Raw genomic sequence first — 72,089 nt, 5'->3', positions numbered from 1 at the left:
GTTCAAGGATCAACTATACATCCTCTTCTCTCCCTCCCCACAGGCCACCATCACCTCAACCAATATTACTGAAAGGCCTGTTTTTTGCTAAACCACTAATATATGCCAGGCTTTGTGTCAGGCTAGAGTCAGCAAACTCACGATTGCAGGATAAACCCAGGCCATGGCTTATTTTTGTGAATACGATTTTATTAGACTACAGGCACACTCATCCATTTACATGTTGTTGCATAGTTGCAAAAGAGACTGGATGGTCCACAAAGTCTAAAATATTTACTATCTGGCCCCATACTGAAAAGGTCTGTGTCCACCCTGTCAGGCACTGGGCGTACATGCAGAGAAAGATGGATATCACACATGTCCTCGTGGAATTTACAGTCCAGCATGGGAAACCTGAAGGTAAAGCAAGCTACATAGTTATCCAGGTCAGGAGCATCTGACTTAGCCTAAGGGGAGCAAGAAAGGCTTTCCAGGGAAAGTGTGGGGAAGTCAAATTTCAAAGGATATACAGAAACTCATCAGGCAAAGGAAAAAGGAGAAAAGTGTCACAGAGGAAATAACTTGCCATATGGATGTATGCATGTATGAATGTATGTATGTAACATAATTTCTCTCCGTACTTGGTGTTGTCCCTGTACATTTTTGTTTTCAATGTAGTTGACTATTCAATAATTATTGCTTAAAAGCCCTTGACTCTAAATCTTTAGAGCAGAAACCTCCAGATCACTCTCTTCCAGGTGGTTCCCCATTGCACAGTGAGTCATAGTTCTAGAAGTGATTTGACATGACTCAGGGCAGCAGTGGGGATACTTCTTCTGAGCATGGGAGACACTCCACATTAAGACACTAAACAAATTTCTTCCTGAAAGACCAATATACACTTTAGGAGTTGCCTAAAGTAGTGACTATCAGATTGCATTTTATAGCTGCTACCAAGTGACCTGGATAGAGAAATATTGGTGTAACAATTATGCCCCAGGGTCTGTGGCAAAATATGTATGCACCACTGGTTTTCCAAGATAAATCTCATGCAAGATCTGAAATGGTTTTTGTTACGTGCTCCTCTATTTCCATTGAAAATTCTTTTTCTCTTTGTAGAGACACTTAAGGAAAACATTTAAAAAACTCTCACAAGCTCAAGAAAATATATCTGAAATAATTATAGAGCATTTACTTTTCTTTTACCTTTCTTCCCTTTTTAATTGCATGATACTAAATTAAAAAATAATGGGCATTTCTGAAGCATTTTTCCTCTTTCTTCTCGGAGGAAAAAAAAAAAAAAAAAAAGGTGTCAAAACGGGGGTCCAGGCCACTGTCGCTAAGAGTTGAGACTCCAACAATTTTTCAGAGCCATTTTTCTTCTCATCTTGCTGTAACCTTATCTGCTTTTACTTGCTGCCCCACCATCTCAGGTAAAACACATATCCCATTCTCTTTTCTGCCTACAAAGCCATGCTAGAATAATTCCACCTGTTTTGTGGCTGGCACTGATCCTTTTCGGCATGAAAAATGGAAACACTGGGGACCGTCAAAGCGCTGTCTGCATTTCCAGCATCTCACTTGGTGCCCTCCTCCAGCTAATAACTCGCTCCCATCCAAATGGTACATTTTCACTTCAGGCAAGGATGTCTTCAGATGGCTGTTTTAGAGGTAGAAGTAGTTAGGGGATCTGAGAGAGTGCTTAATTTCCCCCTCCTCTCTAACTTCTAACATTCCTCATGAATCAGATCATTGCCTGCTCGCTGCTTGTTCGCCAGCACAGCCTGCTTCCCTTATCACCGGCATTACTTTCAATCTTGTTGCAGATCTTGCTGATTAAAAACACTGGTCTTGAGAAAATTCTCTTTCTGGAAAGTCAGTGCTTGCAGGAGATTAGGACTATTTATATTGTAAAGGCACTCCCTTCAAAGCCTCTGGTGGCTTTACTCTCTTGACTGATGCAAACCTCAACTAATTCTCTTTATCCAGATAATCCACTTGCTTCCAATATTCATCAAACGGCAAAATGAAAAGCTTTTAAGAAAGAGAAGAAATGTGCAGGCTTAAAATCACACAGAGTTTTAGTCTTAATAAAATTGTGAAAAAAATTATGAGCAAATCAGACGTCTGAATCTTAGGTCCAATGAGATAACTTAAAAGCAGATAAATTCCAAGAAACCATACCAAATATGTTTTGTACCTCTTGAATTCCTTTAGCAGGTGTTTAGATCACAAACTTTTGATGAGGGAAAAGAAATGTGTTTTTGCTCTCAGATAAAATGACCATAAGGCAAACTCCCCTATGTGAGCCCTGCTTCTTCCCTTTATTTGTGTGAAAGTCTCCATTGCACGAGCTCTCTATTTGATGTTTAAATTGAATTCATTAGATTTTTAATGTTCAGTGACCACACACAAGGTATTAACAAATAGGCATGTCTACAATAAACAGGAAGAATCCTGTCCTGAGGGAGCTCCAGTTTATAGTAAGGACCGACATTGCTGTTCTGAGTTAGGGTCAGAAAACCAAAAGATTCAAAGTCAGTCTTTTCCCTGATTCAATCACTCCCATAGCATTGGGAGAAAGAAAACGTGGTGAGAAAAGGGATGTTTTTGAAGCAGTGACATCCAGAACTCCAGTTCCAAATATACAGAATTAATAGTTGAACAGATTTCTGAGACTACCTATAAGATATGTGATTTGGAAGTGATATAAATCATGCTTCTCCGGGTGATACTCTGTGTAGGGGTGACATGTAAAATGATACTACAAAATTCTTACTATTGCTGCCAGGATACCACCCAGGAATATCAAGGATCTCCCAAACACATTTAGAAAAGTAGTGTAGCAATTCTTCCACACTTTGAAAAATTCTGTCCAAGAGAGTAAGAACAAAGCTTCAGTTCTCTTTCTAATTGACAGTGTGCTATGGTTAGGTATCAACTGACACGATTTGGTGAATCAACTGATTTACAATAAAAAAAAAAAAAGGTTTGCTATTTGGAGCAAGACAATATGAAAAGAAAGGACTATTCAGGGTGTGAGCTAGCAGGCTTCTTTCCCAGGTTTACGCTGTATGAATGGGCTGTTTCAGACAAGTGAGTAATTTGGTGAGGATCATTGTAAGAAAGCAAACAGGAGAGCTGTAACCCACACCCCACTGGCCTGAACTGTCAAACACAAACTGTCACTTGAAGCTGACTCAGTGCAAACAAAACGAGCAGACCACAGGCCAATTATGTTCCCTGTAAGGTCTGATGCAGATCCCTGGGGTTTCTACAGAGTGGCTTGGGTGCACACACGGGTGGGTATTGATGGTTAAACAGTTGAAATGAGTGTCTGCTTGTGTGTCCTGTTATTTGATAGCTTCGTAATGAAACAATATCTGCTGAGTTGTAAAACGACAAGGGTCGTCTTTATAAGGCTTGGCCTGGGAAAGGCCTCTTACACAGGGAGAATCCTATCAGGGCTTGTTGGAGACAGAAACCCCCAGTGGTAGCCCTTGGTCCTATAGGTGGGCACACTTCAAAAATATTCGAATAAAGGAGGTGGGTAAGCTGATTTCTTCTTGGTGAAATATTTCCTAACCACATCACAGCAGGAGGATTTTCATTTCTCTAAACCTCGATCTGTGATCTACGTGCATATGTGGGAGCAACATCTCATCATCCATTCCTGGGGGTAAACGATGCTTGACCTTCCTTCCTTCCCACTGCAGAGATTACAGGGCACCCCCAATCAAGAATTTCACCTGCTCCAAAAACTAATGGAAAATCAGTGTAAAACTTTTGCCTTGTTTTCAGTGTAGCGAGGTAGGTGGTTGGCATCAGGGGGAGATGACTTTGACATGACTCCCCGTTTTATATCTTGGGCACAACCCGAAAGCTGCGCTCTGAATGACCACATGAAGTGCTACCCTTATTCTGACTGGAGGCCTCTGTGCAGATTACAGGACCTTGGGTGGAATATTTTCCTCCTGAATGTGAATTTAAACTCTGCTGAACTCAAGGATCAGCACTGTTCTCAGGAGACTGTGTGGTTATAAAGTAGTCTCTCTACATCTCACGCTGAGCTGACTTTAGAGACGACCAGAGTTAGGGTGACCAAACCTAGCTTGGATTGCTGTCGTGGGCTGGGGTGTAGAAAGATTACCTTCCTTACTCATAGTCTGTGATGTTGTTTCAGGCTAAATGACTTTCAGACTTTAGGGAATGTATTGCTGGTGGCTATTCTACTTTGCTGATTCCTGGAAGGGAGGAGGTATGCTGGTGGTGAGGACTGAAGAAGGAGGTCCTTGGGGGAGGGAAGCTAGTGTAGAAATTGGGATATACTCCTGTGAGTAGAGGGTTTCATTTGGTATGCTTCTCTCTTTGATTTTGGGGACAATCTTATGTTGTGAATAATTTCCATATTAAACACATTTTAGCAAAGTCTGATGCAGCTAAAAATATTTTATTGATTTAATTTTGGGGTGTGTGTGTGATAATTTTCAAGCCAGCCTTCTGATTTTACTTTACATGTTACTTGTACAGAAAATGCTCCCCTATGCCCAGGGGATGGGTCTTCAATCACGTCTTAAGACTGCGTGCTTTTCATTCATAGCATTTGCCGTGAACTACAATATGTGTGTGTGGTTATATAATTAATCCAGAAGCATAAGACTATGCTCGCTGGCTCAATGTTGGCTCCCCATTGTAATGCCTGATACATAGTAGAAACTCATTAGATATTTGTCAAATAAATGATAAATGCCCGTGAGGGGGAATCAGTGGTGGAGAAGAGCTTGACATAGGAGGAACACAGCAGACATGAGCCTAACTTTCTCCTTCCCAAATATATTAAAGGAGGGTGACAACTGAAAAAAGAAGGACAATGCCTGGACACTGAATAGAAATTTTGAAGTAATTTTTGTTCTTCATGAATATCTAGCATGTTATAAGTAAGTGGAATCAGATCTAAAATTAGTATCTTTTTCTGACTGAGAGCTCAGGAAATTGAGTTTTTTGTTTTTTTGTTTTTTTCAGGGTGTGCTCAACTTATATTCAAGTAATTAATTCTTCAGTATAAAAGGACTGTTAGATTTGTAAAATGTAGCTCCACTGTGCCTTAATACCTTCACTAACATCCTGTTTTGCTTATTAATTTACCATTTTAATAACTTATCACATGCATTGTTCTTAAGCATAATAAAATGACTCAAAGAAGATGATGCACATGACATAGAGACATCCCAACAAACACTATGCATGCAAGCTATTTAAAAATTATTTTGTAACTGAGACTTGTGCTAAATACCTTGCCCACCCCCACTGCAGAGTTGGTGAGCAAACTGAGGAGCCAGATCTTGTCTTATTCAATTACACTTTATCTCTGTACGTGCCTAGACCTATACTGCCACACAGTTATTGAATAAAAGTCTCCTGAATAAAAGAACAATAAATGAAAGAAAGGATCCCTAGGTTCTCCTAGAGTAAAATGAACTTGGGGAAATTTATTTTAATGTTAACGTGTCAAGAAAAAAAAAGTCTTTTATAGCTTGAAACTAACTGTAATGTCATGGGTAGTAATATTTTCAGAAATAATGAGGCTGTCATTTGTTCCATTGCCTGAACAACTAGATTGATGTATTACCTTGAATATAATGGTACAGGTAAAGAAAAGAAAGAAACAAGAATGGATCCAGGTTTTGTGGCATCTGAAGTTTATACAATGTGGAGGTCCTTTTGCTTAGAAAAATAATTTTAAAAATTACAACTGTAAATGTTGGTACAAGTCCTTAGATGAGGCCATGTGAGAGAGGGACCTTAAGCATGACCTTCACTGACTTCAAACCAAATCTGCCTCTGGCACCTAAACCAGAGAATCATCCACATTTCTGTCTTTTGGTCATTGCAGAACTCAAACAATTGTTACAGCCTTTGACAGTGGCTCTGTAGGATTTGAAAGCTGAAAGACACTATAAAAGTATTTAAATATGTTTTCAGCAGAAATAACAAAGTAAAAACACTTTCTCAATTATTAGCATGACCTAACGATCTCCCTGAGAATACGTGGCGAGCTTGATCCCAAAACTACAGGGATTCACAGGTTGAGTGAACAGATGCCATCCAGTTAGCTCCACTTAAACGATCATTTTCTGCAGAAGTTAAAGTGGGAATAGAAAAATCCTGCCCAATTTCACACCATATATGCTGTGATTTAGTACCCAGCAACTTTTTAGTCACACTCAGGCTTTCTGTCTACCTTTAAGGAATGTCCGTTTTTATTCCCCATGTCTGGAATCTGAGCAGCTATCTCTACTGGCCTGCACAATGCAAAGAGACTAGAATCTTCCAGGTTTGCTCAAATCCTTCCACCTTTAAAAATAAATTGAGAATAAAGCTCTTAAATGCATAAAGATGCAGCCTCCTTCTGTTGAGATAACAGAGCTGAGCTGGTGGCCTGGAAGATACTTGCAGCACGGGCAGCTGTTAATTGAACTAATAAAGTGATCAGAAGGCAGCGAGCTCGATATACCATGCCCTTTTTATTTTATTTTTTTAAATTTCCATAATTTTGATTCCATATGATCAATGAAGGATGATGTACTCATTCTGCCATAAAGTAAATTATGAGAACACTTTATTTTTTAATAAAGTACAAATCCAACACTCCCATAACTTTTTTCTTTTTCTTTTTGGTGCTGGTTATATGTAGTTCTGCTAAGTGTCAGAGAATGTTACAACACAGAACAAAATCAATGCTGAAGCACCAGTTCATTGGCTCTCCCCATGCCATTACGAACAAGCATGTATTTCAACTTCTGACAAAAGCTATGCACATGAAATCACACTCTATTTTATCCCACAGTTACAAAGGGAAGCCAGTGCGCTAAAACTGGCATAGTGGATATCGACATTATACCTCTAAAAAGATATTAAAGTTCACGTATTTCTAAGTCACATGGAAAGAGCAAGACACTGAAATTAAATAGTGATGTAAAATCAGACAAACAGGAAAAAATGGCATCTTTCCAAGCTAAAGCTACACCTTGGAAAAAGTAAATTGACCCATGCACAGCTATTGGTTTATGAAGGCATTTTGTCTAAAAGGCAGGATAGTGGAGGGAACTATGAAAACTGCCTAAGGAATTATTGATATTATGGCTAGTAAAGAAAGCATAAAGCAGGCATGGGGAAAAGGATATTTTATCTGTGTATCTATGCATAGGAAGCAAATACATTTAACCACATCAAAGTTAAGTGTGCATCAGGCATGATGAAATATGGTATAGATGCCTTTTATGCAACAATAGACATTTTCTGGATGAGGTATTAAATAGTAAATACTTTGAGCAGGTCTGGAAAAGGAGCTAGACTGTTAAAATCATTCTCATCAGATGTTATTCACATACACCAATAAGATTATATGTACACACACACACACACACACACACACACACGCGGGCGCATTTCTTTGAATGTTTTCTTGTGCCAAAATAAAAATGTCTGACTTTTTCTAAGTAACAATCTTGAAACAGATTTTAAAAATACCACAATGTAATCAATATATTTACTGATCCATTTCTAATATGGTTGGTCAAATACAGACTGAAATTCAGCCCAGAGCAGAACGACAAAATGGCCATAATTACTTTCAGGACAATTATAAGACTGAAGAAATCAAGCAATTATAGAATCTATGCTCTAAAATTGTCTTTTTCTTTTAGTAAAAAGAACTAACAAAACCAAACTATTCAGCTCATACCAAATCTGATTCATTTGATTCCTGGTGAGTTCAGACCCCGTGGCTGCTATTTCAAGCCTCATTTCTTTCTGACCTCAAATAATAAAGTTGAAGTCAGCCAGTTTCCATTCAGCCTTGTTGCATTGTCTGCCAGTTTATAAGGCTTTATGTTTGCATCAAAAATGTTATAGGAGGAAAACCACAAAGAAATCACAAATCTGGGCAATTTTCCCTGTTTTACACAGATTTCAAAATTGTTACAAAAGTTGCCAACCACTGGACATACTTGATAGCAGAAAATAACCCAAACACTGAAAATCTCTGTCACTATTTTGTTAACTCCTTATAACAAGAAACTGCTGTACTGGGCAACGGTTCCTCCCTCTCTCCTTTGCTCCCTCCCTTCCTTCCTTTCCTTTATTTCTTTCCTTCCTTTCCTTTCTCTCCCTCCCTTCTCTCTATCCATCTGGTACCTCTTCTAGTTCCTTCTGTGTGCCAGGCTCTCTTAAGCATCTCACAATCTAACAGGAAAAGACACCCCTAAAGAAACACTAATGTGTAAAATACCCGAGCTTGGGTTTCTGCACAGTGTGGCAGCTGTCATTAATAGAGCTGGCTGCTTACTTAGACAAAGTGGGCAGTTCCTAAGCAGCGTGGTTGGAAGATGTCACAAAGCCCTGCTTCACTTTAGATTCCACAATCAAATAGCCTGTCGTGGAAGCACCTTGCTGTCAGAGGAGGGAAGATACATTTATGTTAGAGCCATTCCTACGTGGCCATTAAGACTCAGATCAGGAATCATCTTCCGTGGAGCATTCTTCTTACTTGCTCTCCTGCTCCATCACCATTCTGGTTTAGTCTGACTCTCTTTCTTCCCATAGCACCCATGCTTACCTCTAACAGCATTTCCTTCAGTGCTGCAATCCTCTGATAAGAGAGAGATCTCCCTTTTAGACAATGAGAGCCTCAGGACAGGGACTTTGCCTTTCATTTCAGTCCCCAACACCTATCAAAATATCTGCACACAGTGAGTGCTCAAGACATACTTGGTGAATGAATTCATTAGAAAATATATTCCCCAGTTGAGAATCACTAATAAAACCATTCGACAAATATTATGGAGCATGTAGTATGTTCTAAGCACTAGGCACAGAGATATAACAGAAATAAAGATTCATGTCCTTGTAGAACTATACCCCAAAGAAGGACACAAATAACAAAGAAAGGATGAGTAATTGTGATAACAGTTATTCATAAATAACAGGAATAATCAAATAAAGACTGATTGGGCGAGGGCTGTTATAGATTATGAAGACTTCTCTGAGGAGGTGACATTTGAGCGGAGACCTTGAAGCCAAGCAGGACCCTGCAGGGTGGGGCTCCTGTGCACAAAAGTCTTTCTGTGTCCCGCATTTCTTGATTATAGGAAACAAGCTTCATTCAGCCTCCATGACCTTCCGTGAGTTCCAAAGGGCAGGTTTAAACAGTTGCTAATCAGAGAAGGGAGGGGATGTAGAGACAAGGGAGGAATAGTTAAGAAACAATAGTGCAGCCTTGGGGCAGGGTCCTGGTTCCCCCTTAGAGGATACACACAACAATATCTTTGAGCTGTTTTGCAGATATTGGAAACCCCACCAGATGGGAGAAGTTAAAGGTATATTGTCCACAAGCACAATAAGCCCCAGACTGGTTGGAACCAGAAGGTTGATGATGTTGACTCCCATTTACGTCACCACCAACCAATCAGAAGAATGTCCACGAGCTGATCACACCCTCTTTGAACTATTACTATAAAACTCCTCACTACCCCCTCCACGTCAGGACACACAGCTTTGGGGGCATTAGCCCACCGTGTCCCCCTTTGCCTGGCAAAACAATAAAGCTATTCTTTTCTAATTCACCCCAAACCCTGTCTCTGAGATATAATTTGGCGTCGGGATATAGAGACCGGACTCGGCTTCAACCTGAAGGATGAGATGGAGCTAGTCAAGTGAACAGAAAGGAGAAAATGGTCCAGGCAGAAGAGACAGTTAGTATAATGATGAATAAGATCTTGAAGTATTGCAGGCCTAGAAAAAAGTCTATTGTGCCTGGAGCACTGCAAATTAGGGAAGAATAATAAGAGATAAGATTTATAGGCAGTGCCAGATTATACAGGGCTTTTAAACCAAAGTTAGAAGTTGAGATTTTATCCTATAAGCAATGAGAAGCCTTTGTAAGGTTTTAAGCAGGAGAGTGATATAAGCCATTATATATTTTAAATAGATAATGCCCTCATCAGCGATGTAGAAAATAGATTGGGGGGGAGGGGCAGTAACAAGAAAGGCATCATAGTAAACAGACAGGAATGAGATACAAAATATTTAATAACTTCTATAGCCCTTAACACATATCAATCAGAAAAGCTGCCAACCAATAGGGACAGACACTGGCCAATAGGCCATGATATCTGAAGAGAGGCAGAAACTTGTAGCATGTGGTGAGAGAGAATGGTGGCATGAACTAGGCGGGCAGTGTAAGGATGAAGTGAAGTGAATCAAGATAAAACATATTTGGAAGGTATAACTGAAAGGACACGCAGATAGATGGGATGTAAATGATCCTGAGACAAGAGAAGGATCTTCGGTCAATCAAATTGAAAGGTCTGGCCTGAGCAATCAGTAGTATGAATATCTATTCCATTTTAATGAAGAATGGTCAAAAGTTCTGGTTTAGACCTGATAAATTTAGATCTCTTTATGCCATTTCAAATGGTAAGTAAGTGGCTGGGCTTCCATATTTGAGCTGAGGGTGGTGGCTGAGGCTGGAAATGCACTTTTAAGAGCAATTGGTATTTAGTTAAGCTTCTGGATGAGACCATCTCAGGAGAGAGTAAAGAAAATAAGCTCAGAGAAAATAAACCAATGAGGATAACTAGAAAGAATGCTTTGGGGGCAGGAATGCAGCAAGAGAAAGCACCCTGGTTAAACTTCATCTGTCTCCTAACTTTGCCAGAGTTTGGTTCTGCCGGAATATCTGGTTAACAAAGTACCCGAAGCTCTTTGTTTAACTTGTCACCTTTCAAATTGGCTGCCAATTTTACTCCAGATCTAGGAATACATCCATAAACTCATCATATACTGTATTACTGAAATATGTGGGCATGACAAAGATTTTATATTTATTTAACCCTAGATGTTTTTACTTTATGGACAAAATAGATGCTGGATCATCAGCTTAAAGCGTGTACTTGACCATGATGCTTTGGCTATTTCAATTTTCATGAAACTCACAAATGAAGACCACTGTTAATAAGTCCTTCTGAATATGAGATATATTTATAATTCAAAATATTTCAACTAACTGGCCTTTTTACCTTCCCAATCCATACATCCATGAACAGAGACTGAAACATACATGTACAGACAAACATCCACATGCTGTCAGTTGATAGATGATTTGTGGTCCTAATTCAGAATTACATGTCAAATACCTACATTCTAATGTACATTTTAAAAAACACACATTCAACTACATACACCTGTGCAATAACATCATGGCTGATTATGCTAGTTATTTTAATGCAAAATGGTGAGGTTATTTGTAAATGTTAACATGTTCAGGAAACTAGTTAGTATGAACAGACCTTGGGCTTCTAAGTCTATACATGCAGCTGCTTTTAAAAACATACATACATTTTCTAAATATTATATGATTTTTTGATTGTTAATGTGTATAGTGCATATGATGAGACTGATGCACCAAATGATGTGAAGAACTCAGTACAATTAGATAAAAAGGAGTTTGGGCTACATATGAAGAAAAGACTACATTGTAGCAGTAGCTATGTTCCTGTGGGTCACATTGAACATATCAGAACAGAGAAGTTAGCAAGATTTACACCTTCAGGACAGCAGCATATTTCATTGTGATCTGAAAACAATTTAAAAATTATGACCGTTACTTTAAAAAAAAATTCTGAATGCAACATCATTTCTCTAATTCCAAATGGTATTAAGGAAGTCACACTAAATGAACACTCAGCAAGTAGACATAAGAGTCTACCTGGGGAATTTCTACAGAGCTTTGTTTAATGTTTCAACATATGTCCACATCAACCACATTTAGTGAGGCTATTGCTCTTACAAATAGTCCTGATGTAAGGCTTTACTTAACCATGACTCAAGTATTCAATTCTAGAAACTTAATTGACTTTCCTCTTCTCCTCTTGTTTACATATTTAATTAATTTCTTACTTATCATCCCTCACCCTACTTCTCCAATAGAACCATAGAAAGTTGCAGGTCTTTCAGCCCTGAAAGCTGGTATGTCTTTCAATTGCTGATAGGATTTAAAAATTTTAAATATAACTATAGGTAATATTCCACCTTCAAAAAGGTAACTGTAACGCCCCAACAAAGTTAGGGGAGATCCTATGTCTAATAAATACCCGATCTCAGGATCAATTGTTTGATTTAGTTATTAGCCATAATCTATTCCCCTCTATTAAGTAACTGAGATGTGCTATTTTACTACATTCTACATTCATGTTAAGGCTGCATTTATTTGTCCATTAGCAAATATTTATTACAGATTTATTTATACTCAAGGGACTATTGCATAGTGTTTACGAGTGTAGATTCCCTAGTTTGGAATATCAGCTTTGCCACTTAACCAGTTTAACTCTGGGCAAGTTACATGAGTTCTCTCTGCCTCAGTTCATTCATTTGTAAAATCGGTATCATAATAGCATCTGAGGATAAGTCTAAATTAAGAGACATCAAGCACTTAAAAGAGTATCTGGCACATATGAGGCTTTTAATGTTATACATTGCTATCACTTTAATTATTATTATTTAGATGTGCTTGTGTATCTTATATTAAGTGCTAGGGATACATTTCTAAAAAAAGACAATCCTGCACTGAAGATATTTTCAGGCTGGCTGGGGAAATGCATGAATGATACAGATTTTCAAAATAATGTATACTTTTGTAGGAGTAAGTCCAAATCTTGAAATATTTACTCTAAATATAGAAAAGTGGTTTAATGATGAAAGCTGACAGGAAATGATTACTATAAAAAGCAGCATTTACTTCTCATCTGTTTATAATGAAACATTAAAATCTCGATAAAAATTAGAGTTTCTCCAGATAATTTTCACTGGAATTCCAAGAAATCATGTGAACAGAATCATTTCAATACTTTAAGAGCGCCATCTTTCTGTTTCAGGTTTTGCTAATTTAATGGTCTACACTTTAAGCAAAATAGGGGTCATGTATTCCTTGTGGGGACAAACTATTCTAGTATATTCCAGAAAAATCAATATCCAGGAGACAAAGTAGGAATACTACATATAAAGTCCTTACTGATTCTCATTCATCTATTTATTTTTCTCTTATTAAGACTTACCCTAAACTGAGAGGTAAACTTTTTAAGGATTGAAAAAAAAAATATATATATATATATATATATATACACACACACATATTTATTCTCTCTCTCTCTCTATATATATATACATATATATACATTCACATAAACATTTGTAGAATTATGTGCTTCTGCATGACTTTCCTGCTGACCGCACTGTATAGTGATTACCTGAGTGTCTTGTATTGAAAACAAGTGCAAGTAAACGTTTGGTTGCTGACAAAGTGTTAGTCATTTTACTAAGCTGGGCTCAGCAGGTGCTGGTTTCTTGATGATAGACTTATACTCCACTTATGCATCACGAATAGGCTACAAAATTGCATATAAATCAAATATTCATTTAAAAGTTGTTTTTTAAAATGGACCCTCTGATAAATACCTCATTCTTTCTTCATTTGTCTTTGAAAATTTGAATTTTGCAACTTGGAATTTTTAAAGACAAGATAAGTCTTTTATTTAACAACAAATCCAGTAGTTATCTAGGATGCAAAAATCTAAAAAAGAGTGGGAAGGGAAAAGGGAAATAGAAAGTTTGAGATAATAAAATAAGCTGAGGCAATAAAAACTGATACTGAGGGCAAATCCTACATATGTGGGCCTTTTTAATGCCTTATTTCCTTTGCATTTGCCTGCACTATTTACGTTTGGATACAATTTAAATCATTTTAGTTAGTCTTTTTTTCTTTTAGATTTCTCCTTTTTCTGAAAGAACAGGCATATCTTTTTGAAGAAAGCTTTCCCAGTATCCATAGTTATCCTATAACTAGAAACGATTGCGTGTTTATGGCCCATACAAGTGGTACCAGTGAATCAGCAGATATGTCAGAAATATTGCTTATAAACAGATGAATTCAAACAATAAAATCACATGGAACACATCTTAGGGCTGTGTCATTACCATTTTGAATATATATATATTCACAAGAGACTCTACGGGGGAAATTACCATTTTCTCTGTTTAAGTATGGAGAAAAATGTACTGCTATTTGAAATTAACTGAAGAATTAGTATATGCCCAAAGAGTTACTTCATAAACACATTTTTTCTAATGTAAATATCACATATGAATAGCCAATTAAGATATTTGCTGGGACAGATAATTTAACTATGAGACTTAGGTAGGGTTGGGACTGTATGTAGGTAGTGGTTCATGAAGTAAAATGTATTTCTGACTATGACATCAAAAATGTTAAAAATACAGCCAAGTTATCAGCAAGATCAAAGGTTTTGTGAGTTTTGCTTTAATTAGTTGGAAAGGCAGCTGTACAGTTTCTCTCCTTTGAGTAGGACTTGTTTAGTCTACTGAGCTTAAGAAAGGGCCATTTTGAAGGTTGTGAATTTTCCTAAATCCTTCATGATTTGGGTACAGTCCATCTGTTCCATCTGCAAGTGTGCAAATTACTATGTAAAGTATGAATAACAACAATAATTTGTATAACTTTCATGCTTTGGAAGTCTTTGCAGAAAACATTAAACTGGATAAGACATGGGTCAAACAAGCTTACAGACAATGCATCTGGATAGAAGTATCTTTATTTCCAGAAATTATGATACCTTCTTTAGAGACATAGCATTTTCATTCTATTAATGAAAATAAACAATATCTAAGACGAAGTCAGTCTCTTTTCCAGTTTAATTAAAGGGATGTTTGATTTTAATGCTTCATTGAATTTACTTTGTCCCTAACCAATATGCAATCATAATTAAATGAACTGTAGGCAATGTTGCAGATTCTAAATCCTCTCCTTCCCATGCTTCAGGGAATGAATGCGCTATGGAACATTAATATTTGTGTGCCAATATATAAGGTTAAATAATCACTTTTCTTCACCAAAAAGTGACGTATTATTAAATAACATGATGCAAAATAAAATGAGAATTCATTGATGGTGCTAACAGATTGCATGTACAATATAAATTTATATTCATTTTTCATATCAAATAAAGCATGATAACATGAAATAAAAGACACTAGTTTTTGTTTTCTTTTGTTTTTGCTTTTGTTTTTAAGCTACTCTAAGAGTAATGATTTCAACAAAAGATATTTTACTAATTATTTTATTTCTGGTCCATTTCATATCATGCTATCAAGTTAATTTTTAGAGGCATTATAGGGATTTTTGTGTAGTGGTGCCTGCAAGTGGCTGATCAGAACAAATGGGAGAGGATATGCAAAGTACAGATTCCTATCCTAGAATCACCAGAAGAGGACTTCATGGAGGTATGGCTGGGGACTGGCTGGCAGATAAGTGGTTGCGGATAGAATCTGAATGTTTGAAGACTTCTCCCTAGGTTATTCTGATGATGTTCCAGACTTGGTAAGTTTATTCACATTTATTTCACTAACAACCTGCTCCTTGGGGACATTTATTTTGTATAACATGGAGCCATCTAAATATTTATCACCGTGATCTTCAAATGAATAACACTGATCTAGTGTTAATTTAATGTACGGTGATCAATTCATTCTAAGGCATTAAGAATTAGAGTGTATATACTGAAGTAAACAAATGGAGTTTCATGAAAGATTTCACAAACAAACAAAAAAGAGTAGCGTGTGTGTGATGGGAAGCTTTTTAAGCAAGAGAGTTACTGTAAGAAAACTCATTTTGAAGACATGGATGTATAAGTATTTACGATGTGAGTACTGGGTTAAAATCACTGTTGACTACGTAGGTATCTGAGAATCATCATTACATTACTGGACAATAGTGGTCACATGTGGTCACTGAATGTGTAATACATAGCACAGACTTTCCAGTTGTTTATCATCAGCAGAAATATAGTGTAGGGCTTTAAGGTACAGGGACTGAGCTGCCCGTGCAGAATGAAGAAGGGTCCTACTCCCTCCTCCTGAGGGCATTAGCACGGGCCCAATTCTTCCAAACCACGACAGTGCTGAAAAGGATGAGGCTGTGTACAGCTTGGGCAAGAAGGAGATTTCCAATAGGACTTCAAACAATATTTCCAAAGCCCCACTTCTGTGCCCAAATCCTGTTAGTCCTACGATCTTAATGGCAACTACAACTTCCAATAGTCCATACATGGTCATTTTGAGTCCTCCCTCTCTTCATTTCAGTTGGTCAATCTATCAGCAATTTTGTTGACTTTACCTTCAAAACATATCCTCACTACCTCTTATACCTCCGCAGATAGATCATTGGTCCAAGCTAACCATCATCGCTCACCTGGAATATTACAACAGTCTCCAAATACGTCTCTTTGATGTTGACCTAGCCAAAATGACAGATATAATGGTACCATGTATCCTTTCCATAGAAATTCAGTGATTTCCCTATTACTGAGAGTAAAGGCTTAGGTATTTGAAATGGCTCACAAGGCCTATGTTCTCCCCTCCGTATAGTGCTCCCTGCCTCCTTCTGGATACTTTGTTTTATTTATACCACTTTTTATCATCTGACTTGCTTTATCTTTTACTTACTTATTCTTTATTTTTTGGTTTCTATCAGCAGACTGCATGTTCCATGCAATCAAGAATTTCTATATACAGGATATTGTGTGTGTGTATGTGTGTGTGAGTGTATTTACTCTTTATCCCTGGCCCCTGGATGGCAGTGATGGCACTCACATGAGCCTTAACACGCTTCACCTTGAATATTATTAATTTGCACTAACATGTCTGTGGTAAGCATATTGTAAACCCCTTGAGGGTATGAGGATATGAGGGGGTCATATCTGGAACTATAAGTTTACATAAGATTAAAGAAATGTACTGTTTTACCCAAATTCTCAGGAGAGCTAAGAAGGGGATTTCATGTCGGTCTACTCTGCTTTTACACTTTTGACTCAGAAGATTTTACACTTCTTCACATTATCCCTCCAGCACCTAGTACAATGCTTTGTACATAGTAGAAAAAGACATTAAATGTTTCTTGATTTATTGCTTCCTATGAAATCTTTCAAGTCAGAGAAACGTACGACTTCCTTAGTTCTGGATTGAATTGTTCGAGTGAAACAGCTAACATCGATGTGTATATACACAGTGTCCAAAGATATTCAAGATGACTGGATCACTTTCCCTGCTATGGCTGCCACCATGACATCTTCACATCGCTGTCGACTAATTCCTATTGCAAGAGACAGTACGAGAGAGAAGGAAAAAAGCTTCCAATGCTTTATTTCTCTGCTACATGCCCAGAAGGATGCTAAACATAATAAAGGACACTAAAGAGGGAAACGATTGGGTTTGAAACTAATTACCAAGGAAATGCTGACATTAATTCTACACTGAGCTCATTTTATGCAGAATTGTTTGGATCTAAATATTGTAAACATATGTCATATGTTATAAATTTGGCTATTAATAACAAGTTATAAGAAATTATTTTGTTAAATAATTTTTAAAAGTTTCAAGATAGATTGCTGAGTGTCCTTGGTCATAGTTAGAAATATTCACATTGAAAAAAATTTTTTTCCTATTTTTCCTCTTATTATCCAGTGGTTGATTAGGTATTTTAGAATAAATTCATTAGTTTAAGACTGACTTTCAAGTGCAAAATAGAAAATTATGAAATTCAACATTTAATATGAAATTGTCTTATGTGTGGTCATTATATACATACATACACGTGTGTACACACATACATACTCATACACATACCCAGGTACTTATACAAAGTATTTTGAGAGGACAAATCACTCATGTTGTTAATGAAACATCTCTGTTCACCTCATAAGGTAGTTTTGTGATATTCAAAGGTGAATTTTCAGCTTTTGCAACCTCATCAAATATTGAATAGAGAGTAATTCACGGTGGCAAAAAGTTTACGTTCATACTAAGGAGAAACAAATGGCAAGCACTAGGATCTCAAGTGTTTAGTTCCACTTTCATTTTTAAGTCTCTCTTTCACATCTACTTTTAGTCATGGTAGTTTTTAGATTAAAGTCATCTAACTACTCTAAGATGGTAGCATCCTGTATTTTCCTCTTGATGATTTACTTACACAAGTTAATAAAATAAAGTCATAGATTTTTATAGAATGAAACATACTTTAAAATCCCCATACAAATCCCCCCTTTGCCAACATGTGGATGAGGGTGAGGAAAATGCAAATAATGGAATACCCCAAATATAATCAGTATTAGGCTCTAGGATGGAAAGATTACAAGGAGAAAGACTAGCAAATCCAATAATAATATATGAAATCAAGAGTGATTAACTTTACATAAAATAATTCTCTGTCAGTAAAGCAAATATTCTAAGTGTTAAAATCTTGCAATTTTAGGAAACCACTTATAGTGTTTCCATTTAACTGTCTAAGGCTTTCAAAGAAGAGTCAGGAGGCCAACATTTGACCCTGCAAATAACTTCCGTGAAAAAAACTGCCCAAAGATCAATCCTTATGGTTTTTGTTTATGTGGTGAGATTAATATAAACATAAAAAGAGAATGAAACTATGGAATAATTTTGGAAGTAAAATAAATGACGTATCAGTATTGGAGCTGAATATTTCCAGTTTCTGAAATGCCCATCTGAGGTTGCTTTTAAGGTCTGTCACTTGATAAGGGATTTATTCTTTTTTTGCCTCACTCAGGAACAAACCAGATCTCTAATGGGAGTACAGGGAGAGGCAGGTGGTATTTTCTTCTTGCTTATTGTTTAGTCATTAAGGATAAAGCATCAGCTTTTTCAACAAACAATTTCAAAAACTCAATTACATGATTTCACTTGTTCAAAATGTAATTTATTGCTAACGGAGTCACAGAAAAATGTTTCCACAATTTATGGAATGCAGAGTCAAGTAAGTAAGGCAAATTGCTATTGAAGAGGAAATATTGATTCTCCTGTTATAATAGATGCATTTCAGTTTTGATACATAGAATTTTATTTCTATTGTAGCAATAATTTATATTTTAGCCTCGAGTTTTCTGTGTCACCTTCCTTGGCCTATGTTGTTTTAAACCAGGGGTGACAATTGTGCTTGAACTTCGCATTCTCTCGCTCTCTTTTGAAAGCCTTTATTGACTAGATGCTATCAGATCTGGGCTTGAGAAGTTAAAGAGCAACCAATAATTTGCTTGGAAAACTTTTGCAAAAACCTTTATCTTGTCCTTATATTCTTGCTGAACATATAGGAGACTGGACAAGTGGATATATAATTTTCTCTTCACCCTGATGTCTCTGAGGTGGTGAAACTATTATTTTTAACTCTCTATAGAATAAGTATGGGTGCATAATGAAATCTGTAGATGGCTCTCCTCATAAAATGTTATGAGCGAGGACTGGGATTGTTCTCCAACTAGCTTAGTTGATTTACTATAACTAAAGTATTAAACAAAACTGTTAAGCAATTCTGAATTAACCTTTCCTTTTCCGTGCTCTCACAGTACACTATGCTTCTGTTAAAGGTGTTTCTTTGTCAGTTGTGTATTATAGCTAGATTCCTGGTGCATCAATTTATCTCACAAGATGGGAAAATTTATAAAGGTCTGGGGAATTAAGGAATTCTTCCTTATTCCATTATAACTGGCCTCAACTCTGGTTTTAATAATACCTTCTTCCATTTCTTGAGTATTGTTCTTGTATATACTATCTTGACGTCCCCCAGGAAGAATTCACAAAATAGCTCTTATGATCTTATTTTGCAGTTGAGACAACAGACTCAGAGATACTTGCTCATGTGCTGAAAACAACACACCTGGTAGGGGGTAGAATTGGCTATTACTCTGATCTGTCTGATGCTAAAGCTCAAGACCCTTCTACTACATGAGGCTTTGATTTTTCAATACAGATAAATTATACCTGTTGACTCAAATGCAAACATTTTTTTTCTCTTTTGGCAACACTGTGTACCTAAAAACTTCCAAAAATGTAACTATATTATCTGGAAACTATAAAAAGAAACAGGCAAGAGCAATGAAATTACCCATGTTAGACCTCAGCTTTATTATCTCAGAGAGGGGGATGGCACACTGAAATGGAGTGCGAGTTAAGTGCAACAATGTGACATGAAATGAGAAGTTCTCAATGACTGCTAGACAGTTACTATCATCAACATCATCGTCATTATTCTTCAGTACTACTTGTACATAAAGCTCAAACATATCTTGAAGTAGAGAACGTTCTTATTTTTAGGAGGGCTCTACCAGAAATTCATAAATATCAAAAAAATATTTCTTTGGAGCTGCTTTGTTACATGACTTGTGGCAGTTTTCCCTACATTTTACTTTAATACATGCCAACTTTTTTTTATAAAAATGCCTTAACTTTTCAAAGTTAGAGTGTATTTATTGTGCTAAGGGAAGATGGGGTCTGTGTTTGTGTGGAAGGGAAAGATGGAGATACAAAGATTTAAAGGGATAGTCCTTAGCCTGCTTTTTATCAGTTGAGTGTCTTGAGGAACAACTGAGTTTATGCTACACATTTTAATATAGAACTAGCATTTTAATCCAGAACTATTAATCTAGAATAATATCTGTCGATAATAATCGCTGATAAATATTTTTCTTAAAAACAAATTATGCCCTTTGGTGTTTAATAGAATGTTACTATTCTAGGCTGACGTTATAGTTCTTATATATTTGATATAATACTTGGTATTATAAGTACACTAGGCATTAAGTATCAGCATAATGATAACAATAGTTAGCTTCACTATATTATCTTTACTAAGTTACTTGATCAAGAACATATAGTCAGTAAACATGAGAGCCAGGACAGGCATCCACAGAATCTCAAATCCAAATTCAGCTCTCTCTCATTTTATCAGACTACACTGGCAAAAGTAGTTTTCTATGAGGTTTTGATGAATGTCTGATAATACAGGCTAATTCATGTAAAAGAGTGAAAAAGATACATTTGTAGGGTCCTAATACATTCATTGTTTTATGATTTTCATTTCTTAAAGAAATGGTAGGAATATCTGGTACCATTTATGCATATCCCCTGCTGTTCTTGATGAAGAGCATAGATTATTTTTTTAAAAAAAGATTAGTTATGAAACCAAAGTCAATGAGCAGTTTGTAACACTGAAGAAGAGTCTAACATTTCTAGAATGCAGTTACTATTAGAAGCTAGCAAAAAGAGTCCCTTAATAGGAGTTGAGTCACTGTGTAATAATATATTTGGAAAAAAAAAAAAAAAAAGGCCTCCTCTGCTATTTCCCAGCAGGTGACTAAATGCAGTGTTTTATCTTGAGAGACACATGTCACCTTACTTCCTGCAGTACCGCTGAATGCTCAGGATCTGGGCACACAGCACACATTAACACCCCTACTAAGAACCTGTAGAACATGTGGTCCAGTTGTTAACCAAATATTGCTGCTGTTTGGACTACTGAGTTTTTGAATCTAGAAGATCCTCAGATGTTTTTTGAAGGTTGTGCCTGTCATTCTTTAGCACCTTCCTGATTCTGTAACACAGAATGTACGTACAAAAAATAAAGTCCTGAAAGCCATTGTGACAGAGACAGTTCCACGTGTTCAGCAAACCCCATTTCCTTTTCTTTCTGCGCAGGGAGCTGGATATATTTCTCAACTTCCCCTGAAGTTAGATGGGGCCAGATGATTGAGTGCCGATGAAATGTATGCACAAATGAAATATAATTCAGATCTGGTGCTTACATTCCCTAAATACTCCATTCATTCATCTCTTCTTCTTTCATTTCCCCTCCCCCTCCCCCTCCCTCTGCTCCTGCTCTCTCCCTTCAGGGGAAGTCTATGAGACACTTAGGCATGGCAGAACCTAAGTCCTCAGATGACTTGGAACAGAGCACTTGCGAAACGTGCCCTGGACTCTAACAGGAGTAAGTAAGAAATGCTTGCTGTGTTAATCCAGTAAAATTCAGGGGTCTTTCATTACAGCAGTTATCCAACTCTGACTTACTTTAGAATGATGGTTTCTTTCTTATAGATAACCTTACCAGTACTGAAAATACAAAGCCACAAAGTTAATTATTTTTCTACTATATTAAAATATGGTTTCGTATATAGGATGAAATTCAATACATTCTACCATTTCCCTTAGCCACTTCCATTCAGTCTTTATGTAATTTAAGGACCAAATCTCCTACTTAGAACAGTACACACAATCATGAATGAAGAAGCACTTCCTGATATATATATATATATACACATATATTTTATATATATATATAGAGTGTGTACACATTATAACATATAAATATATAAATTTAGCTTAGTTAACAAAGTTTCTGAGAAAGCACAATTATTTAGCCTGGAATATCTACTTGGTGGTTGAAGATGGGCCATGGGTTTCATGAGAGTTCATCATTAATAGCTGCTCTTCTCCTGTGTCCTTTCTCCCAGGGAGCAATAATAGTTTCTCCTGGTAACACCTGCAAAGCGCGTGGTTTGGTGTCTATACACACACACCCATCCTTATAGTGATCATCTCAGTGGGAGCTCCATTAAGAAATTAAAATGGGTTGCTGATGAAACTGAGGGATTCAATGCTCCAGCCTTTTCCTTGTGCTTGTGGGGACCACTTGCAGCGCCACAAGACAAGTGCAGCCTTTGGACAGGTGCTGTTTGAATGCAGGCTCATTATACTTTAAGCTCCTTAGAGGCAAAGCTCAAGAAGCCCTAGAAGAACAGCTGAACTCTGATACCTCCAGAGAACTCTGATACCTCCATCCTTAGGGACTCAAAATCAGGACCACTAGAATGATTGTCATAAGGGACAGGATAGCAGGCTTAATGGGCAGTGAAATATAGTTTATCTAGTTGAGGTGTTATAATTAATTTCAGTTTCATTCTTAAAAATGTTTTCTTCATAACTCTTTAACTTGGTAATCTTACTGAAGCTATGATGGGTATACGGTTGCCATCCATAACTTCAAAATACACTTACTCATTTTGCTATGAAATCAGTGCCCAGCAATCTTGCCAAAGTTAGCAAGGATATTTCTGCACCTGGTAGCCTCTAAATTGACCACTGTATTTTAAGATTTTCTAATAATGTTTGTTGCACATTTTAAGCCTAACCAAAGATGCCTATACCTTCTATAGATCGCTTGATACAAAAAAGGAACTGCAACATTTATCTGAAGTTACACAGTAGCAGAGGAAAGGAGAGGATTCAGAATCTCTCACTTCTATCACTAAATTCTACTTCTCAGGTGGTTTAGATTTTCAACATTTTTTTTTTTCCATACCCTCTTTGTCCTAGATATATCCCATTTGCTCCTCTAACTCTACTCCTTCCATTCTGCATCCTGCTCTAGTCCTGGGAGGTTGACCTAGAGGGGCCATGTTGTTGGGATTCCTAGCCTCTGGCTTCCTGTTATATTCAACCACTAGAGAGTTCTGGCAAGAACAGAAGGGAGCACTCTCTGGCGACTGGCTGTGTCCCTCTAAGGAGCGCTGGAGCTCCTGGGAATTTCCTCTCTCCACACAGCTCTTTCTGTCCCTGGCTTCTTTCCGGTGGTAACGCTTTACTATCCCTTGCTCCCTATTCTTCTCCTTTGCAAATAGTCATTCTATTGCATTCCCACCAAATCCTGATGGGTGTGAGGTGATATTGACATATACACACTACCATATCTAAAACAGATAAACAACAATGACCTACTGTATAGCACAGGGAACTCTCCCCAATATTCTGTAATAACCTAAATGGGAAAAGAATTTGAAAAAGAATAGATACATATATATATAACTGAATCACTTTGCTGTACACCTGAAACTAACACACTGTTAATCAACTATGCTCCTATATAAAATAAAAATTAAAAAAAAAAAAAAGAAAGAAAGAAAAGGAAAAAAAATCCTGATGGGATCATGCCATTTGTTTGCCTCTGAGACGTTGCCAGATCAACCATCTCATTTGACGTTTATGTCAATTTTATAAAAGATTTGCCCATTTTATAACGGAAGGATTTGATACATAGAAGAAGAAAATGATTTGCTCAAGGTCACAAAGCTAGTCAGTGGTTGGAATTCAGTAAGTCTGACTAGTATTACGATGTTTCTTCTACACTCCTGCATGCCTCCATTTGCTACAATTATTTAATCATGTTAACCACATTCTACTGAATACCCATTGAACTAGTTATCACCTCTATTATATTTTTCAAGTAAAGATCAGGCATTGAAAGAGAGCTCTTTTAATGAAAATCACTGACGCAAATCTTTTATGGTAATGTGGATGTTAATCACAGTAATTTTTAAAAGAGTGAATGTTTTATAATGGCATAATTAACAATCATAGGAGATCATCATAACATGGATCTCTTCAAAATCTTTAATATTAAAAGTTTAGTGTACCAGGCATTCACAAACATGGTATGTGATGGGAAAATGATTTGCCCAATAATTTGGTCATGAATTTTGAATGAACAATTGACCTATCTTCAGAGGATGGAAGACTGGATACTGCTAGTCCTTGTGTGAAAAATCATTAGGGTTTGAACAGTAACGTGCGATTACAAAACAAAATAAAAAACTTGGCTAGGTATACCAAGTGATCTGAAATGAACCAAAAATAATTTATTCCATGTAATATCTTAATACAGGTTTTGTGAGGTTTTCTTATGTCATTCATCATTCATCAAAAGGTGTTAAGGATTTTATTATTGTTCCTTCTAGGAACAGATGTTCTGTGTATGGAGCTAGATGGCACACTTTTTCTAAGGTCAACTCTGTCACTATGACAGAGATATTTGGCAACTGAGCCAAATGTCTGATAAATGAATGTAGGGGGTACTTCCTTTCCTATATTACAGGTCCATCTAACGTGTCAACGTTAAAATAAATGTTAAATAAAGTGAAGTATCAGGAAAGGGAACATCCCACCCTGACAGCTTTTTATTTGCTATTTCTGCTCGGTGACAAAACTGAGTTGATATGTGATCTTCTGTGATTTACAAAGCCCTTGCATTCCACCTTGTAATGGCTGCAGTGGTGTTGAGCTGCCTTGAGATGATTTACTGCAATTTGTCACTTTTTGAAACTGTTCCAGAATAGTCGGCTGACATGTACTAAAGAGCTTTCAATGAAATCTGAAATGGTTCATTTGTTATGTCAACTGGAAACATTAAGTGATATCTGAAAATCACTTTAAGATTTATTGAAGTGATTTAAAATATCCTTTAATGGCAATTTGGTATATCACAAAAGCAATATTGTTATGAAAAGGATGAGAAAATCTTTTCATCACATCTTAAAAGTATTTATATTATGTTCTGCTTATAACTGCATCACTTTACCACTTGGGAAATCTATCACTTTAAAGATATTCTGAAAGTTTAACAGGAAACTCCTTAACAAATATTTGTAAGTGGAAATGGATTACTATGATTTGCATAATTTAATATCATTGAAAATCATAGGCCTGATAGCGTAAATTCCAGAACATATTACTAATGTAGTTTAAAGATGTAGCTCATATTCTGTTTTTCCTTAAGGATCTAAGCATGCGTTGCTATGCAACATGTCTATGCTGGCCACTGTGAATCACTTTCCAATTTACTGAACACACAACTTAAGCAAACCACATAATTTATATGCCTGTTAAACATGGGTAGAGATTTCTCAGAGTTCTCTTTGAGACCATTGTCTTTGGAAAAATGAGACTAAGATAATAGGTGACAAGCTGTGTACAGAGAATTTCCTATGATTATTGCTTATGATAATATTCCTTTGGAAAAAGGGTATACTAAATGTCTTTAGGTTTAGATAATGTGTGCTTTTTTAAGTTAGAAAATGTAATCATCAAGGATACCTTTGAATTAGTCATCAATATCTGGTCATCAAAAAACTTTCATTTCTAAGCTAAATATAAGTGTAATAAAGCATGAATTAAAACTTAACCCCCTCCCCAAAATTGGCTGCTGAGCCAATAATAATAGGAATCTGACTTCTTAGAGTAGCTCTTAGGAGGAAATAAAGTAAAGAGAGATATTTTCATGTCTCAGCTAGGCTGCGAGGAGTTAGCTACTTTGGCTTGAGTGAGTGCAATAAAATAGAACTGAATTCTAGTCGAAGATTGGGACCATGCCCATGTGCTTCTTCCTTGTTGGAGTTCCTAGGATGTTCTGGTACCTCTGATTGCTCTTGGTGAACAGGCACTTAACAATAGATCCCAGCAGCAATCAAGGAAAAGCAATGAACATAGTCATACATCACTAACCAATCAACTCAAGGGAAAACACCCTGACTACAGATATCCTGCTCTGAGATCAGCATGGAGAATAAGGTGACAGGGCTTGATACCACGCTCACCCAACTCTCTTGTGAGTGCTCACTTGTATCAGACCATGAATGTGGCTTAAAGAGGTGGTTTAAAAATGTGGTTTTGATAAACAATTTCCACCAGTCATAATTCATCGAGCTAATAGAAGTGATCCAGAACCTCATGCCTGCTGAATCCTATGATTGAGATTATTTATTCTGCAGTAACACTACAGTGTTACTATATTAGATCACCGCTGTGCATGGCCAAAAGCAAATTTGCTAATTTTCCTTTTATTTAATTCCACTGTCAAGCTCGATTATGTATTTGGTTGTAGTAAGTCAGTGTTTCTTAAAGTATGATTTATGGACCAGCTACACGAGAATTACCTAGGGTATTGTTTTAAATGCAATATTTGGAGCCCTAGACCACTTGAATTAGAACCTCTAGGGTGAGGGTCAGGAGTCTGCATTTTTAATAAGAACCCCAGGTGAATCTTATGCACACTGAAATTTAAGCACCACTGTAATCAGACATTTTCCTTTTATTAAGGCTTATAGTCACAACGAATAGATCTTCACAACTAATTTATTTTAGAGTTCAAAGGGACCTTGGGGATCACCTCATTCAGCATCCACATGATTAAATAAAGATGTGTCTGAAATTCCAAAAATATTTGATTATTTCAATGAGAAGCCAGACTTACACACTATTTCTGACCTAGTAAAATTAGTAAGTACCATTTATAAGGGACTGAAAATATGCTTGGCAAGTAGTGTGGCATTTGTACTAATAAAAATGATCCTCAGACAGGAGGGTGATTTAAGAAGCATAATTTATAAATTGGTGGACATTTCTACTACTGTGGTCACTTACTCCAGATAGTTTTTACTGCAAAAGCAACTAAAAAGGCATGTGAAGTGGCTATCGTGATAACAGCATCATTCAAAAATCTTCTGACGTAGGGTTTTCTTTTTTCTAATGTTTTTGATTGATCCTTAAAAATTGATAGCTTTTGAAATTCTTGAACCCAACGTATATGAATAGATGTATATTTAACCACCATTGAAGTGGAACATTAAGCTAGTACACAATGAGTTTGAGATTAGACCTCCTTAAAGAATAAGGAATGATCCTTATTTTCTGTCATTTGACTCTGTAAATTTCAGTACTAATTCCCCATCCTGGAAGTACTCTTAGACTATTATTCCAGGTGTCTGGAAACTTGAATAATGACAAATGTCCCAGTCTATCAATTGGAAAAAATACTCTTTAGAGTAATCACTGTCACTTCGGAACTTCCAATTTGCTTGTTTTGAGGTAGAAAAGAGCCTTCTGGGGGCATGAAATTGTTATCAATCTCTTTTTAGTATGAGGTCCTTATTTGTCGTGTGCCATGAATCTTGATACTGAAGGTTCTATTCATTCTCTCCTTCTTGGACCAGTATTGGCAAACTATGGCCTGAGGATAATATCCAGCCCATGGCCAGATTTTGCATTGCCCACAAGCTAAGAATGTTTTTTATTTGTTTTGTTTTTGTTTGTTTGTTTTTTAGGTAACATGTTTTAAATGGTTGCAAAAAATCAAAAGAATATGTTTTGTCATGTAAAAATTGAATGTAATTCAAATTTCAGTGCCCATAAATGAAGTTTTATTGGAACACCATCATGTTTGTTTACTTGTCTATTGCCTATGTCTGCTTTTATGCTACAACCACAGAGTTGAGCAGGTGCTTGCTACAGGGACCATATATCCCACAAAGTCTAAAACATTTACTATCTGGCTCCTTACAGAAAAAGTTCATAGACTCCTCTTCTAAAGTAGTGGTTTTCAAAGTGTATTCCTAGGACCAGCAGCATAAGCATCACAAGGAAATTTGTTGTTAGAAATTCAGGCTCCATCCCAGACATGCTGAATCAGAAATAGTGGAAAGAAGTAGATATGGGCAGATGGACTCAGCAATCTGTGCATTAATAAGCTTTCTAGCTGGTTCTGAAGCATGCTATAGTTTGAGAACCACTATCACCTAGGGATTGTTTTAAGGATGCAATACACAAAAATTTTTCAAAATTATAAGTTAATATACGTAAGAGTTATGATTCATTTATCTCTTATATCGCATTTGCAAGGAAAACATACAAAAATACAGACGAAAATGATGAGCACTAGCGAACACTCTTTGTTGCCAGAGAAAAAACAGTGGGTAGAGAAAAAAAAAATTGCATATCTTGCTTTAGGGGTTACTTTAATTTTAACAGGCTTTATAAAATTACCTCAGAGTAGCTTTGATAAATCAGAAAAATGAGATGGCAACCTTTCAAGGAGCTGAATCTCAGTGGTACGTAAAAGGATCTACCATTTGGTTTATAAAGAAGAAAATATAATGTGCTTCAATTATTTACATATGAAGTTAAAGAGCCCAACCTGAAATTATATGTGGAAATCAAACTGACTTCAATAGAAGAGAGGGAAGAAACACAGCTCCATCTTGCAGAAGAACCTGATCCTGATGTCCTGTCACTTGATGCACACTTGCCATGAACAGCAAGTGCTCACCCCCATATGGCTGACATTTTTGTATTCAGTATTGAAGAGGAGACTGCCTGGTCCCAATCTGAACTGGAACTGTTGGGACAGATGAGGATGAAAGGAGGATGGAAGACTAATCATTTAAAAATAAAGTGTAAGATAATAATCCAGTCTAAGTGAGGCTATTGCTTTGAAAAGCATGCTAAAGAAAACTCTTTAATGGCTCTTAATATTCCACTCCAAGGAAATGAATGGCTCCATACACCATTCCATCCTCATTCAGTGATATTTATTTTAGGATATTAATGAATATTTAATTTCAGTTCTATTTACTAGTACAATAAAACCGGAGGTGATAAAAATAAGAAAATGATATGTTTACTAAAGCTAGAACAAAACATTGCAGTTAAAAATGGAGACTGTCATTGAGGGGTGTACTCTTAGTAGGCTAGCAAACACTGCCTATGGAGAAGCCAATAAGCACATGAGACAACAGGTTTAGTGTTCCAAAGAGCATTGTAAACGTATTTTAGGGGCTTCATTTTCAGCTACAGAAGGATGGTTTCAGATGCAGGAGTTAGGAGTTCAGCTTATGCAGTCTGTTTAGGTCGGAGCCCCAGCATTGCCCATTTCTATCTGGGTAACAACCGACAAGGTCCAAAACCAGCCCCTCAGTTTTCTAGCCAAGGAAGAGAATGATAACACTATCTACCTCATAGAGTTACTGTGAGCATGAGATATGTATGTAAGCCCTCAGCCCACGTTTGACACACAGCGACCACTCAAGAGCGTTAGCTATTTACTGTCATTGTCAAGTGTTGATCACTTATTTGCAAGGCGGTGATGGAAATAAGAAAGGAGAGATATGCAGTGAAACATTATTCAGTTTGCCAGCAAACTCAGAGGTCTCTCATTAATCAGATCACTAGAATTGCTCTCTGGAACAGTTTCGAAACAATTTAGAGGTCCCCTTCCAAAGAAGCTGTTTGGCAACCAGTGCATGGTGACTCCAGAGAGAAAGTGCATAGCTATACCTGGCAATCAATCAGCTTTGCAACCATGTTCATCAAACACTGAAGTCACCCGGGTCAAAAAATCCAGCTCTAACCCAATCCAAGTGGGTGACAACAACTTACACATTGTATGAGAAGGAACACTGTCTGATTCTTTGCTAAATTTTGCAAATGGAAACATACTCAGTGAAAGGAAACATACTCTTGTCCTTAGGCCTGACCTGCAAATTCCAAATCTGTTTCCACCTTGGGGTGAGCGACATCTGGATGCTGCCTCTGCCCTGCTGTGCTGTTCTGTCCTAAGGGTGTGTCACTGAGGCAGCTCTAATGCCTGACCTCAGTCCACATGCATGACAGGGAATTTCTATTTCCACGTCTGAGGACATAAGGCTTAGTGGAAAGAGTAAACACTGGCAAAACTTTATATACAGGAAGGCTGCCATATACAAAGACTTATTTTATAGACACGGGTGATAACACATTGCTTCAAACTAGCTTTGCTTCCTGTCACCAGAGCAACTGCAACTTAATCCCCATATTTATGACTCTGTTGTAGTGACAGATCCAGACAGTCCCTTGTTTTTGGAAAACATAAAAGGTTGCTTTTTATTATGCCTAAGTAGAAGATGTTATTGTGACCACAGATACTTCCTATCACCTATTTCTTACCATCAGAAGGTACACTTGGTGTTTTAAGGAATATACATGAGAAAACCCAGGAAGAACATTCTGCACCTTCCTAGAGTCCTAACATACACACATCAAATATTTACTACGGGTATATACTTTGTGCTAGCCTAGCTTGGGGGGCTACAGTGATAAAGAAGACAAGCTGGTCTCTCATGTCATGGAGATTAATCATCTAATTAAAACATATTTTTATATTAAAACAAACACTGCAGCTTAAAAGGAATGTTTTGAATGTGTGTTTCTGATAAAAGAAGGAAGCCCAATTAAATCCTCCCTGGCAAATCTATTCATGCCCTTTTGCCATATGGATATTTTAGTGCAAAAAACTGAAAAGCAGAAATGTACTGTTAGACGTACCTGCTAATACACTTTGAAAACAAGATCACATGTAATCACATTTTAAATGTCACCACCAGACTAATTCTTTACCACACACCCATCATTAAACATTGCCTTCCAAGTTAAAGACAATTACCCTCCTTTAGGTACGGTAATGACTGCAGTCTCCATTTTCATCTTCCTCTTCAAATGTTTTACTCCCTCTCTTGTACTTTCTTGGATCTCAATGAATTCTAGTCCTTCAGAGTCATGATTGCTTTGGAGTGTCTGGGAATTTTTAGTATCTCTTATGCCACTGCATTTCTACTTTCCTTTCCACAACCCTGAACTTAGCAGCTCAAAAGCAGATGATGATTCACACCTGCTAACCTCCAAGGCTTTCTAGACCCCAGGACCTTGCCTGGCAGAGGTATTGAAGTCCCCGTTCCTGGGTGGGAGTGGCCACGTGATGTACTGCCAAAGCCTGCTAGGGAGGGGTGGAAAATGTCTCCCCAGTCAGTTGGGCTTGAGCTTCATTCTGAAGAATTTGGGATCAAGGGGTTAAACGTGTGTTTTGTTTAAATGAGACAGCCTTCCAAAATTTGAGGGTCAAATATCAACTAGCAAAATCTCTGAAAATATTTTCTCCTTATTTTTATTTTCCTTTGAAGAAACCACTCTAGAAGATTAATTTTAGAGGCTATTAGAGAATCTATTTTAATGTAAAATGCTTTGGTTGTTGATGAGACAGGGTTTGTTTTCCAGTTCATCAGCAAGATGGCACTTTGATAAATCACAGATTTCTCAGTGCCTAAAGAGGCACATTGTGACAGTTTCATCACAATGTGATATAAAGAGGCAAATGAAGCGGTACTTCAGATCGCACCAGGGCCAGTTTGGTGATGGCACCCACTGTGTCACTAAGAATTAGGAGGGGCTGTCACTTACTAACAAGGTGTTGGTTGTTCTCCGATCCACCTGTGAGAGTAACTTTTTCATCAATCGCATAAGGACTGAATTTGATTTGGATCTTATTGCTTATACATAATTGAATGAATGGGAGGTAACACAGCCAGCCAGAAGACGTCTTTAAAAGGAAATGCACCGTGCCACTTGTTTTTTCTGCCTTGATGACTTAGGCTGAGTCCTCCTACTTGATAATAATGGATGTGAATGCAAAGCTGGTCACTGATCTACTCTTACACTCATTTGCTGCACCAGTTAATACTGACTAGTGCCATGTCTAATTCTTTAGCCAAGCTTTCAGGCAAATCAGAGTCATGGCATCATCCACGGGTATTTGATTTGAAGGTACATATAAAGACATCACCTCTGACTTCAAATTTCTCTATATGATATGCTACTTAATCTTCATTTTAACATGCGTAACCCAGTATTCTATCCTATATATCTAGGTAAAAATTGTCTCCCATTTCATCACTGGCAGTACATTCTAAAGTAAATATTGAGCACTTTCACTTGATTTGCTTTTAAATCTTAAGGGGAAATTGCGATGTCCACATACTGGTTCTGACAGACTGTAGGATCCTAATGAGAGTGACTAATGCTAAAGCCAAATATTCAAACATATAATTCAGCAAAAAAAAAAAAAGAAGAAGTTATCAACCAACTTTATCACTGGATGGTGGTGGTGGTGGTGGTAGTGGGGATACAAAGGGTGCCAGATGAAGGGCATACTGCCATTTTCACCTTTCAAATACTGCCGTGGCCCTATGGACACTAGTCCAAAAGGGGCTGATTTCATTTCCCTCATCCTGGTTTCTTTTGGGCCTTGGACAAACGGGCCAACACTTATTTTCAAGGCTGACCTCATCTTTTCTGGCTGTTGAGGAGACGTTGCACTTCAGTTGATGAGGGCATATGAGAAATGAACCAGATAAATTGCTTGATTAGAATCTCCATGAACCAGAACTGATGAGAGGGACACACATTTACTTGTGAATTAAGAACCAAATACATCTTTCTGGGGCCCAATGCTGACACCCATATTTATGTCCTCCCCATGCTGCGCTGCTCACTAATTGTAAACCCTGGGTTATTTCGCATTGTAAGATTTTTCCACCACTATGCACCATTGGAATATTGACCATGCTTTGCTTGCAAGTCACATGTTAGTCTACAAGTGGCATTCTGATAAGGGGAAACTTGGCCTTCCTCCTGTGCTTTTAAGAAAGGTGAAGACGAGAACTAAACCTGCAACTCAGCCAGTTTTGAAGACAGCTTCTATGGTCACAATAAACTAACAACTAAACATAAATTCTCCTTAATTCATAGATGGAATGAACAAAAACATACTTCGCAGTTTATTTAAAAAAAAAGATGAAGTTCTATTTAGTCAGAATGGAATAAGCTTACATTTTTGGCACTATATACAGTGTAATAGGTCTGTATGTGAGTGAATGTATGTTAGTGTGAGTGCGTGTGCATGTTTGTGTGTGTGTGAATGTATGTTTTGAGGTTGATGAAGTGAGAAATAACATTACTTTCTTCCCGTGTCACATAGCTGAGAATTAAAATGGCATACAGAAATTACTAAATTTTTAAAGTGTGAGATCTTAGTTTCTCAAAATGCCCTAAGGCAGAAAAATTAATAGCAATTAATTTTGACAGATTAATGTGATTTATTTAATTTATTAACTGTAAACAGTGGTATTAGATACACATTTAAAGATTATATTCTGTTAATATTAACAAAAGTGTCTAGGTCGCCACAAAACTCTTCTTTCTAATATGGAATTCATTTGCAAAATAGGTATCAGAGTTTTAAACTTGTATAGCCAATTATCTCACAAAAAATCAGGATTCATTTACTACAGTGTTCCAAAGCCAAAATCCATTAAAATTAGGGGTAAAAAAGGTAAAATTCAGAGAATTTGAGGTTTGGGGGGGCCGGGGTGTTGAAGGGGAAGCTGAGACGAAGTGAGAGAGTAGCATAGACGTGTATATACTACCAAATGTAAAATAGATAGCCAGTGGGAAGTTGTATAACAAAGGGAGTTCAACTCGAGGATGGAAGATGCCTTAGAGGACTGGGATGGGGAGGATGGGGGGGACTCGAGGGAGGGTGGGGGGGGAGTTGAGGGAAGGAGGGAATACGGGGATATGTGTATAAAAACAGATGATTGAATTTGGTGTATCCCCCAAAAAATAATAAATTAAAAAAAATATATACCCCCCCAAAAAAAAAACCAAAAAAAAAAACCAAAGGGAGTTCAACTGGAGGATGGGTGATGCCTTAGAGGACTGGGACGGGGAGGGTGTGGGGGAGTCGAGGGAGGGAGGGGATACGGGGATACGTGCATAAAAACAGATGATTGAACTTGGTTCCCCCCCCAAAAAAAAAAGGTTAAACTCTGTCTCCTCAGACCATACTCTCTCATGAAATTTATTTATTTATTTATTTATTTATTTAATTGGCTGTGTTGGGTCTTCGTTGCTGCACACGGGCTTTCTCTAGTTGGGGCGAGTGGGGGCTACTCTTCATTGTGGTGCACGGGCTTCTCATTGCGGTGGCCTCTCTTGTTGTGGAGCCTGGGCTCTAGGCGCGTGGGCTTCAGTAGTTGTGGCACATGGGCTCAACAGTTGTGGCTCACGGGCTCTAGAGCGCAGGCTCAATATTTGTGGTGCCTGGGCTTATTTGCTCCACGGCATGTGGTATCTTCCTGGGGCAGGGATCAAACCCATGACCCCTGCATTGGCAGGCAGATGCTTACCCACTGCGCCACCTAGGGAGTCCTCTCATGAAATTTTAAGGGACCAACAACTATGAGAAAACATTTCTTATCTGATTGAAGTTGTTGACTATGGAGGCAGACAATATTATTGTTTAGTAAATGTTCACTGCTTGCACTTGCGTCCTCCCTGGAGGAGTATACTCCCTGCCTCATTGATAAGAATTTAGGACATCCTTTGCATTTGTCAATGGGGTGTGTGTAGACATGACATAGACACACCTGAGTAGAATTTTGCACAGCTTGATTTTACTTCTTGCACCCTTGTCATCAACTGTAAGAAGAACATATTCCTGGTAGCTGCTGCTACTTCAGACCATCAGAATGACCAAAGTCTGATCTTGAACTTGGAATGAATCTGTCACAATGGATCACTGACTTGTCAATAATAACCAATATTTTTATTGTAATAAACTGAGATTGTTGGGAGCTGTTTGTTACTGTCTGTCTGCTTGGGTTGCCATAACAAAATACCAGACACTAGGTGGCTTAAACAGCATAAGTTTACTTTCTCACACTTCTAGTGACTAGAAAGTGCAAGATCAAGTTTCCAGCAGGGTTTGTTTCCTGGTGAGAACTTTCTTTGTGGCCTACAGATGGCCATATTTTTGCTGTATTCTTAAATGGTCAGAGAGAGCAAGCCAGCTTTCTGGTGTCTCTCTCTTTTTAAAAAAAAAATTATTTATTTATTGGCTGTGTTGACTCTTCATTGCTGCACACGGGCTTTCTCTAGTTGTGGAGAGTGGGGGCTCCTCTTTGTTGTGGTGCATGGACTTCTCATTAAGATGGCTTCTCTTGTTGTGGAGCACAGGCTCTAGGCACACAGGTTTCAGTAGCTGCAGCACATGGGCTCAGTAGTTGTGTCTGGTGTCTCTTTATATAAGGACAATTATCCTATTGGATCAGAACTCTACCCTTACAACCTCATTTAACCTTAATTACCTCTATAAAGGTCTTATCTCCACACACACTCACACTGGGGTTTGGGGCTTAAACATATCTATTTTATAGGGACAGAATCATGTAAACCATAACAGTTATGCAGTATTATTACAAATAACCTGAGTCATATGTTAAAAGCTTGTCCTAGGTCTTTGCATCAGTTTTCTCCTAAAGCAGAAAAAATTAAACCAGAAAAATAAAAGAAGCATGCAGTATTCTGGTGTGGATAATCAAAACAACAAAACCACTCTGGTTTATGTGGCCAGTTCTGGTTATATGCCATTTTTAAAACATTTTATACCAATATAAAGAATTTTTGCCAGTAAATATTTTGTATTAGGTAAAATGATCAAATTCACTCCATTTGGATACACATATTACATATTTTACTACTGAAAAAAGAGACTGATTTCATTTTCTGTCTTGTGTGTGTGTGCATGTTTGTAATACAAGGTTGTACAGATTTATTAAAAAGTCTTCCCTGTTGGGTACAGTCTGATGAACGGAGAAATGCAACAGGGAGATATTCAAAATCAAATAATGGGATCAAGAAACATAGAAATAATACCAGTTTATTAATGTCTACTCTAAGATGCACTGAGGGGTGTGTTTCTCTTCATTTTAGGAGTGGGTAATATATTGGCCTTTTAATTTTTTAAACGTGCAAATCTAGTAACTAGAGTGCTTTTTTTAAAAAAAAATTGAAATTGTGTGTTCCCATTACTTTGTCCTCTTTGTGCAGGAATTCGATCTCGATATGATGAAGCACATCATGCAGACATGTCATCTAAACAGGCATACCAACCCTAAAATACATGAGTTCAGGGGGCATTCACACTTATTGAGGGAGGGGCAGGTGGAGGCAAAAGAAGGCCCACTGGAAGACAATGTTCTCAGAAATAATTCTGTGGCCCACCAAGTGGTATATGTTGGTAGCCAGAGTCATGAAATTGATTCATTTGACTGAGAAATCAACCTGAAGTCACGGTCAGGATTGCTTCTCAGTGTAGAACCTCTCAGTATGATTGTGCACTGCTCGCCTGACACTCCAAGCTGAGATAGTACTCTTAGGTCTGTATTTATTCTGAGGAGAAACCATACTTTCCTTCATCTAAATGTGCAGTGTGGACCAATGGTGTCTCTGAATCCTTGGATAATCCTGGACAGGCATCAAAAGCCTGTCGTATGGGCAAGAGGTTGCACTGTGGTCCTGGTGATATCCATTGCACATAGCTTGAAAACTGCTAATTTATCTGAACAAGTATAACCTGAACTGATTCCTTCAGAACCCTCTAAAATGCAGACATTTCCTTCCAGCACAATGATGCAGAAACAGTTCCCTGACTCTTGCCTTTGTCTTTGCTCCCGCTTTTACTTCCTTGAGTAAAGGCGTCAGGACAAGCTTCTACCTCAGACTGTGTTACTTGGCCATTCTTACTTTTGGAAACTCTAAAATAGCTTTCTTACGCATTGATGAGGGATGTGCTTCCAGCCTTAAACTTCTGTTTCTGAACTGGACAAAATTTATCTACAGTTCTTGTTTATTAACTCGTAAAATAGATATCCCTTTTACTTGAGGCACTATGAGAATCAAATACCTCATTCTGAAAGGGCTCTGAGAAAAGCAATCTTTCTTTCAGATATGCATATGTCTTAAAGTAGTTTTGACAAACTATTATGGTTATACTCTCAAGCTTCTAGACTAGTTCCAAATAAAAAATAACTCCAGTCCATTTCAGAATGCAGGAGAAGTAATTTTCTTATTTTTCATGTCAAAATTCCATTCTCTACCTTCTGAGGTATTTATGTGTATCTTCACATTTTTATGGTAAAGACCCCAGAATAGTTTTAAAGTGAGTAAATTTATGCCTGCCGGAAAGAAAACACTTTTATATGAGTATGTATTAATTAAGAAGCACCTAGAACTCAGAAATAAATTAAGCTTTGGAAAAATGGTTATAACCAACACATAATTGATTAGGGTAAGTTGTCTGTAGAAAAACCAAGAGATTATCAGTAAATATATGGCTGAGGCGATTTGGGGGGGTATCCACATCAACGATTCTCAGCGGCTTGACATATTTTTGCTCAATCAAAAACCCATAGCAGGTATCCCAGATGGGGTCATCTTTTACTTGGACTCCTTCCGTCTTGCGACTCTATCTTGTCAAGAATCTTAGTGTCTTTCTTCAGTTGATGGATCACGAAGGAAATCAGAGGAAAAGCATACCTGATTCTTAATGTTTCTGCCTAGGAAATGTCACTCATCACTACCATTCATATTCCATTGGCGCAAGTAAGTAACACAGCTTCATCTAGAGGTAAAGGAGCTGGCAAATATGTATTCCTTGCCCAGGCAGCTGCTTCTCAGGAACAACTCCACACTTACCCTGTGCCACATGTTTGTTAACTGACACCTCTCTGCATATTTTCTGATTTTTAGATGAGACTAAGTAGCAAAGATATTTATCTAGTAACCTCTTCTCTATAAGAGCATAAAGATATAATTGGAGAGCCAACTCTTCCTTTTCATAGGTAGGACACTTTTCCTTCTATTTATACTTAATTAGCTAATGTGATCAGGAGATGAAGAGAAGATACTGTGTGGTTCTTATTTGGGCTCCAAGCCAGGAGGCTTAGCAGTAGAGATTTAATTTTTAAATTTAATTTTAATTAAAAGGAGAGGCTAAAGATGTAACCAAATTTGAGAAATGGAAATTAAAAAATAAGATCAAATCCTGGGGGAGCACACACTTAAAGATTCATGCAGGCTCCTGAATGAGAATATCAGTATTTCACATTATTCTCCTCACGTCTATTGGTGATAAAGACACAGCTGTACATTGACATCTGTGGCAAAAGTACAGGTACATTTAAAATATGTTTAAGATAAAATATATCTATACTTGTGTATCATACTATACTTTTATTTCTAAATGGCAAACTATGTAATGCATTATAAAATAGTAATGGTAACATTACTGCATAAGCTGCACGCATATATACATGTATCATAATTAGCAAAATTTTCACTTTTCCTATACCTTCATGAAATGGGACCCAGCTTACTAATTTATAGTAGAGTCTTAAAAGGCATTTCATTTTGAGATTCTTGGTCTTGAATTCTAAAAGAGCAGCAAGATAACATAAGAAGGGACTCAGCATTGTTAAAGGAGGATATACAAAGGCCAGCCTTTAGAAGATTTTCAACTACTTTCCTGTCAATATCCGAAGATCCAATGCCGTATTGGCTTTGGTCATTTTGCACAGAAAGTTCTCTAGTAGAAAACTGTCTACAGTGACATTTTTTCCTATTCATGCACCAAAGCTGCTTAGCTCTGCTGAACACTGCTAAAGAATGTCACACAAAGGGGCAGATTGGTGCCTATATACACCCATGACTGGTAATCTTACCCAGGCTCTCAGTAGTATCTGGGAATCCTATTAGCTTTCATTATACAATGTAACTCCCATTCCCCACAGATACTATTTCAAACCTTCCCAACTCTCCTCAAGTCTGCAGCTCATCCATCTCCTCCCTCAAATCCAGAAGATTACTTAAAACCACTGGGAGAAACTCTTGGACTTCTCACTGTCCAGGATACAACCTACATCCATCTTTCCCTTTCTCCTGTTGGGCTGAGGAAGAATCGACTTTCCATCTGCATAACTGATCTACCATCTATCTGTACTCTATAATCCTTCCCCTCTGGATTCCTTAGAAATATAGTAAATTCTCCACCCACCATCTGCTTGTACTTGAATTTTTCATTTACTTCTGAATGAGTCACATTAGAATTTCATCGTGTATGGTTTCCCAGCATTAAAAAAAAAAAAAAAAGGAGAAACTAAAGAAACTTTCTTCAGTCTAAATTACCTCTGCAAATCTACTCTCTTGTGTCCGCTTCCCAGTCAAAATTCTTCACAGTTATCTATGTTTTCTGTATCAATTTCCTAAACTCATCCAATGTTATTTCTTCTTGCAATATACCACTGACCTGGCAGTCATACAGATGATCAATGCTTACGTACTGTACCATATGGACACTTTTCAGCTACTTTGCTTGACTTCTTGGCAACATTTGATACCACTGGAATATTTTCTTCATGAACCTCTATCTCTTTGCCCGCTAAGGTATGATTCTTTGCTGGTTTGCCTCCTTCCTCTCTGGCCTCTCACTTTCTTTTGAAGCTTCCTCTTGCTCTGCTTGCACTTTAAATACTGATGACCACCAAAGCTCAGTTCCAGACTTTTCTTCTGCCTCACCATTAAGAACTTATTAAGCTTATCCTGGAACCCCTTGGTAAATTCATCTATTCCCAAAGCTTCAAAATGATTTCTAAAATGATGACTGCCAAATCTACTTAACCAGCACAGACTTCTTCTCTAGGCTATATCCAACTGCTTACTAAACATTTCCATCTGTGTTATTTCATAGACACCTTCAGCCTAACAGGTTGAGAAATGCACTCATGATCTCCTTCTCTCTCTTTCACATTTAGTTCTCCTCTTGCATTCTTTATCATCAAAATGCTGCCACCATCAATCCAGGACACCTCTCATATCTAGAAAAACACCAAATCATTTTGATTCTATGGTCAAATTACTTTTGGGATAATTCTCTTTATTCCCACAGCAACCACTCAGGTCCAAGCAAATACCATCTCCTTTCTGAATGGTTCCCACCTCTTCTTAATTGGCCTTTCTTTCATTAATATCTCTCTCCTCTGTTCTACTCTCCACAGTCCACCTATGAGAATATGACTATGACATTCCCCTGCTTAAAATCCTTTAGAACCTTCCCATTGCTCTTATGATAAAGTTCAAGCTTCAAATCATGTAATACTGATTGGACCCTTCATGATCTGACCTCAGTGCACTCAGCAGCCTCATCTCTCAGTCTCCTCTTCAAATGCTGCTGTCCAGACATACTGAACTTCTTCCAAGTCTTTGAAATATAACTTGCGCTTGCCCACCTCTAAGCCTTCACATGTTATTTCCCTTTTTTGGAATATTCTTCAGTATTCCTCTTTCCTGATTGGTCTTGTTCATCCTTCTAATCTTAGTTTATTTATCACTTCCTCAAGCAGCCCTTCTTGGATTCTTGGGTTAGTTTAATATATCCTACTGAAATATGACTGCAACATTTATGTACTTTTCCTGTCCTAACTTCATTCTTTATTACTGTTGCCTGTTGTATTAGTTTCCCTATTGCTGCTGTAACAAATTACCACCAACCTTGTGGGTTAAAACAAGACACATATATTACAGTTCTGGAGGTCAGAAATCTAAAACGAGTCAGCAATTCTGTGTTCCTTCTGGAGGGTCTGAAAAAAATTAATTTCCTTACTTTTTCCTTGTTTTCAAGGCTGCTTACATCTCTTGGCTCAGGTCCCTTCCTCCATCTTCAAAACCAGAGAGGTAGCATCTTCAAATCTCTCTTTTGGATCTCTGTTTCTGTTATCACATATTATCTGACTCTCCCTCACCTCCCTCTTTTCCTTTCAGCACCCCCATGATTAAACTGGCCTCATTTGTATAATCCACCGTCTCTCTCCATCTCAATATTCTTAATCACATCTGCAAAGTCCCCTTTGCCATGCAAGTTAATATATTTACAGGTTCTGGAGATTAGGATGCAGACATATTGGGCAGGGGGCACATTATTCTGCCTACCACACTTGTTTAAATGTCCATTTTTCCTATTAGCTTTATGAAATCTCCTTTATTCCCTCCTTTATCCCCAGTGCTTATTATGGTGCCCAGCCCATGAGAGATGTTCAAGACATATTTATCATAAAGAAATACAGTCCTAGATGTGATTTCGATCCAATGATAGAGCTACAGATATAGATATAACAAATGTATGCAACACTGAACAGGTATAAATTATGAAATATAATCACAAAACAGCCAAATGCACTAACAAAATAGTGTTTGTTTTTTTTCATACTCTACTGACCCTTTACATTTTTTCTTATCCCATCCCTGGATGAAAATTCAGGCAGGCAAAACTGCTTTTCTGTCTGCTTTAAGGTATTAAAACAACCTACAGTGCCGTTAAATTACAAAACACAGTTTCAACTCAGTAATTAAAATGACCCATCTCATGAATATGTCAAAACTCTGGGTTTGCTTTTATGTCGAATCACTTCTCTTTCTCCCCACCCATCTTGTTTACTGAGGTTTCTGACCCTTTTAGAGTTGGGATTGAGGAAAGGGAATACAGGTAACCCAATAAAAGACATTACTTGGCTGAATCTGTGGAAGTGATGTAATTTCAGTACTCTGTGAACTTTGCAGATGTAAAAAAAAAAAAAAGCTGCCATTCTTGTGTTCATTCGTGGAATATTGGGGAGTTCCTTTCCTACTTCTGCCCAGAGAGCTCTCTTTGACAGCCCCTAGGCTCTTGGAAGTCAGTCTCTAACTTCTCTTTTTTTTAATATAAATTTATTTCTCTCTTTATTGGCTGCATTGGGTCTGCGTTGCCTGCTTGCGGTGGCTTCCCTTGTTGTGGAGCACAGGTTCTAGGTGCGCAGGCTTCAGTAGTTGCAGCATGTGGGCTCAGTAGTTGCAGCTCTAGAGGGCAGGCTGAGTAGTTGTGGTGAACAGGCTTAGTTGCTCCGTGGCATGTGGGATCTTCCCAGACCAGGGATTGAAGCCGTGTCCCCTGCATTGGCAGGCAGATTCTTAACCACTGTACCACCAGGGAAGTCACCAGCCTCTACATTCTGTCCAAGGCCCTTCACCCTTCTAGCTGAACTGCCTGGGAAGGTTTAGACTGCCCTGTGGCAGCTTCCTTGCCTGTATATTTCCAAACTGGTCCCGAGGAAATGCTCACAAATCCATTGTCCCTACAAACTCTGAGGGCACCACTAACATCTGCAAATCTGCCATCTCGTCTGCTGCAACAGATCACCTTAGTCAGCTTCTCTTTCACTGACTTCTTACGTCTGCCTCAGACACTTGTCCACTATGTCCTTTAAATTGAAGGGATACATATTATACTCCCTAACTGGTCTTTTTAGAGGCCCTTTGGTGTGTGTGTGTGTGTGTGTGTGCATATGTGTGTGTTGGGGGAAAAAGACATTCAAAAAACACCTCTCTCCAAAACACCTCTTCAAACAATCTACCTATGGGTGTAAGATTTAGGAGTCATATAGGTGGATCACAGACACCTGTCTCTGAAAATTTCCATCACAGTCCAGAATCTCCCTCTTGAGTGTATGCCCTAGCTGAGTTAAATATTGAGTACTAATTACGTGCCACTGTACTAAGTCTTATCTTAGACAACACTTTCAACTCAGTGAGAAAGGCATTAATGTCACCCTCTTTCTGAAGATGAAGAAACGAAGACCCACAGAGGTTAAGGAATATGGTAAAGGTCACCTCGTTGATAAATAATGGACCAGAAATTCAAAACCAACGAGTCCAAATCCAGAACTCACGTCTCCTCGTATCAAAACATTTATCACACTTTTCTTGATTTAAATGCCCATCTTCCCTATCCGGTTGTAATTTCCTTCTTATTTCCTTCACTAACCCCATAGTAATGATCACCCAGGTTTTAACACCGATGTGATTCTCAGCTTTTTAAATGCAATGCGGGATGGTATATTGCTTCCCATGCCATGTAGGTGGAGTTCTCTTCTCATTTGATGACAGTGACAAAAAAAAGAAGCAAACTGAAGAAGAAAAAAGATCTCAAACCATAAAATGCCGTTACTATAATACCTAATTAAAAAGAGAGCAGCCTATTGTTTTCATCGACAAAAGATTAAAAATGAAGCTTCATACTGAATTTTACACTCACTTCACAGATGTTCATGGGCTGTAACCAGCCGCCACATAAAACATGCTATTTTAATTATTGTAGTGCTATAATGGACTCTTCCCACTGCCAAGCTTCCCTTACTGAGCTTCATCTCACATTTTGGGGTCAAGGAAAGCTACCCTGCCTTGGAGCAGATTTTTATCTTAAAATCAGGTCACTGACTCTTTCTACCTTTGCTTTAGTCGCTAAAAGAGGACTGGGAAAACCACAGTCCATGGGCTAGATCTGGCCTACTGCTTGTTTTTGTAAATGGTTTTCTTGTTACACAGTCATGTCCATTCATTTACATTTTTTACGTGACCGTTTTCATATAAAATGGCAGAGTTGACTTGTTGCTGCAGAGTTAGTATGGACCACAAGGTCTTAAAATATTTACGATGTGGCCCTTTAAAAGCAAAAGAGGTGCCTAAGCCTTGTTCTGGAAAGCTTAGATTGGCATTTGCTTTTACAAAATACCCTCTACAAAATACCGCTGCATACTACATTGCTTCGATTATTTATCAAATGTACAAAAATGACTTTTTAACATTACCCATTATTTTTTATCTCCCATATTTTACCTTAGTTTCCTGCTTTTATGATTTCTTCTTTATAGTTTTAGCAATCTTAAATATATTTTATTTTGCTGTATTGCATGAATCTTCAAAAGCTACCTTACATTCTTTTGGGGATAAAATGGCATAAAAGTAAAATAAAATATCCCATTTTATTATATACATTTTTTCAAGTTGGCTCAAAGCATTCTTTCTTAAAATGAAGTTGAATATAAATAAATGAATAAGTAAACAAGAAACTTAAAAAAACTTTTCTTTTTAGAGTGACGAATATTTTATTATCTTGTTTTTATGAGATACCTCCATATATTTGTTTTGCAACTTGGTAAGCTTTAGAGCATTAGTTTATTTTTGTAACAGAAAAAGACCAACAAAATACAATAGTTCATTTTGAATTTTATGCTTTACTTTCTGAAAGGAAGATAGCAACACATTTACTTTACTATATAGTAAAGTTGAATAAGATCCAAAATCATTTATCTATTAAAAGTATTAAGTATTACCTTTTACAGTTAAAATTTATTTATTTTTTAATTCCTTTATTGATTTTGTATAGGCAAGTAGAATGAAAAATAATGTTTTTCTGTGTCTCTCCATAATAAAAAAATGATGTATTAAATTGGGCAGGTGCTCCATTTCATGAAATGTCATTTATTTAGGATATATGCTTCTATTATGGAAACAATCACTGGGTGCTATAAATTATATATATATATTCATATAAGAGGAAACCAATATGGATAAAATCACATTGACCTTCTAATTGAAGCCTCTCTTTTTTCCTTTAATTTCCTTTTCCTTTGATTGTTCTTATCAAAAACTTTCAATATTTCTAAAAATTTATTCAATTTATAGAATTCATAAATATACCACAGATAATATATTAAAAGGTAACATTAAAAAGAATTCTATCTTGATTTTCAATCAACTCTAGACTGTATGCTCTCCGACTCTATACTAAGAGGGCTTTTAAAATTTGTTCAGTGACCTTTTGGTTCTTAATATGGCAAGTATTTGGAAAGAAAATATAAATCCCAGGACTATATTCCAAGTACTTTTCTTCAGTTTGTCATAATAAAATCAGGAACTTAAAGTGGGATAATTCTATACTGAATTTTCCAATTTTAAAAAATGAACTAGACTTACTGTGGTGATAATTTTGCAACATATATGAATATCAAATCATGTTGTACACCTGAAGCTAATATATGTCAATTATAATTTTATGTAAAAAGTGGAGCATCTGTCTATATGGATTTTGATATGTTGCCCGTCAAATCATACCCCTCAGATATATGGTGATATAAAATGTACAGCTATGTCACTCCTTCTTCCTGTTTTCTGCCAGATTTAATGGAGATTCTTTTGTATTTTGCTTTTGACTTGAAAAACAAAAATTACCATGCTTAAACTCCCCTGGGCTAGCTTTTGAAATTTCACATGTAGACACATTATAAAAAGTTATTTGTAGTCTGAGGGCTCAGAACCTAGGTATGCCCAACCCAAAGAAAACTGAAATGACAACAAAGGCTCAAACTTCCAGGTTAATTTAATGACATATCATTATAAATATTCTGTCAATGGCTATAGGGAAACCCTTGTGTCATCAATAAGATCTGCAAGATTTGATGGCTCTGCCAGAAAGTACTGGGAGGAGTTGATATTTGTTGTCATTTTACAAACACCCGGGATCCTGCGTGTTTTTATATTTTTATTTATTTTATTGTGAGATTAAAACAGAGTGAACCATAAACGTTTTATGGAAATTATTTTAAAAGTTTTTCAGTTTAAAAGGTGGTTATTTATTTATCCAATTAATAAATACACCAATCTTTGGTTATGTAAAATGGAATCAAGGAATGCCCAAATAATATCAGTAAACTGATTTTAAGTCTGTTTTTAGATTTCTCAGAGGAGTCTAACATTGAACTGAATTATTTTCTTGAAATCCATACCTAAAAGGTTCATTACTGTTCTTGCTAAGAAATCACTGAAATGGATAAGATTCTTTGTCCTTCAAACTCTTACTTACATTAGATTTCACTGTGGCATCAATAAATAAGAAAAAAATAACAAAACAGAGTGGGCGGTTTGATTTTAGGGGGAAAAGTCTTTAAACGAATCTTTGGTTTGCCTGCTCTTGCTACCTCATTAATTCTAAATGGTGTCAGTCAGTTGAGTCTAATAGCTGTGAGTGTTACTACCATGGTCAGTTCCAAATTATAGTATTGATTAATTGATTGTCTTCTTCCAGTTGTGAATTATATTAGTGCTGGCTCAGGCAGCTTGGCTTAGGGCCAAAACCTAATTTTCAATGGAAGGCAACAAGCAGTTTCACTGTTTCACTGCTGTGGTTAAGCGGATGCTCAGAAAACAAAAAGCTTTGGAAAGACAGTTGGACAAAAAAGGAATGTACTAAATATAATAAATATGTACTTATTGATGGTCTCTTTCCAACCAAGAGAAACAAGCAGGAAGAGAGTAAGTCAAAAATTCGTCATTTCTCAACCGTAGACTTCCCGAACAGTCTTGAAACAATTAACTGCAGGGATGAAAGTAAGAGGGTAGAAAGATGGTCCAGAATGACAACGAGCCAGCATTTGCATCTGCGGAATTAAGTCCATTGAGAAGTGTGGTGACTGTGGTACTTTCAAACCAAGTACAATTTAGAGCGGATTATGGGCTTGGCTACATCATAGGTACCGCTATCCAGGGAAGCTTAAAGAGCACCTGCCACATCCTGGCACCCCCAGGGCAGTGATGCTGCGTTCTTAGAATAATATAAACATTACTAAGTTGAAAGACAATACATGAGGCACTCGTTGCGTTAACTTTCTGCTTTAGTAAGAAACATAAAATGGATGGGTGTGTTTATCATTGATTCTTGTGGAATGGGAAAAGCTAAATGGGGCATTGAGAGGTTAATAACTTTCACAGATCCATAATTTTGTGTTTGTTTGCTGCCAGATCAATTCCCTTTCCCTACAAAATCTGAAGGGAAAATTGGTGTGGGTTGGAGTAACTCTGATTATAAAATTATGTTCACATTAAAATGTATTTATAATCATTATTGGTCTTTCTTTTCAATATGAACACAATTATACTTGATTTCACAGAGAATTAGAAAGAAGAACTTTTCTTCCTCAAGTAAAGGGAGCGACCATGAAAAAATGAGAAAAATGATTCCAGGGGTCCTCAATTGTAAAGTTTTAAAAATCAGTGTTTAGACAAGAGTAGTAAATGGAAAATTGTAAGTGGAGAAACAATTGTGAATATATGGAAAGCATATATCAGAAAGTCAAATATGCTGGTGGAAATCAGAATTCTGTGGAAGTATTTGCTATAAGAAAGGGGAGAGAGACTTCAAGTAAATGCGTCAATGAGGGGAAATTAATCTTCTATAAGTGGTACTAAATTCAAGATTATTAATGACTGATTATACATATATGAAAAAATCCTTAATAGAAGCAATGATGTAAGAGCCACTTGGCATAGATCCTATAAGGAAAGTTCATAGAATAAATCTACACAAAATATAAAAAATATATTAACTTCTCACGGCTGTCACAATGATCTGCAGCAAAAATAAGGCTAGAGCTAGGAAAGTCATATATTCACTACTTAACAAATATTATTATAGGCTACACCATTTGATAGTTGCTAAGGATGCTTTCCAGAAGGGATAAAAACAAATAGCATGCTTTTAGGGTGATCTATTAAGTAGTTAGTAACTTAGTAAATCTAGTGTATTAGCAACTTGAAACAATGAATGTGTATCTTAGTGAACTTAAGTATTTAGGTGTTAAGGATAAAACTATCCTTAGCTCCTTGAGGGCAGGATTCAGATATAATTCATCGGGTTATACTTCTCAGCACCTAGCACAGAAACCCTAGAACAAAATGTGTGGTCCACAAATATTTTTTGAAAGAAAGAATGCATTGGAATATACGCTTTGAAATAACTTCCTGCCCAAAGAAATAAATAGGATCCTAAAAGAAACATAGCAATAAAGTCATTAATACGATACTAGTAAATTTCAAGTGCTTGTGATCCAAAGCACATAAGTATAGCTAGTTTTCCCTCTCTCCCATGTCCTCTCCTCACCTGAATAAATTTGATTCACCTTTGGATTCTGACATCATTTTCACTCCTGAATAAGTGGTTCCTCACCTATTTGGACTAGATTAAGCTGCCTTATCATGATCTCCAGTACGTTCCATATTTGGGGCCTATTTGTACTCTCCTGTAATTGTTTATTTAATTGACTATGCATCCTAGATAGATTACATCTGTCTTAACCTCCTTTGTGTTCTTAGGCTCTAGCAAAGAATTTCACATAGACAACTACTTGTTTTTTCCAGATAGTGTCATTCCTGACCTTTCCTTTCCAAACTCCACATCTGGTTTGTTGGCAAATCCAAGCAGCTCTACTTTCAGAGCAGTGCCTATCCAGAAGTCAACCACTCCTCCCATGCCCAAAGCCTAACTTGGTCCACCTCTTGCCTGCATTATTGCAATAGCCTCTGTCCCAGTATACCTGCCACTGCCCCTGTCTCAATTAGTTTGTTCTCAACCCAGAAGCAAGAAAGATCCTCTTAAAATATGACTAAACATGGCATTCTACTGTTCAAAACCTTCAACGAGATATTATCTCATGTAGACCAAAAGTCAAAGTTCTTACTAGGAGTTACAAGGGTTTTCTTTTCCTATCACCTCAGCCACATTGGCCTCCTTGTTTTTACTTAGTTCAGGTAAGCTTCCCCCATGGACTGTATACCTGCTATTTCCCCTGTCTAGAATGGTCTTGCACCAATATCTATGTGACTAACTCTTCTACTTTCTTGAGAGTTTTACTCAGAAATCACCTCTGAGTCCAAAATTTCTAAAAGTTCAATATTCTCCTAACCAGATACTTTAATTTTCATTCCCTTGCTTTACTTTTCCTATTAGTGCTGATTCCAAGTCTGATATTCAGCAGGTAGAATAAACTTCCCTTCTGAGTGGCTACATGTCTATCTGATGAGGAGGTACCCATTTGTGCTGGTTGTTAAATATTTTAAACCTCACCCCCGCCCTTCACTATCTAATATACTGTGTACTATAATTATTTCTCTTTACCGTCTATGTCCCCCACTGTAAGGTAAAATTTTTTGTTCAACACTGTACCACCAGCATGTGCAGCACCTGGTCTATTGTAAGGTACTCTAGCTGCGTGCCCCACCTTTAGCCCATGCATATTTCTACCTTATAAGTTACTATAAAACATTGTTACACATATTTGCTTTCATGTTGTCTCTGCAATAGATGATGAACTCAAGGGCAGGTTTCACTCTTTTTTTTCATCTTTGTATCTTGATCACCTAGGGCACTGACTGGTTAATATTCAATGAGTAGAAGAAAGAAGAAATGACTTTGTACCTACCCACAATTACTCACATGAGATAAACAAGTTATTACAACTATGTCTTTGTTACACCTACCTACTTTTTAAAATAATTAATTAATTGATTAATTAATTTATTTATTGTCTGTGTTGGGTCTTCATTGCTGTGCCCGGGCTTTCTCCAGTTGTGGCGAGCAGGGGCTACTCTTTGTTGCAGTGCGCAGGCTTTTCATCACGGTGGCTTCTTTTGTTGTCGAGCATGGGCTTTAGGTACGTGAGCTTCAGTAATTGTGGCACGTGGGCTCAGTAGTTGTGGCTTGCAGGCTCTGGAGCCCAGGCTCAGTAGTTGTGGCACATGGGATTAGTTGCTCTGTGGCATGTGGGATCTTCCCGGACTAGGGATTGAACCTGTGTCCCCTGCATTGGCAGGTGGATTCCTAACTACTGTGCCACCAGGGAAGTCCACATTTATCTACTTTTAATGAAGATAAAATTATTTATATAAACTTACATTGGTACAAATATAACCTTGTAAAATATATAATTCAAATGTATGAACATTTATCTGTCTCAAGGCTTTTCAGGAGCATAATCCTTGTGAGCAAGGAGAAAATATTATACAGATATATATTTTTTGACATTACTATGGTTTTAAATTATAGTAATATGAAAATATCAAGTAAACTGTAGACAGCTGTTTCAAACCTAAGCTATTACATAGGAAGGTTCATAATTCTATTGTATAACTATAGGAGATTTCTTTTTTTTTAAGTTTTATTTATTTTTTAAGCTCTTTATTGGAATATAATTGCTTTACACTCTTGTACCAGTCTTTGAGGTACACCAAAGTGAATCAGCTGTATATATATATATATATATATATATATATATATATATATATATCCCCATATCCCCTCCCTCGCACAACTCCCTCCCACCCTCCCTATCCTGGCCCTCTAAGGCATCACCCATCATTGAGTTTATCTCCCTATGTTATGCAGCAACTTCCCACTAGCTATCTATTTTACATTTGGTAGTGTATCTATGTCTATGCTACTCTCTCACTTTGCCCCAGCTTCCCCTTCTCCCCACCCCCCGCAATCCCGTATCCTCAAGTCTGTTCTCTACATCTTTATTCTTGCCCTGTCACTAGGTTCATCAGTACCATTTTTTTAGATTCCATATATATGAGTTAGCATATGATATTTGTTTTTTTCTTTCTGGCTTACTTCGCTCTGTATGACAGTCTCTAGGTCTACAATGGAATATTACTCAGCCATAAAAAGGAATGAAATTGAGCTATTTGCAGTGAGGTGCATAGACCTATAGGCGATTTCTTATCTTTTAAAATATGATTTAAAAATATGATTAAGCATAGGAAAATCCTAGATCAAATTCAGAAGTCTCTCTCTTTTTTTTTTTTTAAATTTGGAACCATTTCATGTGCTTAAGATTTAAAAATAAAATGAGATTTTCATAAAATATATCTTTAGGTCTATGCCATCCACCACCAAAACAATTAACCCCTAAAATCCTTGTTAATAAATTATATAAGAACAAAAAAGGCATGTTTATCAAATGTACAAAAGATTGTCTTAACAATTCTTATAAACTTAAGACTCAAAAAGATACTTACTGCCCATTTTAAGGAACACTCCCCTCCTTATATGACCCTGTTTTGTTACTTCCCTTCTTATACACTGCCTTTGACCCAGGCAACTCTACCCATGTTCAACATAGTCAATTCTAGGCACTCCTGTCTTCATCCCATTGAATGTTTAAGAAATAGGTCAGGTACTAGCACAAACTGATATTATTTGGAAATACAGAGTCAAATGCAATGGGATTGTTTAGTTTTCAGATTCTGGAGACCTCAAAACAAAACAAAAAAAAGAAAACCTTTAAAAAACCCCCAAAAAACAAAACAAAAAAACAGCCTCACAGTCTTTTATATATCATTCTTGAACTCAACCTCTGGGTAATCCTCTACAGCTGAGCCTCCAAGCCCATTCCTTTGGACAGCAGATGTCAGCTATCAAGCACCTACATTTAATATTTCAGAAAACCTCAGATTGCTATCCTGATCTTTCATTACCCATCTTTCTACAGCCTATAAATAGGAAAATAGTGGAAGAAAATGGCGCAGTTAAATGTGAACCCAAGGATTTAACAGCTAAGAAGTTTCTTAATGTACCAGTATGATTGTTCTGGTTCTACATTCGAACACCTATAATTGAATTTGATTAAAATTATTCAGTTTGTTTATTCAGTCATTGATATCTAGAGAAGGACATCTAAATTTGCATAAATATAAACTTGGACAATTTGACCATTAAGTTCACTTTTAGGAGGAGTTACAAGTCAACCTCTATTTACAGCTCTACTCAGCTGTTAAACACCATTCATTTTCTTTAATCTTCTTTACTTAAGGAATTTTTTTCCTTCTTGTCTTGATTTACATATATATTCTCTCCTAAAGTCTACCTTCATTTGGAAAAAAAAAAAATATATATATATATATATGGCAGTATTTCTTTTTTTTTTAATTAAGACTTTATATTTTAAGAGCAACTTCAAGTTCACAGCAAAATTGAGGGGACCTAACCATTTTCACCTTCTATATCTAGAAGAGAATTAATGAGTATGACCAAAACTAGAAGATTTATACCTTATATTGATTAATATCTAGCATTTTTAGGGAGAAAGATTTGCTATAATCTGTATACTGCCTTACAATTTATTTTATACTACTTGTTTTATTTTTAGTCCTTATGAACTAAACTTAGATTTAAAATCTTTTTTTTAAATCACCATGACTTTCTTGAGCAACTCAACCCAAACTAGTAATCTTTTTGATGATTATGGTGATGATGATGGCAAATATGTTTAATCCTGCCAATCCTTACTTAAACATGACAAAAATAAGCAATCCAATTTAAAAATAGGTGTGAAGCCCTAGTCCATGTGAAAAGTAGCTTTAGGCTTTAGTTGTTTCATAAGGGCAACTGAAATCACGCAAAAGGCAAAGTTAATTTAAAAAGCCAAAACCACAATGGTCAGATCAAGAGATCATAGCATTTCCACATACTTCTGGTAGCATCCTGGTACCATTTGTCACATTGTGTTTAATTCTAGGCATCAACCTGAAACATGAAACACTTTATTGATATGCTGGAAGCCCTTATCAGAGAATGAAATATCTGAAACTAGTGTCACAAAAGGAATAGTTGAAGGAAGTATGGATATTTTGCACAGAGAACAGAAGACAAAAGGAAGAAATAGAGGCAGGTATATTTTTGTATCAGTATGAAGAAGATTTTTCTTGCAATTAGAGCTACCCAGCAATGAAAATGAGGTTTATGTATAGTTTTGATCACAGACTGGCTGTATGTCATGGTGAAGTTTTCCATAGAGTAGGAGACTGAATTATGTGACCTTTCCTTGTTTTCATGTCTCAATTTTTCATTCTTTTTCTTTTTTTCATCAAAGGATAATACAGTTTTCAATACAGAGTAAAAAAAAAAAAATACCCGAGTCACAGATATTTTACCAAATATTTATTTGATCTTGGTGATCTTGGGCAGCCCATTTTTCTTCTCTGGGTCTAAATTTATCACGTACAAAGCATGGCCTGGAGTCTTTAAGGTATATTTTAGTTCTGATGTTCTCTAACCATACAAATTTAGACACTGAATCAAATTCTAAGTCTACTCATGGTGAAGAATCATTACAATTATAGAGCTGGAAAGTAGTCAGAGCTGGAAAGCATTTAGTTAACTCCCATACATGCCGTTAGATCATACATATTATAGTTCCTAAACTGTCTTGCTAGCAAATCCTTTTAATAAGTCTTTCTTTTTAATGCTATGTGTGTAATACGAAAGTTTTACTCATTACCCCGGAATAAAAAAAGTTACTCTCTCAAGCAGAAATGCCCAGAAAACATCCTGCTGAGCTTCCTTCTTCTGGCCGTAAAATCTGTATACACAATTAACCTTCCGTTAATTAGATTAACTTGTTCTTTAACTGAGATTGTCAAATTAATACTGTAATCAAAAATCTCTAATAGAGACCTGAATATGTTCCTGCTATGTGTAATGTTAATTACTTCTTCACTACAGATAACTAAAATCAGGCTCATTTAATGGGATGCCTTAGCAGATCTGGTTTATTTCTCCAAAATAGTGCTAGTCAGAACTTTATAAACAACTCTTAAAATCACCTAAAGAAACTACAGTATTTCTGACTTTCTTAATTGATGAAATTCCAAGAATTGACTGAAATTCCAGAAGGTTACTCTTAGTTATATGAAAATATTTATAGGCGTTGGTATTGGTCTTTGTATTAAAACATGATACGGTATAGCAAATATTCAAATGTTATCATTAACAAGAAACTACATTGTGCTTGCCAAAATAAGCAAAACATTTGGCTATAGAACCCACAATAATATCATGTTCACCCCACATATTTGCAAATTTCCAAATTCAGACATTTTAACAGTTTCTGGCTAGCATTAGCTTGATCCAATTATGAAAAGTGACACTGACAATTACACGAAGAAGAAAGCTCATTTAAACAAATTGACTAAACTTGGTCAATGGCCCTAAGGCAAAGTGTTTTAAATCTTTAATTACAGAATGGTGTATTTATCATTAACGGTATCTTAGATATCTTGTAATGTTCTCAATCAATCACTTATTAAGTGTCCATGATGTCAAGGCACTCTTTCAGCCATTGTGAAGAGTATAAACATCAGTAAAAAGACACAGGGCCTCCTTTCAAAAAGTTTACAGTCCAGACACTTGAGGAACTGGCAGGAGACTGGAAGCCTCATGCTTTTGCCATCTAGTAAGATAGCTTTGGTTCTCTCAACTCAGAGCAATCAAAGGCCATGTCAAAACATTGTGGCGCTTACTGCCTCTAAGGTTCTGCTGGGTTCGAATTCTGATATTATTACCACTTGCGTGACTTTGGGTAAGATATTTAGTTTCTCCAGTTCTCAGCTCCCTCATCCTAATGTGGAGATAATTACAGTACTGACCTCAGAGGTTTAATGTGAAAAGTAAATGAGATAGGTGTGCAAATTGCTTTGCACATAATATGCACGGCAAAAAATAAAGGTTAACTGTATTTAAGGAATAAGGGATACATTAAATAAGAAAGCTGTGTTTTCTTTAGCAAGATTAAGAAGTTCAGTATTTTGTGAAGTGCTAGATTTAGATGCCTGTATTCAAGACTGATTATATAACATTCATGGACTAGAAAGGGAAAGAAGAATTTCTAACACAGTGCTGGGAAGCAACACTGCAAGTGAGCTGGTGATCTTAGACAAATGAAGTTTGAGAAGACAATTTGGGAAATACTGATCAAATACAATGCCCTAAATAAAGTGTACCGGGCTTCACCCAATGGTTTGACAAAATGCCTTATACTTTTGTAGACAATATGGAGAAGGCACAATTACAAAGAACGAGATAAACTTGTTAAGTGGCAGAACAACTCCTAAAAAGACTTTGGGCTGTGTAAATATTAATCTGAAAACAACAACAACAAAATTTTGAACTTGGCTTAGAGTGCTTTGGTAGAGTGGAAATACTGTAGGATTGAAAAGTTAGAAAGCGGGCTTGTATTCTCACTCTATCATTAGCTGTAAAAATCTTTGCCTCCTTGACTACCAGTTTCTTCATCTGTAATTATTGACGTGTGGATAATATGTAAAGCCTTTCACTTTTTGCTTGGCACATCCTAAGGGCTCAATAAATCATATCATTAATAATCACTGCTATTTTTACTTTCATTTCATGTTTGTGATGAGAAGAAGATGGTTACAGTATTCTGTTTCCGTGTTTACTCATCTTGGAAATACAGGTATTCCAAAAAAGCATTTGATCTGTATTTTATAGAAGAGATAGGTAGTTATGATCTTTCTGATCATGAGAGACTGTATTCTGTGATTCAAATAGCTATCTTGTCTCCAGAAGGTAAACTTCTAAAATTATTGCATATTTCTACTTTCAAACATACCTATATGTGGGCAGATAAGTTCCTGACACTCCAAGATTCAATGAAAATACTAATGATGACATCTATAGATTACTCATATACTCTCTACTATAAGTCAGGTACTGGACTAAAGCACTCTTCATATATGAACACAGTTAATCTTCACAGCAGCCTAAAGAAATTGGTACTATTATTTCTCCACTTTACAAATGAGAAATCTCAAATACACATATTTGAATAATTTGCCTAACAGCTAGTAAGTAACAAAGAATCCAAGCACGTCCAGGTTTAGAATCTATGCAATTTCCCCCTTAAAATAGAATTGATTTGTTCTGAAGAAGCAATGTCATAAATGGAGGTATATTTGAAATATGTTAATGGGTAGTAGATCAGACAGCAGTAGAACTTAAAAGAAAATAGGAACATCATTTCTATTATTAGCTCTATGGGAATAAGTAATTTGGATTCCCAAACAACTGGTTTTGAAATTAACTCTGGAATATAACATGCTCAGAAAATGGGAACTGATTCTATACAAATTACTGAACCATAAAGCAGAATGATTAGTACCATAAGAGAGTCATGAACAAAGACACATAGGTGTTCAGAAGAAGAAGACATCATTTTGATGGAAAGTATCCAAGAAAGCTTTAGGTAAAAGTGAGCTCAATCTTAATATATAAAATAGAAACAATGAGGAACCAAATGGGAAACAGGCTGAGAGCCTGAAAATAAAATTTTTACAATCTCTATCTCCCATTTATTTATTTAGTCCTCATCTTATTTGACTTCAAAGGCATCTTGGTTTCTGAAGAATCTTTGTGTACCTTTTCTATACACAGAGACTTGCTTTTTCCTTAAAGCCTTAAGAAGCACCTACGCCAAAATGAGGTTAACAGAGAATAAGGGAGATGGCATCCTGTCCTTTAAGCTGGGAAGGCAACATTTTTAGCAGGAGAGATTATTTGAGCATGCTAATGAGCTTCTAAACTTTGTTTACAAAATTTGCATTTAGAAACATCAATTAAAAACCATTTAGTTTATTTTATAATTCATCACATGTAATTCATCAAACTATATACTTAGATAATAGTTTAAGTGGTAAGCCAATAGATCCAATATCTTAGTGAGCACAGGAATTATTTATTTCAAAGAATTATCATTTTAAGATTAGAAGCACACTGTGAAGCTGCAATGAAAAAAGGTACTTAGAGAATTTTATCACAAAGTATTATTATGAATGCTTATATTAGAGAAAGCATATATAAGGTAACAAAGCTGTGTTAATAGCAAAGTTTTATTGCAAGGTAGTGAAAAATGATAACCTGTAATTGTTTATCAGAGATTAGACATTGAAAATTTTATTAATCTATTTGCTAATCTGTTTTCTCACTTTATTCCTTCGTTAACAATAAATAGCTTTGTAGCTTCCAGAAGAACCAAAATAAAGTATGTAGGCGAGACCACTGCCGAGGGCTAGTAATTTCATAGCAGCAGCAGCTAAATTCAATCAGCATTTAAATCTATAGGCATCTGCTGCTCCAGATCAAAACATTAACCCATTGTTAGATGTCTCACATATTTGTAACACCATCCATGATTCAGAACTGAAAAATAAATCTCTCATGGACAGATCTTTTCCTAGTTGTTCCATTGTTTTGAGTGTGTTGTAATTTTATTTATAAAAGAAAAATTGGTCATCCAGAGTGAAAAACAACTCAATCTTAGTATATTTTATAAGAGAAAAAGCAAGTAAATATAATGTAATGTTTGAATACTCCATCCACTCACTCATCCATCCTTCCTAACCAATATTTGTTGAGTGTCAACCACATATCAGGCGTTATATTGGGTGCTAGGACCCTGAAAAGAAGGAGTTAAGATGTGTTGTAGACTTACCTTGTGTTCACCACTGTATGTGTTTTCAGACACAGTCCCTGGCCTCAAGAAGTTCAAAACCTATTAGAAAAATAGAGTTCAAAAATTATTTAAAAAAATATTTCAAATCTTAAGTTGTCTTCAATATATACTTTCACTATTCTTTTTTTTTTTTTTTGGTGGGGGGAGGATTGAGACGGAGAGGAGAAAAAAACAAGAGGGTTAATGAGAAGCTAGTATCAATTTTATCTAATACAATCTCTAATTGAAAGAGAAATACCAACTCAGGATGGCATATTCTTTTGTCCACATGCTGCAAAGCAATGAATATTAAACATTCCTTACAATTTTGAATTGGGATTATCGTGCCTAACATAAAATGGTTAAATTAGCTTCTTACAACATCTATTTCATCATGTCTAAAATGTCATAGTTTTTTTGCTTCCTGAAATTACATAATACATTTCAAATTTCCCATCCTCTGGTCTTTATGGAACTGGATGCCACCAAGGTTCTTATGGGGATCACTTAAGTCATAGCAGGCGAGATAAAGAAAATCCTTGTCTTTCCTATTGATCCTGGGACTAACTCACATGGGAGAATTCTAAATATTATCAGAATTACATTTATGGAAAATAATCTCATTATTAATTTTTCAAAATTCATACTCTGAAACACATAAAAAAGCAGTTTGTCTTAAGTCCTCAATAGAATTTAGAATTTCCTAATGATTCCTGTTTGTTTTTAAAATTATTTCCTTCTGTCTAGACCACCTTCTTTATTTTTTTTAAAGCTCTTTATTGGAATATAATTGGTATACACTCTAGACGACCTTCTTCTCAACTCTTTTTCACATGTTTAACTCTTATTTCTCTTCAATTCCCAGGGAAGTTGTCATCTCATGCAGAAAGCCTTCCTTGACATCCTACTTCCTCCAAGTTTCACTGCAATGCATTTTTTAGATGCTCCAACAGCTCTGTGTACTTCCTTATCATATTACCTTGTGTCACAGAAACTGACTAGTTGTTTAGAAAACTGTTTCCCTTTTTCTCCTGTTACAGAGCCAGGCTACGTTTTTTTCAGATAGATGTGAGATGTGACTGAATTCTTCACAAGGGAATACAGCCAGATATAAATCATGCTACAATCAGTTCTGGCCTTAAAAATATCTCATACATGATCCTTTATTCTTTGTTTCCATCTGCAGGTGGAATCACTGAGGACCTACTAGAGGAAATATACCTAAGAAGGAAAGAATCTGGTCCCTCAATCACATCTTTCAGGATCACCCCTCACCTCCACTAATAAAGTTTATTCATGCAAGAGTGTTACAAAGATGGCTATCCATCACCTGGCCCCAACTAGAAACATCTATTGGCACTGGAATTTCAGGCAAATGAGAATTAAATTTTAGTTCTTTTTTTGATTGAAGTTTAGTTGATCTACAATATTGTATAAGTTACAGGTGTACAATATGGTGAGTCACAATTTTTAAAGGTTATATTCCATTCGTAGTTATTATGGAATATTGGCTATATTCCTTGTGCTGTATAATATCTCCTTGTAGTTTATTTTATACACAATAGTCTGTATCTCTTAATTCCCTACCCCTATAATGACCCTCCCCCATTTCCTCTCCCCACTGGTAACCACTCATTTGTCCTCTATATATGTGTCTTTTTCTTTTTCTTTAATCTGTACTAGTTTGATGTAGTTTTTAGATTTCACATATAAAGTGATATGTAGTATTTGTCTGTGTCTGACTTATTTCACTCAGCATAATACCCTCAAAATCCATCCATGTTGTTACAAATGGCAAAATTTCCTTTTTTTATGGTTGAGTAGTAGTCCTGTGTGTGTGTGTGTGTGTGTGTGTGTGTGTGTGTGAGAGAGAGAGAGAGAGAGAGAGAGAGAGAGAGAGAGAGAGGGAGAGGCTATACTACAAAGCTATAGTCATCAAAACAGTATGGTACTTGCAGAAAAATAGATCAATGAAACAGAACAGAGAGCTCAGAAATAAACCCATGCACTGTGGTCAATGAATCTACCACAAAGGAGGCAAGAATGCACAATGAAAAAAGTCCAATAAATGGTGCTGGGAAAACTACATGTAAAAGAATAAAATTAGATCATTCTCTAACACCATTTTTACTAAAAAATCAACTGAAAATGGATTAAAGACGTAAATGTAAGACCAGGTACTATAAAACTTTTAGAGGAAAACATAGGCAGAACACTCTTTGACATAAATCATAGCAAAATATATATATATATTTTTGATCTGTCTCCTAAAGCCAAGGAAATAAAAGCAAAAATAAACAAATGGGACCTAATTAAATTTAAAAGCTTTTTGCATATCAAAGGAAACCATCAATAAAATGAAAAGACAACCTACTGAATGGGAGAAAATATTTGCAAGTGATATGAACGATAAGTGGTTAATGTCCAAAATATAAAAATAGCTCGTACAATTCAACATCAAAACAAAAAACAAAAACAAAAATAAAAAAACCCTGATTTAAAAAAATGGGCAGAAGCAGAATAGACATTTTTCCGAGGGCACATGAAAAGATGCTCAACACTGATAATCATCAGGGAAATGCAAATTAAAACCACAATGAAATATCATCTCCCACCTGTCACAATGGCAGTCATCAAAAAGACCACAAGTGGGACTTCCCTGGCAGTCCAGTGGTTAGGACTCTGCCCTTTCACTGCAGGGGGCACAGATTTGACCTCTTGTTGGGGAACCAAGATGCCACAAGCCACAAAACGAAAAAAAAAAAAGTAACAAATGTGGGTGAGGATGTGGAGAAAAGGGAACTCTCATACACTGTCAGTGAGAATGTAAATTGGTGCAGTTACTGTGGAAAACAGTATGGAGGCTTCTCAAAAAACTAAAATAGAAGTAACTATGATCCAGTCATTCCAATCAAGGGTATATATCCAAAATAAATAAAAACACTAATTCAAAAAGATACATGCACCCCAATGTTCATAACAGCATTATTTACAATTGCCAATATATGGAAGCAACCTAAATATTCATCAACAAATGAATGGCTAAATTTTAGTGCTTTGGGCCATTCAAATGGTGGGTGTTTATTACGGCACTTAGCCTACGCAGGTTGATTATGTAATTCGTTTGAACTTCCCCCATTGGATTATAAACTATAGTACTCCCACAGAAACTGGTTTTATTTTATTCCAGGTTACAGCTGGAAGAAAGTACATGGTACATGATGACCATCTCTATTTTTTAATAACTTGAATATGTACCATGAAGATTTCATAGGAAATATTATTCTAAATACAGTTTCTCCTTTGTGGGGGAGGAATGCAAGGCTTCATTTGGCGCAGTCTTCGAAACACCTTTTGGTAAATACCTTAAAGGTAGAATCTGATTTTGCTTTGGAGTTCAAAGCAAGTGGCAACATGGAAACATTTTTGCAAAACTGTTTTTGTAGGCTTCTATTTGCAGTTTTGGGTAGGATGGTGAGAGCATTTGCAAAACGTTAGTCAGAAGTAACAGACTCAAAAGCTCCTTGCTGTAGTTGCAGTGATTTGGAATGTCCTTCGAACTGCCACTGGGGATTTAGCGCCAATGGAGAGAAAATGAAAGGTAATTTTCTTTCCTTTTCAAAACAATAACCAATTACAGAACCCAAGACCTTCTGCTCTTCTTATAGTACAATGAAATAGCTTTTGAAGTTCAGACAAAAATAGGGACACCTGACAAGCAATATCAAGCCTCAGTCAGCAAGCAACCATGTACTTATTGCCAACACATCTCTTTCTCCCTTCTTTCTTCAGCCAAAAACACTATATGCACTGACACCTTTTGGGAAACCACCTGCTCGAGGCCACTTCCAAAAGGGCTCTTCCTAAATCTCACCCATCTGTCTCTTTACTAACGTCCACTTCTGGTTAAATTTAGTCCTGTTTGCCAGAATCTAACTTTCAGACACATATTTAAGTGTCTTTCAGCCCTATTTAAGTGAGGAAAATATAGAGGAGATGGTCAGATCTCCCTGCTTTTTTTCTGCTAGACATGCAACTTTTCCTGCTAGACATGCAACTGCACTGCCTTTTAACCTGAAGTAAAAGTCCTCAAAGTCCATTCCACATCTCATTTAGATTAGTGCTGAATGGCACCTTTGGGCTATATTTTATGATAGCTTTAATGAATCTGTAGTTCACTCGCATTAATGTTAATACATCATTTACCCTGGTAAAGCACTTGTCTCTTTAGTGTCAGGCAAATGCACAATTGGATTTGCCAGTTGAAGCCATTTCTCAGAACTTTCATAGCCATGAATGTAAATCTTCTGCTTCTCAGACCATTCCAAAGCTACCTTGGCTTTCTGAGTACGAATATCAACCTAATCACCTGTTGATCTAGCAAAGGAGACACCAGAAAGTATGTAACACCAGCCAGAAATAGAAAATATTCAATTATTTGTAAGTCGTGCTTCATGTTTAGGTCAACTGAACTTCCTACATGTGGCCAAAACTCAAATTATTGTTTCAATTTTGTTTTCTTTTCTGAAGACTGAGGATAAAATGGATCATAAATTCTCCTAAGTGGGAGAAAATGGATTTTTGGAAGTTGATTTCACCAAGTATGCACACCCTTCAGTTCACAGGACATGCCTGATGCAGATGAGAGAATGAAACACACAAGAAGGGAACTGGTGTAATGCCATGGGTTCTTTCATCTCCATGCTTTCTGCCAAAGTTCTGACTAATTGCTGCAGCTGAGGAAGCTGTAAGAGCTAAAGTCAATAACTTTCGACAGCAGAACTATCCATGGTGAGGTATAATCTTGGCTGATAAACTTTTAATATTTACAGATGTGCACTGGAAATTGTTCTAAGAACTTTTGAAGGTTTCCATTTACTTTGGGCATAACCCCAGGTTTCTTTTCCCCCCCGCAGAAATAAAAAACATCTCGTAAATGGCCATTCCTCTAGTTTGTTTCACATCAGAAGAAAATCATCTTTTATTTTATTTTTTAAACAGAGTTAGCTAGAGTCAAATCATGTTATTTTACATTCTGACCCATAAAAAATACTTTGGATTTCCTCACTGTAATTTTTATCTTTGCTGTATGGCACCCCTTCTGTTATAATGTGAAAATTCCAAGTTTCATTAATGACTCATGACTCTATTTTATGTAATAGGCATATTTTAATTAAAATATTTCAAACTTTAAAAAGCCGTTTTAACAGAAAAGATGGAGTTTAATTTATATGCTCTAGTGTGATGCTTTTTACAACTCTATTTAAATTAAAAAAAGTTCACTTCATATGAAGATTTTTTTCTGCTGTTAATTCTATTCTAAAACACCAAAAAAATCCTGATTATCAAAATAGCACGTCATTTTAAAACAGTTCCTACTTTACCACAAGTAGTTGTGACCCTTTAAAGTAGTTTAAAATTACACATTAAAGAGATTTCATTAAGAGTTTTCATTCATTTTTATTTGGAATTGTTTGCACATGTGTTTTTTTAGTCCCATTTTTCATGGATCCAAGTTTGTACCAGATAAGCAACACCAGGTAAGCAAACATCCAGAAAAGAATAAAATTTGAAGTTCCTAAAAGGTAACTGTCTCCAAAATGATCAAATTTGGTTTTCACATGCAGATCATAGAGTAGATCAGGAAGAGAGTATGTTTTAAAGTATTGTTTTGTCAAACACGTTAGACCCCCTAAGTAACATATTTTTGCCTCTTCCTCCACTCCCTCTTTATTTTGTTCCTTTTCTACTATATATATTTAGTAGATTGAGTGATTTGGAGCTTTGTTAATTGAACAACAAATCTTACCTTGAACCACATTGCAATTAACACAGAAACTTAGGAAAGATATTCTACAATAGTGAAGGTTACTGGAGTCTAAGATTTTCATAACACATATGGCAGGATGAACAAACTGGAATAACAATTGTGCCTCTAGTCACGAAAGAATGAGAGGTTTTTTGACTGTGTTTCCACATGTTCTCTTTAAAAAATACACTCAGAAGTTTTTGGAAGCCCAAGTACTTTTAAAATTATTTTTTGTAACTCAAAGTACAGTGTACTTATAGAAACGTGTGTAAGGGATGAATCATACAAGAGCAAACACCAGGGTAACCACACCCAGGTCAAAATATAGAACATTTCTAGTGCTACAGCAACCTCACACACCCTCCCAATCCCAGTTCTCCCTCTTCATCAAAGGCAAACATTATCTTGATTTCTAACCCTACAGTTTAGAGATGTCTTGAACATTATATAAATATAACCATATATTACATATTGCTTCGTGTCTGGCTTCTTCACTCACCATTATGCTTATTGGTTTCATTCATGTTGCAATTTGTCAAAAATCATCTGAATATACCACACTTTTTATATCCATTCTATTGTTAATGAACATTGGGTCATTTCCAGTTTAGAGCAATTACAATTAATGCTGCAATAAACATCCTTGTAGATATTTTGTGGTACATATGTTGTATATAATGAGGAGTGGAATTGCTGGATCATCTGGTACGCATATGTTCAACTTCAGTAGATAATGCCAAACTGTTTTCCAAAGTGGTTGTAGCAATTATACTCCCCTGAAATATAAGTGTTTCTGTTGTATCACATCTTTGCCAATACTTGGTAGGGGTACTTGCTTTGAATGTCTACGTAAGATCAGTGAAAGAGGAGAGAGGGAATGAAGGCTTGAAGTGGAAAAAGGAAGACTCCTGATCCAGAGTCCAGTTGACTGGTAGGAGGATGATGATTGTGCTATGAGTAGTGAAGATTTGAATGTCACTGCCAAGGATTTTTCCCTTGAAGTCAGAAAATCCATGAAGGGTTGGTGAGTCAAGTGAAAAGCATGATATTCTGTAGAATTAGGAGGGTTCAAATTAATCTGGCAATAGAATTTTGGTACAAAATAAATTGTGTATGTAGGGGAGGGACAGCTGTGTCCTTTCACAGGCAAATAAACAAAACCGATATATAACATAGGAAGAGTCTATGTATGAGAATCATTAGAAATATCTAGAGTAGTAGATTAAGGATGAAAAATATCACAAGAGTTAAAGTTTTCTATGAAGAACTACTCTATATCATTCTATTCTGAACAACATCTTATTCTTCATTTTGTGATCAATTTTGAACATTTTGTGTCTCAGAAGACATGGAAATACAATTCCACTATTTTCTGATACGGGAATTTCCCATCGGTGTTTACTGAACTGTTTTAGTAAGTGATTGCTTTATAAGGTAATTATTTTATAATTATCCTATAAAGCCTGCCTTTAAAAAATATTCTCTAGAGCCAGAAACAATCATAGAGTTTTATAGCTGGAAGAGATCTTGGACAACATCTAATTAAACCTTCTCATTTCACAGATGAAGAAGTCTAGGTGCATAGTTGCCCAGTTACTTGGTCAGGCTAAGGCACTAGTTAATGCAAATGCAGAAGAATCCAGGCCTTTTGACCTAGAAGATAATCATCATAAATTCACTTTATTAAAGAAACACTGAAAACTGTCTTTCTTGACTTTCCTTACCTGGCCTATTTCTACACATCCATCAGCACTCATCAGACTTCATCTACTTTAAGACGTCCTGATCTCCTCTTTACGTCTACCTACTTTAAGATCTCTGATCGCTCTCTTCAAGTCTGAGTTACATGCCTTACTATGTCTTAAATGACATTTTATAATGACTTCTATTCTGAAATTATCTATATACTTATCTCTTTGCCCACCATATTGAGAAACCAGAAAGTAGGTATTGCTTTTTTCTCTGCTCTTAGGCCTCAGCATTTTGCAAAAACTTAGTATATAATAGTACTTGTTAAATATTTGTAGAATGAGTTAAATGTATCAAAATTTGTCCCATAATAATTTTGGTATGTACTTAGGTAGAGGTGAAATACGTGATTTTATCCATTATGTTAGTCTTTTGTGCTGTTCATTGATACTTCTATTTCTTTTCTTTTCAGGCACATGGTAGACATGTGCCCCTGAAATTAGTGTGCCTCTGTTATTTGAGCAGAAGGAATACGTGTCACTTCCATGTAGAAGCCTCTAATAGCCATCAATTTGCTCTTCCCTCTCTTCAGTTCCAGGGATTTGGAGACTCTCTGAGTGAGGAAAACAACCCTTAGCCAATCCATAATAAACATGTAGGACGATTTTTAAGTCAACCGAATTTTAGCGTTGCTACTGTAGTATAACCTAGCATGTCCTGGCTTAATTGTAATGGGATGAGACTGGGGACTCCAGGAGAAAATGAGCCTTTGTATGTGGAAGGGACACGAACCACCTGGGGCCAAAGGGTAGACTGCAGTAGACAGCTTCTAAAATGTTTTGTGACGATCTCCATCTCCTGGCATTCGTGTGCTTGTGTAATTCCTCTTCCTTGAATATGAGTGAGACCTAGGATTTGTTTCTACAAAAAACAAACAAACAAAAAAACCAAAAAAAACTGATGCAAAAATGATGGGATGTTGCTTATGAAATTAGATTATTAAAAGACTGTGGCCTTTTCTTGATCATCCCTCTGATTTTTTCTTTCTTGGAGCCCTTGGTCTGGAGAAAGTGAGCTACCACGTGGTGAGTAAACCTATTGAAAAACCTACATGGCAAAGGATTAATGCTGGTTTACATCATGGAGTGTGTAAGATTTGTAAACAGTTAATGAATGGGTTTGAAGGTGGATCTCCTGAGCTTTGCCAAAAGTCATGTTGGTATATTGGAGGTGGATCATCTTCCATCTGGGCCTTGAAATGACCCCATTCCTGGCTGATACCTTGATTGCAACCTTGTGAGAGATCCTGAGTCAGATCCACCCAGCTACAGAACCTTAATTCATGACTCACAGAAACTACAAGATAATGAAAATTTGCTGTTTCAAGCTGCTATGCTTTGGGATAATTTACTACATGGCAATAGATAACTAACTGAAAATTACTAACACATTTTGTGAGTAATTCCCTGTGTGAGTAGGTTGTGACAGTAGGGCAAACACATTTACTTTATGTCAGAGATGCGTGATGATGACTGCATCTGAAGCTAAAGGTACTCTTTTAATTCTTTATTTATTGAAGCATTGTAATATAGTTACACCCCATTGGTAGATATATGAACCCAAAGCCATATACGGATCAAATTCATGCTTTAGTTATTTGAATCAGTTAATTATATGAAAAATGTATAGATATGAACAAGGATTTCTGAATCTAAGCAAGATAATTAAACATATAATAGTAATCAGTATTTAGGATACTAGGAAGTCAGGTATTTTGGACCTCTTTGATTTTACCAGATAAGAGAAAACTTGATTTGTACATTAAGGAGGAACATGGGTTATGTGAGACTATTTTCCTATTGCCCCAATATAAGCTGACTTGTACCTAAATAGCTAACCCAATTCTTCTACTGCTTCTAAAAAATTTATCAAAATATGGTCAAAAGAATGCAGAGACAGTATGAGATGAGGGCTCTCAGACTATTTTGAATCATCTGAATCTAAAAATGAGGGCATGACACCTACGCACTTTCCCATAGCTGTTCAATATCAGGAATCCAGGACAGTGTCTGTTTAGTAAATCAGAGAGTTAATGTTAAATTCTATATAGCAAAGATGAAAAAAAACAAAAAAAGCTGTAAGACAAAAATTACAAAGCATTTGGGAGAAAGCAAGACAGCAGGTCTCATATGAAACAATACACTCTTATGCTGAAAAATCTTCCACTAGCAACCTTAGGACGATACAATAAGGCTTGAACCCCCACAGAGGGACACTGCTTATGTATTAAGCTAGTAAGAGACTTGGAAGGCAGGTATGCTAGCTATTAAAAGTTTTTCATAGGTGAGTACAATTGTTTTCACATGTTTGAAGTCTACCCTGTTTCAATCCCACCAGGCATTCCTGATGAATACTGCATTTTCCGTGGAAGCAACAATTCATAATTTCCCTTTATTCTTGTTTGTTGCTACAAAAGATGCAGTCTCAGGGGCTTTGATTAAGATGATGAGACAAAGAATAAAACAAATAGAGTCTGTTAAATGTCTGCCTGAAACCAGAGCTGCACCACTTAATATGAAAGACTCTTCAAAACCAATAATGAAATAATCACCCTTTTTTCAAGACTGATAAGAAAATGAAGGCGAGATGTAGATTTGGGGAAACTAGTTTACACTGTAGGAAGAGAGAGGAGGAAGAAGAGCAACTACAGAAAATGCACTGTTAATAAATATCGGAGACTGCAGAGAAATCACAAGATAAGCTGCAGCATATGCCCCTCCAGCTCGAATATGGCAATCATTTCTCTTAGAAGAGAAGCTGATAAGCTCCCCCCACCCCAACAGGCAATCATTTTGCATTTTACATTATTTGAAAAGAGCTTGATTATTTTCCTTTGAAAGAAACCAGATTGATTCACATTTACCTGTCAACAGAACGTTCTATTCCTCTGTTTTGCCTGTCTATTTAAAGGCATATGACCTGACTATGAAATTCCACAGACAAATATTTTGTCAGATGTAAATAAATAATAATGAGTGACCAGCTCCTGTTTTTTATGTGTTTTTTGTGCCGAATTATGCTAAATTAAAGCCCACAGCCTGATAAATATGACTGATGTTTGCAGTAATGGATTGAGATCATGAGTATTGCTTTATTCAAGGCCAGACACAATCTTTAAAAATCATATCCTGAGGGAAAAGTTCCACATGAAAATGATAATTATGTTATTTGAAGTCTAGTTTAAAAGGGGAACAAGATAACATGTAATCTTTTCTGGTTTTGTAAACCTGTATAAATATTTAAATGTTGCTCTATCAAGTAGGGATAGACAAGAGAAATGTGTAAAGAAAAACAAGAAGTGGGCAGCTTGTCAGCTGACTTACACATATTTGACTTTACTTACTGAGGTAGGGTTCTAGGATCCAGAGCCCATTTCTAAATATTATACGTATATTACATATTATTGAAGGGGGATAGGGAAAAATATGCTTAACTGTGCATCTAAAAACTTGGGTTCTATTATGAGTTCTGTAGCTTATCAAATAGGTATCTTCAGTAAATCAGTGAAACATTTTTAGCTTTAGTTTTCTCATTCCATCAAATGAAAGATATGAAAGATATAAATAAATGAATAATATTATCAAGGACCAATCTAACACAATGAACCCTGTGTATCACAATTATACTGCATAATTTACATATATTTTCTATGTATTTGTATATGTGTATGTGTGCATATGCATATATGTGTATGTCTATATGTGTATATATATATATACAACTTTTTCAAATAAACAAATCATTAGGCTGTGATTGTGACAGCACTCAAAGCTACAAAAACTTTACGCAAAGTCTGAGATAGAGAAAGATAATTCACCCTGAAACTCAATTTCACAATGCTACTCAAGTAATTCACAAAGAAATTCAGTTTAAAGTTCAGGTTTGCAAAATGAATCAGAATATTCTGTGTGTGGAATGCAAAAATGATCCTTTGAAAATGGAAGATTTTGGGGGTGATAGGAGCTTGGTGTCCACTACCAATAAAATATCAAATTCAACCTAACTATAGGCCTACAGGAAGGCCTATTCCTACTAGGCCAACAGGAAGACATATTTCTAGGGGATTACACAAGAATTATAGTAGCCTCTGTCTCAGTATGTTTCTCAGTGAAGTTGACATTACTATGAACTTTTGCAGTCTTCGGGTTTTTCATTAAAATATTGTTTTTTTCCCTCAATTCATGACACAACTTGAAATCTTCCATCTGAGTGGAGCATTCACCTCCTTCGAAGAGTCTGTAGCATTGTTGCTTTTAGCCAGATATTGTTTTCCTCAATCACAATCATTATTTAAATGCAACAAGACGTGCACACAAAGATAATTTTTTAAAATATATACGTGGACTATAGATTTTTCACACCGCTGAGGAACTGAAACAGCTATAGGCTGTCAAGGGCAAGGGAGAACAAATACCTAAAAAGTAGTGCTGGAAACAGAGTTGTGGGCAGGTCATAGATTCATCATGATTGATTAAGTAGAAATGTTTCATAAATGCTGATCTTTAGAAACTGTGAGAAGAACATTTCATGCAACGTGAAATTCCTTCCTTTACCTAAATTATTCTGGGAAATTATAAGGAAAAATGCTCTATAGTTTGGAGGGGAGTCCATGGGACTGAAAGTTGGGGAGGCCAGGAGTCTAGCCCATGTTTGGCCACTTGCCAGTTCTGAGATTTTGGGTGAGGATTTAATATACCTGAACTTTCACATTCTCAAGTGGGAAATATGACAGTGGTCTATCTTTAAGAATATCTGCATGGCATTTTGTGGTAAAAAACATGCAATCAGGAAGCTGAATAATTGCTATCACTAACATTTTAAGGTTTCTCTCTACTGCCTGGGACACAGAGCGAACTTATATCAAATAGGGGACTTCCCTGGTGGTCCAGTGGTTAAGACTCCATGCTTCCACTGCAGGGGGCGTGGGTTCGATCCCTGGTCAGGGAACTAAGATCCTACATGCCTCACCATGCAGCCGAGAAAAAAAAAAAAAAAGGAAATATAACAACAACAACAACAACAACAACAAAATTATATCAAATAGTCACAACCCTGATCAAGGGTGAACTTTTGATTCCAACCATCAGTTCATTCATCACCTATCTAACCAATCACAATATTTATTAAGCACCACTGTAGGCAAGTCACTGGTTGAGATAGAAAATTCAAAAATGAAAATGTATCTCTGCCCTCATGTACCCTATAGTTTAATGGAGAAGCTGATCTCTTAATTATGGATACATCAGTGCTGTGTTCCTATCCACTTTCTTCCGTAAAGTAGTGATTAAGCACATTGGCTCTAAAGTCATGTCTAAGATTCTAATCCCAACTTTTCAAAGGTGGTGCCATCGTAAGCATTGTTATTCCTCTAACCCTATTTTCCTTATTGGCAACATGTGTACTAAAATAGTACTTAATTCATTGGACTGTTGTGAATATTAAATCATGCACATAAAGCATTTAGCATAATGCCTGACATGCAATATGTGTTCAATAAAAAAATATTAACTACATTTCTTTGCACTTTTTCTTACTCTGATCTTCATATCCTTCCTCCTAGGAAAGAGAAAATCAACACCTCATACCTAGGAGCCAGTCTGCTCCCATCATTCAGACCTTGGGGTCTGCCTGGTCCTCACAGCTACGTCTCAGAATTCTCCCGTTGAACATAGATATTTTCATAGCACATCAACATCAGACAAGGCCATGGTGGAGCTAGACAAAAACAAGACCGCTCCATTATCATGTCTGAAAATAGATAAAACCATGAACATTGTGAAAAGTAAGAAATGATCAAACATCCCCCACCCTGGCTCATATGAGTGACTGGACTGTTGCTTCCTTTCCAGTTACATTTTAAGCCTTGCTTGGTCTTTCCTCCTTCTAGGTAAGATTAAGATACCCAACTGCAGAGGTAGCCCCACTTTTTGGCAGCATCTCCTGAAGAACCAAGCCCCATTTCCTTACACTCTCAAGCCAAAATCCTACCACCCTCTTACTGAAATCCCCCATAACTCTCCATGGTATATGGTCTCGCAGGCTGCAACAAGCAATAAACCCAACTCTTCAACCACTGGTGTGTTCCTGGAGGTCACTGGCTGCACTGTTGTGACACACCTACGTGCCATCTCGCTTGCCTCCATGTCATTATTTTTCTACTTGGTTGCACTAGTCTTTCGTCCTACTTTGGCTTCCCTTTCCTGTCACTACTCCTTTCATGTTAAATGGTTACTGAAAGAAAGAACGTTCCCTTTCTGTGTATCTAATTGTGATGGTTCTTCTTTTTTATAGCACCAGCCCAGGCTATGGAAAAATTGCCTCAGGAAAAAATTGGCTCACCCTTTTTTTGTCAGACCAGGAGATTAGACCTCATTAAGATTTCTGGTAATGAAATCTCTTAAAACTCAGGCAAGGATTAATCTAGAAAAAGAGTAATTTTGACTGGGTGTTGAGTAGTGAAAGAACCCAGGAAGATTGCTAGGGATTTCTGGCTTTCTACAAGGGAGTAAAAGCATGCATAGAGTTTGCTCATATTTTTAGTTGTAAATCTTGTTTTTTTGTATATTTGCTTGAACTCACTTATTACTTTAATTTCACTTAGATCTGTGGCTTTGTATTTCTTCAATCTTCCACAGTTTCCAGTGGGTGATTTTGGGGTTATAAATATACTTGCAATTAACTGGGTTGAACACATGCATCATAAAATCAAAGCAAATTTAAAATGTAAATTTTGTTAATTCTTCTACCCTAACTTAAGTATCCAATTAAAATTTCACTGGAAATTAGCTCTCATGTGGGGAGTTTGTAGCCCTTTGTCAAATAGGTTTAAATCACTTTTTTTTCTTTTGATTTTTCTTTTATCCATTTAGTAGACATGAAACCACTTAGAAGTTAAAGATGTTTTAGGATAGACAAAGTTGCTGGTAGACACGAGATGTGGAAGCATGCCACTTTAGTTTTCTTTTGCTCTGAATAAAGTAAATCTTGAGAATTTTAGGTAATATCTTCTCCATAAACATTTTTAGTAACAACTTAGAATGCTAAGATTCTAAGATTTTATACTTCAATGGGATAGTGTTACTGAGGGAAACAGGCTGAAATGCAAACATATGGAGTTAGTTTTAACCTAAACTTAAATTCCTACATGTTCTAAAATAAAAATGAACTGGACAGAAACCTTATTATTCCATTGGCTGAGGGTGTCCAAAAGCAGTGTCTTGTCTTAACAGAAAGCATCTGATTTTCCCCTCTGGATAGATGGCTATACAGTATAGCTTCAAATGGGGTAGATGGACCGAGCTCCTTAATTGGTCCCTACCTGTATTCTATTATATGAGGTCTGC

The sequence above is a fragment of the Hippopotamus amphibius genome, chromosome 2, assembly GCF_030028045.1.
Source record: "Hippopotamus amphibius kiboko isolate mHipAmp2 chromosome 2, mHipAmp2.hap2, whole genome shotgun sequence".
Classification (NCBI taxonomy): Eukaryota; Metazoa; Chordata; class Mammalia; order Artiodactyla; family Hippopotamidae; genus Hippopotamus; species Hippopotamus amphibius.
This window is presented reverse-complemented; position numbering follows the sequence as displayed.